At 43.8% G+C, this 72089-nt stretch overlaps 1 long non-coding RNA gene and 1 pseudogene across 1 annotated transcript; one reads left to right on the top strand and one right to left on the bottom strand.

Moving 5' to 3' along the window:
- Window positions 1-23944: 23944 nt before the first annotated feature.
- Window positions 23945-24959, bottom strand: LOC118716066 (annotated as a pseudogene).
- A 5956-nt stretch (window positions 24960-30915) lies between these two features.
- Window positions 30916-66241, top strand: LOC123652109. Its single transcript, XR_006741211.1, has 3 exons — window positions 30916-31041; window positions 60917-61034; window positions 66137-66241. It is a non-coding gene; the product is annotated as an uncharacterized LOC123652109 (long non-coding RNA).
- Window positions 66242-72089: the final 5848 nt, after the last annotated feature.

Here is a 72089-nt window from a genome sequence, read left to right as displayed (position 1 = left end):
TATCCTAAAGTTGTTTAATTTTTTGTTGTCCCACAGCTCCCTTAGGCTTTCCTCTTGCTTTTTAAGTCTTCTTTCCAGTTGCTGCTGTGTTTGTGTGTTTTTTCCTACCTTGTCTTCTACTTCACTGATGTGGTCCTCAGCCTCTTCTAGTCTACTCTTTAAGCCTTCCATTGTGTTTTTTATCGCAGCTATGTCGTTCTTCATCTCCTCTTGATTTCTTTTCATGTTGGTGACATTCTCATTCAGCTCCTTGTAATTCTCCTTGAGTTGTGTGTAATTGTCATTGAGTTGTGTGCATTTGTCCTCTAGCCATTTAAACATCCTTATAACCATTTCTCTGAATTCTGTCTCTGATAAGCTGCTAGCCTCGAATTTATTCAACTCCCTTTCTGGTGATTCCTCTTTTTCTTTCCTTTGGGGATTACTTTTTTGTCTTCCCATGTTTCCTGTAATGCTTTCATTATAGATCCACTTGCTTTGCTGCCCAGGTTTCTTGGGGGATGGTGTTACTAGTGTAATCTCTCAGTTTTCCTGTGTTTGTTAATATAGTGTTGCTCCATACTTGAGCTATTTGGGTTCTCTTTGTGTAGGCCTGTGAGCTTGAGAGGCACAACTGTGGCGTCTAGGAGTCAGACACTGTTTGGGGGAGAGATCCAATTTTTGCTTTCCTGCACCCTTAATTGTAATCACACTTGCCCTGTGGGACTCACAGTGTGCCCCAGGAACCGTCTGTTGGGGTGTTGGGGCTCAGGTGACCTGCTTTTTGGACAGACGTGACTATGTTGCCAAGGGTTCTGCAGTTGTGGAGTGGGCATATCCAGCTTTTGCTGTTGCACCTGTGGTGGATAGGTGCTTACTCCCATCAGCAGTTCACAGGAGCACCCTCAGTGCGTTTGTCAGTGGGCACACGGAAGGACTCTGAAGGGCTTTGGCAGTGTAGCCGTGCAATTGAGGTGCCTGTGGTCGGTATCCAGACTAAGTGAATACAAAGCCTCTGCTGCTGGAGAGGAGTGCACTCCCTGCTTGTTCAAGATGGTCCCAAAGAGGAGCTCACAGTGGCTCCCACTAGCTCACTGTGGTTAGTTGTGCTCAGTATGCCAGGCTGCCAGGATGTTGAGCTCTCAAGGTGCAGAACTTCATTATACTCCGAGGGTTCCTGGCACTGCTGTTGAGCAGCTAGGGTGAATGTGGCAAACTTCCAGGAAGAGGGAATTCAGAATTTCCTCTGTGGGGCCACGCCACCCAGACTGCACAGAAACACACTTCGGGTGCTTTCAGCCACTCCCTATTGCCACCCAAGAAGATGCCCACAAGTGGGAGTAAAGTTTTCAGGCTTGCCTATGGGACGGGGAATGTGTAAGTCCCTGTCTGCACCGAAACACACCCTCGAGTGTTTTCAGTCTCTCCCCACTACTGCCCAACCAGACACCAGCTAGCAGTAGTAAGGTGTTCAGGCCTGTCTATGTGATGATGAATGTACACACACCAGCCCACACAGAAACACACCCTCGGGTGCTTTCTCCCTCTCCCAAGAGCTGTCTAAGGAGATACCCGCTATCAGGATTGTTCTGGCCTGCCTATAAAATGGGGAGCTCGAGGACCCCTATCTGCCCAGAAACACAACCTTGGGTGTTTTTTGGCTTCTCCCCCATGCCACCCAAGGAGATGCCCCACAAGTAAAAAGTTCTGGGCTTGCGCGCTAGTGTGAGGACTTGGAGATGCCTGGCAAGCCCAGTAAAATGTTTCAGGTTCGCAAACAAATGCACACTGCCTGGAGACACCCAGCTAGCTAACCAAATAAAGACATCCTGGTTCGTGCGAAACACACATGGCTTGGAGACTGCCCGGCTAGCCAGGTAAAGAGTTCTGGACTGGCGTGCAAACACGCACTGCCAAGAGAAGGCTCAGCTAGAGAAGTAAAGAGTTCCGGGCTCGCGCACAGGTGTGCCCTGCCTGGAGGTGTCCAGCTCGCTGAGTGAAGAGTTCCAGGCTCTCGCGAATCCACAGTTTGGCTGTTGGGGAGGGAGAGTTTTACTTACAGCTGCAGAATAGTGTGTCTTTGGAGATCAAGATCCCAGTGTCCTCCGGTCTGCAGCTGGGGTCGCAGGATATTGGCTAGCGTGTGTGCTTGGTCGCGGGGCAGCTCCAAGTCCTATCTTGTTGGTGATGTTGGTGAGTTTCTAAAAAAGGCCATTCAAGATGACGTGGGCTCTGTGCTGGACTCCTGCCATCCAGGGAGTGCCAGCAACGGTGATAGACTCTCCTTGTCCAGGGGAGGCTGTCGTCCAGCTCCTGCTGCTCCGTGATTTAACTTTTCCTCACTCACTCATACACATGCCATGCACTTCCACACACACTTCTTTCACACCCTTACTCACTTCCTCTCTCTCAGCTCTTTCTGCTAGTCGCCATCTTTCTCCTAACTCCCCCCAAATATTCCATCTATGTATCTTGATTAACAAAATCAAAGTCATCATCTCTCTCTCACCACCATCATCAGCTACTCTTTTATTTTTAATATAATCATAATTATCATTTTCATTATCCTCATTACCATGATCATCAAAAACATCATTATTGCTATCAATACAATCATTACAATTTTCACTATCATTACCATCAGCAATCTCATAATCATCATGATTATAATCATTTCTATTATTATCATCACCATTTTTAATCATTGCCATAATCTTTTCTACACAATTATATCATAATCACCATCATAAACATCATCATTTCATCCTCATCTTTATCTTCTTCATCATAATCATCATTATATAATCATCATTCAAATCACTATCATCATCTTTATCATGAAAATATCACTTTCATATTCTCTCAATATCCTCATCTCCAAAATCATCATCTTCTTCTCCATCTACATTGCCATATCAAAATCATCATCACCTTCATCGCGATTACCATAATTGTAATCATAATCATCATCTACAATATTTCCATCACCATTACCTTCCTCACACCTTCATCACCCTTCTCATCACCATTCTCATCATTTTCATCATTACCATTATCTTCATCAGCTTTGCACACATTATCACCATAATCATCACCACATAACCATCATCATCACTATCTCACTACCTTCATTATTACCACTGTGGGAGCCATATATATATATATATATATATATATATATATATATATATAGAGAGAGAGAGAGAGAGAGAGAGAGAGAGAGAGAGAGAGAGACTTTTTTCCCACCTTCTAAGTTATTCTGGATGGGCTAATAATTACATTAATAGATGTAATTTAATAAGAAAAATCTAAGTTTTTAATATATACCGTGTTTCCCCAAAAATAAAACATCCTCCGAAAATAAGACCTACTTACAGGTTTCCTTCTGAGTGAAATATAAGGCTCCCCCTGCCCCTCAAAAATAAGGACCCCTAGGCTCTGTCTCAGAATGAAAATTAAATTACCATAAACTGGTCGCTAGGGCTGCCCCAACTGGAGTCTAGCAACTAGTGACTGTTATGCAGTGTCCTGACGTCACTGCTGTGTGGAGGGGGAGCGGAGGTCAGAGTGAGCACGGGGCGGGAGAGAGGAGGAGACTTTTGCAGATGCATGTAGAAGAACAGGAGGATTAGAGCAAAAGGGATGCGGCGAAGTTGGTGAGTGCTGGTCTGTCTCTGATGACACTACCTGATGCTTGCAGCCGCCCTCATGATGACTGAAGGTTCTCAGTCAGTGGCAGACCCTGCTCCAGCCCAGATCCAGGCCCCAGCAAGCCCAGTGACAGTCCCCAGGCAGGCCCCAAGGGGGAAATGTCTGATAAAGGGGTAGGGGGGATGTCTGGTGAATGTGTTCAGTGGCACAGGGGTGGGGGGAGGGGGATCACTTAAAATGTCACAGGAGGATCAGAGGGGGAAATCAAAATGATACAGGAGGATCAAAAGGAGTTACTAAAATGGTAATCCCTCCTGTGATTCTCCTGTGCCATATTGATTCCCCGCTCTGATTCCCCCTGTGTCATTTTAAGTGATCCCCCTCCCCTCACCTTAATACCCCAATTCCTTTTTTTTACCCCTAAAAATGAGCACAAAAAGAAAATGCTACTCCGTGGAGTACCAGAAAGGAATCATAGTAGACTCTTGGGACCAAAATCTTACTGCTTTCTGCAAAGAGAAGATGTTGAGTATCCGATTGGTCCGAAAATGGTGAGCAGAGTATGGTAACCTCACTGAACAAATGGACAAGGGAAATGCAAAAAAGTGCAAGTGTGGATCAGGTCGGCAACCATTATTTTCTGAGCTGTAAGACCTAATCTGTGAATGGGTTGTTGACAGGAGAGCAAAGGCTTTGGTTGTGAATAAGGCTCAGATTCGAGAATTTGCCTTTGCAATGGAACCACAGTTTGACATAGACCCTGAAGACTTCAAAGCATCACAACACTGGCTGGATAATTTCCTTCAGTGAAGTGAACTGTCTTTAAGAAGATCCACTACAACATTGTTTAGGTTGGAAGATACTCAAGTTATTAAGTGAGCACTTGCATTCAAGTCCTTTATTGATGATGCTGACTTCTCTAAATACAATCTTTCCAACATGATTGATATGGATGAAACTTCAGTGTTTATGGGGCAATCATCTCAAACAACAATTGAACAGGGGAGTGAGTCCTTAGTGTACATTCCCTCCACTGCTTAAAAATGTGCACATGGCACTGCTGGTGGGAATGCAGACTGGTGCAACCACTGTGGAGAACAGTGTGGAGTTTTCTCAAAAAACTGAAAAATGGAACTCCCATTTGACCCAGTAATCCCACTCCTAGGAATATATCCCAAGAATCTAGAAAAACCAATCAGAAAGGATATATGCACCCCTATGTTCATAGCAGCACAATCTACAATAGCTAGAATCTGGAAACAGCCTAGGTGCCCGTCAGCAGATGATTGGATCCAAAAACTATGGTACATCTACACAGTGGAATACTATGCTGCCATAAAAAAGAAGGAATTCTCATCATTTGCAGCAACCTGGATGGAATTGAAGAACATCATGCTGAGTGAAATAAGCCAGTCAATGAAAGAGAAATACCACATGGCCTCACTCATTTATGGATATTAAAGAACATTACAAACTGACAAACCAAAAGTCAGATATAAAGTCAGTAAAGCAATCCGCAGACTGTAAAATTACAGCTGGGAGAGTAGGGAGATCTGGGGGAGATAAGAGATAAACCGAAGGACTTGTATACATGCATATAAGTACAACCAATGGACACAAAACTCTGGGGAGGGGGTGTTTGTATGGGAGGGGAAGGGCAATGTTAAAATATGTACACAGATAATAATTTAATTTTAAAAAAAAGAAAAAGAAATAAAATAAATAAATAAATTTTTTTTTTTTTTAAGTGCACATGTTTCCTGTATTTTGGCAATTCGTCTGGATGGCACTAAAATCCCACCTTTAATCATTTCTAAGGGCAAGAAGGAAAGGATTGAACGTGTTTGGGGCATTTTTATTCTTGAAACTGAAAAAGCCTGGGCCACACAAGCAGTTATAAGGAAGTGGGTCGATTTAATGCTGCCGCTTCTTATGTGAGGGAGCCAAAGAGGTCTACTAGTCTGGGATGCAGCCAGCACTCATCATGCTAAAGACATGAAGACATTTCTTCATGAAAGAACAATAGATCAGATAATGATAGCCGCAGGAAGGACGGCCTATCTCCAGACTCTTGATATTGCAATAAACAAGCCATTCAAAGACAATTTGCGCATGGAAATTAATGACTACATTGAAAATAGAATGGAGGGAAATCAGCATGGAAACTTTGTGAAACCTAAACTGCAAGAAGTTGTGACTTGGGTGAAGAATTCATGGGAGAAAATCACTGACAGTTACATTGCAAATGCACTACGAGCTGGCTACCTTGACAAAAAGTACTCATTTAACGACAGTGCTATTGCTAAACATGAGAGATTTGGTCTACTGATTCTGAAAGAAATGGAGTCACAAGAAATTCACCAGGAAATTCAGGAATTGGATTGTTATGATGATGTTCCAGAAGATGATGACATGATTGTCATTGAATAAATGAGTAAATTCTTGATACTGTAGGATTCACAGTTTGTCTGGTTTGTGTTGACAAGTACCGTACTACCGTACTGTATACAGGTAATAAATGTCCTTTATTTTCATTTAAAATAAATGTGTACCGTACAATTCTTCATGGAAAAATAAGACATCCCCTGAAAATAAGACCTAACGCATCTTTGGGAGCAAAAATGAATATAAGACACTGTCTTATTTTCAGGGAAACAGGGTAGGTTGGGGCATGGCAAACAGCAATGGCTGAAAGTCAGCCCTTTCTGCCTTTCCATGTTTACAAGTCTCCATATCCTGAGCCACAATAAACAATAATTGCTGGGTGCACCTCTGCAAGAAAGTCACCCTCATTTTCCGACCAGATGGAAAAAGACAGTCCTGCTTTTCCCTGTAGGAGCCTGGGTCCCCCAAGTCTCTCCAGAAAATGGATTTCAGAGTGATTGGGAGCTTGTCTCCCTGCGGGTTATAAAAAACCAGCTCACCCAGTCGCCCACCAGCAGCCTGATTCGTGTACCTCTGTAACTCAAGTTTTTATTGCTTGTGCTCTCTTTCCTTCTATTTGTATAACTTCCACTCAGCCAGCTTTCCTGTGGTTCGGGTGATAGATATTTTGTCTTTTAGTTGCAGTTTTGATATTGTTGTGTGAGGTGGCAGTTCAGCTGTTTACCTACATCACCATCTTGGTTTCTCCAAAACAAGAGTATTAATATTGAAATATATACATTAACATAATTGTGAGAAATTGTATCAACTTTTATATATCTTAATATGAACTGTTTTCTTTTGGGATATATTGCATATTATTTTCAATAAAAACTCTGCTTTTAGGTATAGATTTTACAAATCTATATTGAAAACTGAGAATGCAACTATTTGTGGATAAACATTTAAAAACTCAAGTAGTCTCAGAATTCCCAATTATAAGTTTCTTATTTTTCATTTCCTTGCAATAAAGACCCCAGACTCCTTCTAGAACACTATTCCCAAACTTCCTGTCATCTTGCTCTCTCTGCTAATTCTTCTAAGTCATTTATAACTCAAAACCAAGATATATTCTATGCTGCACAAATTTATATTGCTTTTCTATCCTTTTAGGACCCTGAGGTAGAAGTTGGGGCAAATGAGTCCCTGAAACAAAGTCAGGTAACCATTTGTTCTTATAATTCTATCTGAACTGATGGTTTGTTTTGAAAATATTATTTAACCTCATTCCCTCTTTCTTTGTGGTAGGCACAAACAGTGAGGCATTGTTCCCCCATCCCATTCTCCAACTTTAAGAATTTGTCTAATTAACCAAACAAAAACATGAATGTCAAGTCCCTGGATCAGGGTCTTGACTATAGTTCATTAGTAATAATAATAATAATAATAATAATAATCTATTTATATACTAGGAAAAGGCTAATATGCAAAGTGTCCCCTCAGGAGTTTAACTGGGAGACTGGGAGTCTGGTTACTCGCTAAAATGTGCACTGACCACCAGTGGGTGTCATGGAATGAAAGAAGGCTCTGGCCAGCAGCAGGCAGCTGGGGGAAAAAGGCGCCAGTTGGCAGCCGAAAGGCCCCGATAAGCCCTGATCACTGGCTAGGCCTAGGGACACTACCTGTGCATGAATTTTGTGCACCAGGAATCTAGTATCTAAAATAATGTAACAATAGAATTAGGTGGCTATCACAAATTAGGGTTTATAGAGGCAAAACTGGTGGAGGGAATGGTTTGGGGGATTCATCAATCTGACTTCTAGAATGATAATCTCTGCTATAAAAAAATTTTAGTAACCAGTTTTTCTGATCTGATTGCATAGTCACCAAGCTAGATTTCCCCTTTTTATTGATAATGAGAAGTAGATAAAGAGGGTCCTTTAGACAAGGAACACAAACTTTATGGTCATTGGAAAGTACAAATTAAGTAGAGAAAGAGACATTAAATAACAGAGTGCATTGTGGTTACACATGGGAGAATGCAGTGATGTGCAACCAAAAGGATGGTTGCACTAGTGTTTATATAGCATCTTAACAAAAGGACAATATATTTTTAGAGAAATGACAAGATAAAGGAAAGCAGGCTTAGCCTTTAAAGTGGCAAAATCTAGGGAGGTAAGTATATGGGGGAAATTAATAGAAGATAGGATTTTTTAGAAAAGTTGGTTTTGTAGATTCTTTTTTAAAAATATATATTTTATTGATTTTACACAGAGAGGAATTGAGAGGGACAGAGAGTTAGAAATGTCGATGAGAGAGAAACATCGACCAACTGCCACTTGCACACCTCCCACGGGGGAGGTGCCTGCAACCAAAGTACATACCCTTGACTGGAATCGAACCCTGAACCTTTCAGTCCGCAGGCTGACACTCTATCCACTGAGCCAAACTGGTCCTGGCGGTTTTATAGATTCTTCATGGTGCACATCTCTGGGTAGATAAGAGTCTAGAAGTGCTCCTATCCATTAAGAGTTCTGTACTTGAGGATCCAAGATGACTGCACAGGTAAACTCCTAACCGCAGCCGAATACAACCATTTAAATTAAATAAAACTAAAATATAAAATGGACATTATCCAGAACTACAGGAAAGTCGAATGACTGGAAATTCTACAATGAGAAGGTAAGAGAAAACCAGAAGGAAAATCAGAGGAGCTGTAAAGGCCTAAGGTATGGAAACACGCTGTGCGCGCAGAGAGGAGAGGGACGCCGAGTGCCTGGCTGGCATTCCCTAGTGGGAAGGAGTTTGGCTCTGGATTGTGCCAAACCCCAGACCTGACAGCGTGGAACCCCAGTTCTAGGCCAGACCCTTGGGACCCAGGCTCATCCAGAGGGAGCCTGGGTTATGAGGCAGAATCCCAGGGGAGTGGCAAAAGGCAGAGCCCCAGAGTCACGTACATTTAGCGCAGAGGACGGACTGTTGACTCTGCTGCTAGATTGCCCTAGCGGGAAGGAGACAATAGCTCTGGACTGTGCTGAACCCACTTCCGACTGCTCTGAACCCCAGTTCTAGGCCAGACCCTGGGGACCCAGGCTCATACAGAGGGAGCTTGGGCTGTAATGCAGAACCCCGGGGGAGTGGCAAAAGGAGTTCCCGGAGGCGCACATTGTGTGCAGAGAACAGACGGTTGGTTGTGCCGCGGGATTGCCCTGGCGGGAAGGAGACAAAGGCTCCGGACTGCTCTTAACCCCACTTCCAATCCCATTTCCAACTGAACTGAACCCCAGTTTCGGGCTCATTGGGGGAGAGACTACACTGTTTGGTAGCAGGCGAAACTCGAGGGCACCTCACTCTCAGAGGTGCTTTCAGCGAGTACCGAAGGACCCTGAAGAAAACTGAGACTCAGGAGCCGCATAGGGCGTGGCTGACGGAAAACAAGGCTGTAGGCTCCACCCTGAAACTTCGCCCCATACAAGCAGAACACAGAGACTTTTAAGGCTACCAACTCAGGGAAGCTTGGAAAATGCCGAGACAAGGAAATAGATCACAAACGAGAGTACCAATTGGAGGAGAAACCAAGATGGTGGAGTGGGTGAGCAGCTGGTTTGCCACTCCCAGAATTTGAAGATTGAAACTAGTATGAGGGACATCTATCATCCAGGACCACGGGAGGGAGGTACTGGGTGGATGATAATTAGCAATTAACGTGATGGTGAGAGCAGTGAGGGACCGATGCGGTTCTTGGAATGTCACCAGCTAGAGAAATGGAAGAATGGTGGGCCCGGACGGGCCAGGCCCGGAGCAGCAGCAGCCAGGTCCAGGGAAGCCAGGCCCAGAGTAGCCAGGCCCAGAGCAGCCAGGCTCAGAGCACCCAGGCCCACAGCAGCAGCAACCTGGCCTGGAGCAGCAGCAGCCAAGAGCAGCCAGGCCCAGAGCAGCCAGGCCCAGAGAAACCCAGCCCAGAGCAGCAGCAGCCAGGCCCATAGCAGCCAGGTCCAGATCATCCAGGCCTGGAGCATCCAGGCCCGAGCAGCTGGGCCCGGAGCAGCCAGGCCCGGAGCAGCAGCAGCCCGTCCTGGACCACCCAAGCCCGGAGTGTTGTGCGGTCGAACCCTGGGTTCAAAATGAAAGGAAAGAAGGAGCAATGCAGCCAATTTGGGTACCACAGCATTAGGTCCATCATCACAATGGACTCAGAGAAGTTCCTGTGTCCCTTCACCCAAAAGGACTGAGAGTTGCCCAGACGACAGCAAAGAGAGAGAAGAAAACTGAAGGCTATGCAAGGGACTGAGGTGCCAACATGAAGTCATCTGAAGAAATTAAAGACTGAAATGGAAGCTACTTCTTTAATCATATTCCTGCTCATTATAGCATCTGTTAGCTTCCAGTCTTTTGCAAAGTCTTGTGCAGCAAATTCAAAGACTCTGAGTAAATCTACACCAGCAACAAAAGAGACTCATTTAGTAGCTAAAAATATTAATATGTCCATAATTCTTATTTCTCGTTTTGTTGTTTTGCATTGGCATTGTTGTTATTATTTAATAGCCAGAGTTTTGCTCTTGACATTCAAGTTTTGAAAATAACATATATGTGGTTTAGTTTTTGCATTGGCATTGTTTGCAATTGTTTTTAATTTTAGAGCCCTATTATTGATGTTTAAATTTTATTTTAATTAGTAAAAAAGGGTGAGATGTAGATAGCTGCCTGAGAAGGCACATGGACATTCTTTTAATTCTTATCAGCTGAGCCCGAGGGCACTGGCAGAATCCTCTTGTCAGTACTGATTTCTTAATCCATGTGCTTGGAATGAGGAACAAATAAGACCCAAGTCTCCATATGCTAAATTTTGTACCAAAAAATAAGGAGCTTACCCAGATTTTGATGAATAGGATCTGGGCAAACCCAAAACTCCTTTTGACCTTAAACTCCCCTTTGGAAGCCAATAAAACAAAAAACAAAAAAAGGGGGGGGGGGGAATTTAAAAACCTGATGAACAATATTAACTGTTGAATATAATAGAATCAGAGGTATGGAAGGGGAGTGGACTGATGATTCTCAGGGAAAAGAGGAGTGGGGGATGTGGGAAGAAAATGAACATAAACTGTACACCTGTGGATGAGCACAAGGGGTGGGCGAGGGAAAAGGGCAGAGGGTGAGAGGGCAGGGCAGGGCGAGGACAAACTCCTGACTCCACTGTGGGGCAGGGCGGAGTTATCCTCCATTTTGTAACTGAACCCTAGCCCTCACCCAACCAATCAGGGTTAGCTGAGGCAGTGACATCACCACCTACCAGAGTAAAACCCCAAGGCATGACGAAGTTCACTCTCTCTTCCACCATGCTGTCAGCGTGAGTGAGACAGAGCCCATGCTGGCATCGAAAAGGCTCTTTTGTTTATTGCATCAGACTCAGCTCCCTGGTGGTCATTGGGGATCACGAAGTCTGGGCATAACAGATGAGGGCTTGTCTGGGATCCCAGGACCATGAGGGACCCCGATCCAGAGAGCCTGACTGGCCGCGGTAGGTGTGTGTTTGTCTGTGTACTTGTGTGAGCACTCTGGAGGGACTTGGAAATCCCTCCTGTGTTGGTGCCCAAATACATCTGGCAGACGCACCATTAAGGCCACGGGCAGGAGGATTCAGAAGACATTCTGACCTCCCAGTAGGGCCCCTCAGTCAGGAGAGACATGGAATCCTCTCCTAGAGGGACCCTCACATGGGGAGAGGAATGGAAGCCTCTCCCAGGACGAGGTGAGCGGCATGAGCCGTTGCCTGGCCTGCGGAAAGTGACGGGTGCCTTTCCCAGGTCTGAGTTTGGTATCGGCGGGCTACATGGCGCCCCAGGATGGAGCCGGCAAAGTATGGCCGGCGTGGTGGTGCGGGGACCCCTGGCTGCGTTGTGTCGGAGAGGGGTCTTTTGCGAGGCTCAGTCTGCACATTGGAGCACAGCTGGGCAGTGGTGGCCTCACTCGGGGAGCAGGCACCTGCGTTAATTTTGGTGGCTGCCTGCAGAAGGGGACGCGGAGCCGGGAAGCCTCTGGGGCGACCCACGCTTCCTCCTCAGGGGCTGCCTAAGCAGCATGGCTGGGGTGGCGGCGGCAGCAGCCTCGCTCCGGGGCTTGGGCCGGCGTGGTGGCATCGAGTCCGGAAGAAGAGGCTGATGGGCAAATTTCTGTGCAAAGGCTAGAGAGAAGTGGACCTCTTCCAAGTCTGGTTTTAAGTTGAAATGTTGATGTTGGGCGCCCTCTTGTTGGTTGTGGTGATTTTCTGTGTTGTGGAGGTCCTGAATGGCCAATGGCAGACTCCTTCTAGTGTGTGGCCAGCTTTCAATGTCGGAGGGCCACCAGTTGGTGTGAGGCCATTGTTTAGTTTGGCTTCCATGGAGTTGGAAGACTGTTCTCAGGAGCTCTCTGTCTGTTTCTGTGCTCTTTGTAAATTTGCTACTCTCTCCCCACAAGGCAGGCAGGAGGTTGGGGAGGGGAGACATGTGGAGCAGCCACTCCTCAAGAAAGTTTTTATGCATCTCGAATTTCTGTGCTCGTGTAAAGGGAAAAGGCCAGTTCAAAATGAGTGCGCATAGATTTGGGCTGTGCTTAAACTCTTTTCTGTGTACAGAATGAGTTTTAAAAATAGTGGAGATTAACTGGGAGATAAATTAAAACTGGTTTCCCTAGGCATTGTAAGCAGCTTTTGAAATTTCCCACCCTGAGGCAGGAACTAGATGGTAATGTTGGGAGTCTTCAGCTAAAGAATGTGTTCATTTGCATTTGAATGGCTCCCTTTGTCCAATCCCTCTCCTAGTGATCTATAGGGAATGATCAGATCTGTTGCTGAAACTCCTCCCTAAGAAGCAGGATGTAAAAGAGAAAAAAAAAAAAAAAGACATAGGGCCAGTTTTAAAACTCCAAAGTATAAATTAAATTAGGAAGAGTTAATTGCAGTAACTAAGTGCCTAGAATGTGGCAGGCTGAACTGTATGACATGTGTTAAAAATAAGCAGTAATGATCAAAGATCTCAAGGATCGATTTATTCTCATTTATCAGATGAGAAAGTATGTGATGCTTACACTTAAAAAAATTATTTTAAGTCAGTGATGCAGTATTTTTTGAAGTCAGTTTTCTGAAGTAATGTTTAATGTAACATATGAAACTTTTATATTTGATCTGTTTTGTTTTCCTTTATATGCCATTGCTGTTATTTGTAATCGCATTGTAAGCTTGAATTTGGGCTTGTACCTGCATCTTGTATTTTGTTAACTTTGGGAGTCATTTTTGGTTTCAGTCATGTGTGTCTACTCTACTTTATAGATTTAAGTAGACTTCATCACAAAGGTTTATAATTTATTTAGAATTCTGTTAAAACAATGTGAAAACAATTATTTGTATGATTTAATCCCCCTGGACTGCTTGGACAATTTTCACTGATGTTATTCAGGGGGGAATAGAAGGGGGCTTTGAAATGCAGATAAATCTGTATCTGTAGGAAAAATGTGGCATTTTAAATTTCAAGAGGCTGGAGGCCTGGGAACAGTGTACCGGACCTTCTCCCTCCTCCCTTGCCTTTTCTTTAAAATTTGAGGCATGGTTATGTATTTTTGGAAGATAAGATTTTTATAACAGTTATAAAGAGAATGTCCTGACAGGTTAGCTAGGAGAGGCAAGCCTGTTAGTTTCCTGATGGGCATTGGGGCAGCCTATTTAGTCTTGAGAGAGCCGATAGGACCTATACATCAGCCCAGGAAGCCACCAGACAAACTGCCTATTTTCCTTGGACATCAAGAAGGACTGTGGTCCTCAAAAGGAACATGTACTGGGGGAATGCAGCTGTTGAACTGGTCCAAAGTGGAACAATGGGCCTTTGAGATGCTAAAGAAGGCTCTCATCTCAGCAGTTGCCCTAGCCTTGCCAGATGTCGAGAATCCCTTCCACCTCTATGTGAGTAAGGTAAGAGGCATTGCCAAAGGGGTTCTCACTCAGACTCTAGGTCCCTGGAAGACACCTGTTGCCTATCTGTCGAAGAAACTGGACCCTGTGGCATCAGGGTGGCCAGCATGCCTCCGGGCAGTGGCCACCACAGCATTGCTGGTGAAGGAGGCAGATAAGCAGACTCTGGGCCAGGAGTAAACACGAATGGGCCAAACTTTTCTCCTGGACCAGCCCTGGGTCTGGTTTCATAAGACTATGGCCATCAACCCTGCCAGCCTGCTTCCAGATGATGATGGAGGAACCCATTCATGATTACACAGAGGTAACAGACAACAAATTACTGTTCACGAATGGGAGCAGTTATGTTCAGGATGGGACCTGATATGCAGAGGCAGTGGTAGTCACCCTGGACCACATCATTTGGGCACAGTTCCAGAACTTTTGGTCTTAATCCAGGCCCTTTGATGGAGACACTGTGCCATTCACAGAGAAAAGAGGGTTACCAACTGCAGCCGGAAGGAATCGGCTGAACAGAAGCAAGCCACTGAAGGACCAGATGATTGGTGGAACCTCCAGATGACAAGATTGTTGGTCCCAGAGGCTCTAGGTCAGAGTTTCCCAGTGACACCAGGTTACCCACTTAAGTGTCACCAAGACTTCTGAGATTCTGTGAGGCAGAGTTGATAGAAGTACTGTCTGAGCACAGGTAAATGCTAAGCAAGGTAAGGGGGTCTCCCTGGGAATTCGGGTCACAGGGAACTTCCCCAGGAGAGCATTGGTAGGTGGATTTCAGAGATTAAACCACCAGCATTAAGGTCTAGTTTCTGTAGACACTTCAGATTAGGTTGAAGTATACTCCACTAAGACAGAAACTGCCTCTATAGTAGTCAAGAGATTACTCCAGGAAATTATACCTAGATTTGGGCTGCCAGTATCAAATAACAGCCCCACCTTTGTAGCCAAGGTATCTCAAAGTATAGCTCTAGCGTTAGGACAGGCAAAAGTGAGACTCTGGAAAAAGGGTTTAACTAAATGTGTCCTAGAATCGGTGAAAATTGGACCAACACCCTGTCCTTCGCCCTCTTAAGGACCAGGTGTACCCCTTACTGGGACAAGTTTCCCCTTTTTTGGAGGGGATCATGTATGGTAACCATTCCCTTGCTCAAGATCTTACAGGATGTGCAGTTTGCTTGTTCCAGATGCACTGCCAGTGCCCACCGCAGATCCTATAGCCCGGGAACTCAGTATGGGTAAAGAAATTCACTGCCCAAGGACTCAAAGGGACGCTACACTGTTATCCTGAGCACGCCCACTTCTGTTGAAGTAGATGGCACCCAGACTTGACTACATGACTCCCAGCTCCTGCATGGCCTGGATCCTGGCAACTAGCAGCCTCACCTGTGAGATCCCCAGCCTGGGCTCCATGCAGGCCAGGAGGAGAACTGATGCCTGCAGGAGGGGAACTGGACTTCAGTGAGAACAATACTGATGGGAACTGTGGTACTAAGGGTCTTAGTAACTGAGTTTGTTGTTTATGCTGAAAGAAAGTAGGCTGAGTCAATGATTTGACTCATGCACATAAGACAAGGGGGGAATGAGAGGGCGGGGTGAGGACAAACTCCTGACTCCACTGTGGGGCAGGGCGGAGTTATTCTCCATTTTGTAACTGAACCCTAGCCCTCACCCAAACAATCAGGGTTAGCCAAAGCAGTGACATCACCACCGACCAGAGTAAAACCCCAGGGCTTGGCGAAGTTCACTCTTTCTTCCACCATGCTGCAGGCATGAGTGGGGCAGAGCCCATGCAAGCATGGAAAAGGCTCTTTTGTTTATTGCATCGGAATCGGCTCCCTGGTGGTCCTTGGGGATCACGAAGTCTGGGCGTAACAAGGGTGGGGTAGGAACCTGATGGAACGGAAAAAAATGAGGAACTTTTGTAATAATATGAACAATAAAGGTTTATTTTTTTAAATCAATAAAATATATTTTCTTAAGGGGGCGGAGCTTGAAGATGGCGACCGAACAGTCGGACTTGTTCTGACTCTGGTCCCAGAACAGATAGAAACAGCGTCTGAGTCGCTCAGGGAATGTTGATTGGCAGCTAAGGGGCTTCGGAATTCTCTAGGAAGGTAAGGAAAGGTCCGCTGGACAAGATTTCCTGACCAAGAGGCCAGCACTGCCGAGGCTGCAGCGGCTCTCCCAGCGAGCTCTCGCGGAGAGAAGGCAGCGCCATCTTACCAGGAAAGGAGGAGCATCCCTGAGGCCTGGAAAAACACACAGCGGGGAGGTCCATCAAGCAGCTGAGAAGCCCGAATCGGCACAGGCGCGTGGAATCCGGGGAGTTCTTCGGTCACCCACGGAAAGGTCAGAGTTTGCGGGGACAGCCTAGGGGACCGGGGTCCCGCGGCCCAGGCGGCTACGGTAGCCTGGGAGCTCCAACCCCTCCCTCAGGGTAGCCGGGAGCGCGCACTACCGGCCGCCGAGCAGCACCCAAAGAAGGCTGCAGCGACACCTAGTGCTGGGTTTGACGTAATCCTCCCCAGAAGCGGGACTTGTTTAAAACGCCACAGGTCACTGGACAGAGCGTTAAGAATCTCGGCTGTTTCGCCAAGGGCGGAACATCTGGACACCTTGGTGCCTGATCCCCTTCACCCCCTTGCTTCTGAATACTAGGGAAGGACTGCCCAGTTGGACATATCCGGGGAAATTGCAGGGGGAAATTGCCTTCCTGGAAACAAGGGATCTGTACCAGAAGAGATAGTCTGGGAGCCAGCTGGCACCCTGCCAGCTAGAGCCATAGAGAAAGAAGGCCAGAGCAACCAAAAAGACTGGGAGGTCAAACCAGTAACACTGACACCTAAGAGCTGAATTACAAACTGCCCCCCCCCTTTTTTTTTTTTTTTTTCCTTCTCTTTTCTTTTCTTTTATCTTTTAATTAATCAAAAATAAATGGACACAAATAACTAAGATATAGTCTACTTAAAATTAAGGATTACCTTACAAATCTGAGGTGCAGTGGAATGCTGGGAACTGCAAGACTTTTTGGGCCGAGAATCAGGAGTGCCAAATACATTAACAGAGGAAGTGAATGACCACTACTGGACATTTTTATGCTAATTTTACTATTATTTTATTTTCATTTTTTACCTCTTTTATTTAATCTTCATTTTTTATATCTTTTACTTAAGAAACGTTTTTTTTTTCCTTACTTGATTTTACCTTTTTAATTATTACATTTTTCGATCTCTATCATCACTATTACTACTGCTATTTTGCAAATTTTTTTTTCCCTCTTCAGTACCATTTTATTTTTTTTCTTTATTTTACCTTGGGAGTAACCTTCATTCTATTTTAATCTCTATAGCATCATTCAACCCTATCTCAACTCGACCTTTACACCATCACTCTCTTGCTAAACTTTACCCTTTTAGTCTACGGTTTATCCTATCCCTTTCCGGCTTTAGTTTTTCCTCTATTCTTTCTGTATACCCCCTGCTAAAACTCTCACTATACTTATAGACCTATGTTCCAACCCCTGATCCAAGTGTATAAATACCAATCTCTGCACTATATTAACTAGTTAAAAAAAAAAAAAAGAAAGAAAGAAAAACTGTTCTCCCCTCTATCCTTTTCGCATTGTTTGTGTGAAGGTTGATTATTGTGAATTTTTAGGCTTGTTAGTGAAATTGTTATGCTTATTACTGTGTTGTTATTGTTGCTTTGTATTTTTTTTAAAAAAAATACTCTGTTTTTGTTTGTATCTTTTACTTCTGTATATCATAGCCTTACTTAATAATAGGGGATATTGTAGTTTGTATTAATCTCCAAGTATTGTTACTGGCATTAGCTGGGTTCAGTGGTTGTTCTATGGCAGTTTTCTCCACATATATATAGTTTGTTTCCCATTTCTCTTTTAGTTTGCTTCTTCTCTCTCTTTCTCTCTCTCTCTCCTTTCTTTTTTTCCCTGTTTTCCAACTTTATTTTGTCATTACTTTTTTTCCTCTTTTTCTATCTCTTTATCCCTCTTTTTTTTATTTTATTTACTTAATTTTTTTAATTTTAATTTTTACTTTTTAAAATTTTTCTTTATTTTATTTTTACCTTTCTTCCTTCTCTCCTATCCCCTAAGTTGCCTTTCTCTAGTGGTCACCTTTACTAAAGGTTATTAATATTGTAAGTACATTCCTGTTAAGTGCCTCTTGTGTTGTACCAGGTAGTGTTTGTATTTTGAAATTTTAAATCAACGCAGGAGAAGGAACACCACATAACCAGACATCCTGAGAAGAGAGGCCATGGGGAGACAAAAACATAGTCCGCACATGAAAGAAAAGCAGGCGTCACCAGAAAAGGAAGTAAACGAGCCCGAGGTAAGCAGCCTACCAGAGCAAGAATTCAGAATAATGATCATAGGCTGGCTAAAAAGAATGGAAGAGAAATTTGACAATAACCAAGAAGAAATGAGGAAGAACCATGAGGAACTGAAGAAGAACCATGAGGAATTGAAGAAGAACCAAGAAGACATGAAAAATGACATCGCTACCATGAAGAACTCAATAGAAAGCATCAAGAGTAGACTAGAGGAAGCAGAGGACCGCATCAGTGAGCTAGAAGATAAGATGGAAAAAAATACCCAAGTAGAGCAGCTTCTAGAAAAAAAGATTAAAAAGCAGGAGGAGAGCCTACGGGAGCTTTGGGACATTACAAAACAAAATAATATTCGAATAATAGGGGTTCCAGAAGGAAAGGAAACTGAGGTAGACATGGAAAAAGTATTTCAAGAAATAATGACAGAAAACTTTCCTGAAATAGAGAAGAAAAAACCCACACAAATCCAAGATGCTCGCAGAGTCCCAAGCAAAATGAATCCCAGAAGACAGACTCCAAGGCACATTATAATCAAATTGGCAAACAACAATGACAAAGTAAGAATCTTAAAAGCAGCCAGAGAGAGACCGAAAGTTACATACAAAGGAACCCCCATCAGACTAGCAACTGATTTCTCAACAGAAACTTACCAGGCCAGAAGGGAATGGGATGAAATATACAAAGTCATGCAAAGGAAGGGTCTGAATCCAAGAATACTGTACCCAGCAAGGCTATCAATCAAAATTGAAGGGGAAATCAGGAGCTTCACAGACAAAAAAAGACTGAAGGAATTTATCTCCACCAAACCAGTAATGCAAGAAATGCTAAAGGGTCTACTGTAAAAATAAAGAAATAGGAAGTGAAGAAGGAACACGGGTATAGAATAAAAATGGCGTCAAATGTGTACCTATCAATAATAACCTTAAATGTAAATGGATTAAATGCTCCAATCAAAAGACATAAGGTAACAGATTGGATAAGAAAACAAGACCCATACATCTGTTGTCTACAAGAAACCCACCTCAGAAAAAAAGATGCACACAGACTGAGGGTGAAGGGATGGAAAAAAGTTTTCCAGGCAAATGGAAATGAAAAAAAAGCTGGGGTAGCAATACTTATATCTGACAAATTAGATCTCAGAGTGAAGGACATAATAAGAGATAATGAAGGCCATTTCATAATACTAAAGGGAACAATCCAACAAGAAGAAATAACCCTGGTAAATATATATGCACCCAATACAGGAGCAACCAAATACATAAAAAAACTGCTGGAGGACATTAAGAGAGAGATTAATAGCAATACAATCATAGTAGGAGATTTTAATACCCCACTGTCACCCTTCGACAAATCATCTAAACAAAAAAACAGCAAAGAAATATCGATCCTAAGTGACTCACTAGACCAGATGGAATTAATTGACATCTTCAGAACACTCCACCCCAAAGCCACAGAATATACATTCTTCTCAAGTGCACATGGGACATTCTCAAAGATAGACCACATTTTGGGTCATAGGCAAAGTCTCTTCAAATTCAAGAAGATAGAAATCATATCAAGTATCTTCTCAGACCATAATGGCATAAAACTGGAAATTAACTACAATAAAAATAATCCAAAGAAATCAAACACATGGAGACTAAACAGCACGCTATTAAACAAGGACTGGGTTACCAGAGAAATCAAGGAAGAAATTAAAAACATCCTGGAAACAAATGACAATGAAAACACAACAATCCAAAATCTATGGGACACAGCAAAAGCAGTCTTGAGAGGGAAGTTCATATCCTTACAAGCCTATTGCAAAAAACTAGAAAAAGGGGTAACAGATGATCTAACTCTACAACTCAAAGAGTTAGAAAAGGAGCAACAAGAAAAGCCCAGTGTAAGCAGAAGGAAGGAAATAACAAAAATCAGAGCACAGATAAACGACATAGAGACCAAAAAAACAATACATAAGATCAACAAAACCAAGAGCTGGTTCTTTGAAAGAATAAACAAGATAGATGAACCTCTAGCCAGGCTAACTAAGAAACAAAGAGAGAGGACCCAAATAAACAAAATCAGAAATGAAAGAGGTGAAATAACAACAGACCCCAACGAAATACAACGGATTGTTACAAAATACTACGAACAACTCTATTCCAACAAACTGAACAACCTGGAGGAAATGGACATATTCCTAGAAAAATACAAACTTCCAAAACTCGATCAGGAAGAATCTAAAAATCTCAATAGACCAGTGACTTGGGAAGAAATTGAAACAGTCATCAGAAAGCTTCCAGCAAACAAAAGCCCAGGGCCAGATGGCTTCACAGGAGAGTTTTACCAAACATTCAAGGAAGAACTAAAACCTATCCTCCTCAGACTTTTCCAAAAAATTCAAGAGGAAGGAACACTTCCAAACTCCTTCTATGAAGCCAGCATCACCCTAATACCAAAACCAGATAAAGACAACTCAATGAAAGAGAATTACAGGCCAATATCCCTCATGAACATAGATGCCAAAATCCTCAACAAAATCCTAGCAAATCGGCTCCAGCAGAGCATCACAAAGATCATACACCATGACCAAGTAGGATTTATTCCAGGAATGCAAGGATGGTACAATATCCGCAAATCAATAAACGTGATACATCACATAAACAAATTGAAAGATAAAAATCATATAGTCATATCAATTGATGCAGAAAAAGCATTCGATAAAATCCAACACCCTTTCCTGATAAAAACTCTTAACAAAGTGGGAGTACAAGGATCATACCTCAACATAATAAAAGCTATATATGATAAACCCACAGCCAACATTATACTCAATGGGCAAAAACTAAAACCATTCCCTCTAAGAACAGGAACAAGACAGGGATGCCCACTTTCGCCACTCCTGTTTGACATAGTACTGGAAGTACTAGCCATTGCAATTAGACAAGAGGACGAAATAAAAGGCATCCAAATTGGAAAAGAAGAAGTAAAGTTATCCTTATTTGCAGATGACATGATATTGTACATAAAGAACCCAAAAGACTCCATTAAGAAACTAATTGACTTAATAAATGAATTTGGCAATGTAGCAGGATACAAAATTAACGCCAAGAAATCCATGGCATTTCTATACACCAACAGTGAAACTACAGAAACAGAGACTAAAAAAGCAATTCCATTTACCATCGCACCAAAAAAATTAAGATACCTAGGAATAAATTTAACTAAGGAAGTAAAGGATCTATATGCAGAAAATTACACGACATTGAAAAAAGAGATAGAGGATGATGTAAGGAGATGGAAGAACATACCATGTTCATGGATTGGTAGAATCAACATCATCAAAATGTCCATACTTCCTAAAGCAATCTATAGGTTCAATGCACTCCCCATTAAAATACCAAGTGCATATTTCACTGACCTAGAAAGAACTCTCCAACAGTTCATTTGGAACAATAAAAGACCCCGAATAGCCACAGCAATCCTGAGAAAGAAGGGTAAAGTAGGAGGGATCTCAATACCGGACTTCAAACTGTATTACAAAGCCACTGTTCTCAAAACAGCCTGGTACTGGCACAAGAACAGACATATAGATCAATGGAATAGAATCGAGAACCCAGATATCAACCCAAATCAATATGCTCAATTAATATTTGACAAAGGAGGAAAGAATATACAATGGAGTCAAGACAGTTTCTTCAATAAATGGTGTTGGGAAAATTGGGTAGACACATGCAAAAGAATGAAACTAGATCACCAACTTACACCATACACAAAAATAAACTCAAAATGGATACAGGACTTAAACATCAGACGGGAAACCATAAAAATACTAGAAGCATCCTCAGGCAGCAAAATCTCAGACGTATGCCAAAAGAACTTCTTCACTGATACTGCCCCTAGGGCAATGGAAGCTAAAGAGAAAATAAACAAATGGGACTACATCAAAATAAAAAGCTTTTTTACAGCAAAAGAAACCATCAACAAAACAACAAGAAAGCCCACGGTGTGGGAGAACATATTTGCAAATAACACCACTGATAAAGGTTTAATCTCTAACATCTACAGACAGCTGATACAACTAAATAAAAGGAAGATGAATGATCCAATTAAGAAATGGGCAAGGGACCTAAATAGAATATTTTCAAAAGAAGACAGAAGGAAGGCCAAAAGGCACATTAAAACATGCTCAAAGTCACTAATTATACAAGAGATGCAAATCAAAACAACAATGCGGTACCATCTCACACCTGTCAGAATGGCCAACATCAACAAATCGACAAACGACAAGTGTTGGCGAGGTTGCGGAGAAAAAGGAACCCTCGTGCACTGCTGGTGGGAATGCAGACTGGTGCAACCACTGTGGAGAACAGTGTGGAGTTTCCTCAAAAAACTGAAAATGGAACTCCCATTTGACCCAGTAATCCCACTCCTAGGAATATATCCCAAGAAACTAGAAACACCAATCAGAAAGGATATATGCACCCCTATGTTCATAGCAGCACAATCTACAATAGCCAGAATTTGGAAACAGCCTAGGTGCCCGTCAGCAGATGATTGGATCCAAAAACTATGGTACATCTACACAATGGAATACTATGCTGCCATAAAGAAGAAGGAATTCTCATCATTTGCAGCAACCTGGATGGAATTGGAGAACATCATGCTGAGTGAAATAAGCCAATCAATGAAAGAGAAACACCACATGACCTCACTCATTTGTGGATAATAAAGAGCATTATAAACTGATGAACCAAAAGATAGATATAGAGACAGTAAAGCAACAAGCAGATTGTCAAATTACAGCGGGGAGGGGAGGAGGATCTGGGGGAGATAATAGATCAACCGAAGGACTTGTATACATGCATATAAGTACAACCAATGGACATAAAACTATGGGGAGGGAGGGGATATGGGGGAGGGAGGGAGGGGGGCAAAAAAAAATCATTAAAATATGTAAAATTAATAAATTAATTAATTAAAAAAAAATATATTCTACTGAGAAAAAAATATATATATATATATATTTTCTTAAAAAAATAAGAGTTCTGTTCTTGCCCAGCTGGTGTGGCTCAGATATTGAGTGTTGACCCAGGAACCAAAAGGTCAATGGTTCGATTCTCTGTCAGGGCACATGCCCTGTTGTGTGCTTGATCCCCAGGAGGAGTGTGCAGAAAGCAGCTGATCAATGATGTTTCTCTCTCATTGATGTTTCTCTTTCCCTAAAAATGAATAAAACCATATTTTTTAATTTTTTTTAAATTATCTTTGTACATATAACATTACCCCCCACTCCCATACATCCTCTTCCTCCCCAGAGTTTTTTGTCCATTGGTTGTACTTATATGCATGTATACAAGTTCTTCGGTTGATCTCTTATCTCCCCCAGATCTCCCTAACCTCCCCGCTGTAATTAGACAGTCTGCTTGTTGCTTTAATGTCGCTTTATCTATCTTTTGGTTCATCAGTTTATAATATTCTTAATTATCCATAAATAAGTGAGGTCATGTGGTGTTTCTCTTTCATTGACTGGCTTATTTCACTCAGCATGATGTTCTCCAATTCCATCCACTGCCTTAAAGGATGACCTGAGATTTTTGTTTTTGTTTTTGTTTTGTTTTTGTTTTTGTTTTTTAAATCACTGCCTTAAAAGAAGGCCTGAGATTTTTTTTTCTTCTCTTTTCAGCAGAGAAGTTTTATTCCTTATAAGGACAAACAACTGAAACCACACCCATGGCCTTTACAGACTCAAAACAAAGCAGCCATTTAAAGCATTATATATTGAAGGACAAGACATATAATGGTGAAATGCTTCACCATCTGAAGTTTACATCAAACTCCTCAATCGACAGCTGAACTCAGCTAGCGCTTGGGTGTGATCAAGAGGGAATACAGCTACAGAACCAAAAGAGAACAGTTGTTGTCTACAACACAAGCATTTTCAGACTACATTGGTAGGGGTGTGTTTCGGTAGTGAAGGGCAGAGGGGAGAAGAGCTCATTCCTTCCCACAGGACATCAGGCTGCCTTGCAGAGGGCCACAGCAGAGAAGTGGACTTCCCCCTGCTCACGCTCAGTGAATTCTCTGGAGACCTTGGCAGCATCCTGCAGCAGTGAGTCCTCTGCGCTGGTGCCGTGGTTCAGTGGGAAAGGCATGCGTCCAACAAGTTCATAGAGGTGGCCATCCATGTTGTTGAACAGAATAAAGTGAAAGTTCACTTTGTCATCTACCCGACACTGGCCTTCCTGGGCCACAGCGTCATGGGCTGTCTGAATGGCCTCATTCTTTTCAAAGCATTTTGCTCTGTCTTCGGGGGACAACTTCTCCGTTTCAGAAAGAAACTTTTTCAGAAAGAAACCCATCCTCAAATTACCGTTGGTCTTGATTGTTGGCCAAGGCATATATAAGTCCAATGGTGCCACAGGAGTTCCCAATGGTCTGCCTCATAAAGTACACCTTAGGGCTGACATCTTTTCCTTTTAGTTCTTCCATCTGATTTTTTCCTGAATTTTTCATGCTGGTTGGTGAGCAGAAAGAGCACCAGCAGCGTGCAGGCGGGAGCGAGCACTGAGCACAGCACGTCCTCCTCCAGCCCCAGCACATCCACAAAGCGCCACTGGCCAGCCACCCCCAGCCGGGCTAGCACCTCAGGGTTGATCTCCATGGGTTTGAGCTGCATCTTCGCGGAACACAGGTGAGCGAGGTCGCAGGAAAGGAGGACAAACAGCCAAGACCTGAGTTTGTTTTTTAATTACTGACTTAAAGGAAGACCTGAGATTTTTGTTTTTGTTTTTTAGTTTGTTTGTTTGTTTTAAAATATATATTTTATTGGGAGGAGAGACAAGATGGCGACTGAACAGACAGACTTGTTCTGACCCTGGTCCCACAACAGATAATAGCAGCGTCTGAAATGATATAGAAACCAAAGAAAAAATACATAAGATCAACAAAACCAACAGCTGGTTCTTTGAAAGGATAAACAAGATTGATGAACCTCTAGCCAGGCTAACCAAGAAACAAAGAGAGAGGACACAAATAAACAAAATCAGAAATGAAAGAGGTGAATAACAGACCCCGCCAAAATACAACGGATTGTTACAAAATACTACGAACAACTCTATTCCAACAAACTGAACAACCTGGAGGAAATGGACATATTCCTAGAAAAATACAAACTTCCAAAACTCAATCAGGAAGAATCTAAAAATCTCAATAGACCTGTGACTGGGGAAGAAATTGAAACAGTCATCAAAAATCTTCCAGCAAACAAAAGCCCAGCGCCAGATGGCTTCACAGGAGAGTTTTACCAAACATTCAAGGAAGAACTAAAAACTATCCTCCTCAGACTATTCCAAAAAATCCAAGAGGAAGGAACACTTTCAAACTCCTTCTATGAAGCCAGCATCACCCTAATACCAAAACCTGATAAAGACAACTCAATGAAAGAGAATTACAGGCCAATATCCCTCATGAACATAGAAGCCAAAATCCTCAACAAAATTCTAGCAAATTGACTCCAGAAGAACATGACAAAGATCATACACCATGACCAAGTAGGATTTATTCCAGGAATGCAAGGATGGTACAATATCCGCAAATCACATAAACAAATTGAAAGATAAAAATCATATAGTCATATCAATTGATGCAGAAAAAGCATTTGATAACATCCAACACACTTTCCTGATAAAAACTCTCAACAAGGTGGGAGTACAAGGATCATACCTCAGCATAATAAAAGCTATATATGATAAACCCACAGCCAACATTATACTCAATGGGCAAAAACTAAAACCATTCCCTCTAAGAACAGGAACAAGACAGGGATGCCCACTCTCGCCACTCCTGTCTGACATAGTACTGGAATTACTAGCCATTGCAATTACGCAAGAAGAAGAAAGGAAAGGCATCCAAATTGGAAAAGAAGAAGTAAAGTTATCCTTATTTGCAGATGATATGATATTGTACATAAAAACCTCAAAAGACTCCATTAAAAAAACTAATTGACTTAATAAATGAATTTGGCAATGTAGCAGGATACAAAATTAACGCCAAGAAATCCATGGCATTTCTATACAGCAACAGAGAAACTGCAGAAACAGAGACTAAAAAAGCAATTCCATTTACCATCGCACCAAACAAATTAAGATACCAAGGAATAAATTTAACTAAGGAAGTAAAAGACCTATATGCGGAAAACTACACGACACTGAAAAAAGAGAGAGAGGAAGATGTAAAGAGATGGAAGAACATACCATGTTCATGGATTGGTAGAATCAACATCATCAAAATGACCATACTTCCTAAAGCAATCTATAGGTTCAATGCACTCCCCATTAAAATACCAATGGCATATTTCACTGACCGAGAAAAAACTCTCCAAAAGTTTATTTGGAACAATAAAAGACACCAAATAGCCACAGCAATCCTGAGAAAGAAGAGTAAAGTGGTATGGATCTCAATACCAGACTTCAAACTGTATTACATAGCCACTGTTCTCAAAACAGCCTGGTACTGGCACAAGAACAGACATATAGATCAATGGAATAGAATCGAGAACCCAGATAACAACCCAAATCACTATGCTCAATTAATATTTGACAAAGGAGGCATGAATATACTATGGAGTCAAGACAGTTTCTTCAATAAGTGGTGGTGGGAAAATTGGACAGACACATGCAAAAGAATAAAACTAGATCACCAACTTACACAATACACAAATGTAAACTCAAAATGGATACAGGACTTAAACATCAGAAGGGAAACCATAAAAATACTAGGAGCATCCACAGGCTGCAAAATCTCTGACATATGCCAAAAGAACTCCACTGATACTGCCCCTAGAGCAATGGAAGAGAAAGTGAAAATAAACAAATGGGATTACATCAAAATTAAAAGCTTTTTTACAGCAAAAGAAACCATCAACAAAACAACAAGAAATCCCACTGTGTGGGAGAACATATTTGCAAATGTTCCCACTGATAAAGGTTTAATCTCCAACATCTACAGACAGCTTATACAACTAAGTAAAAGGAAAATGAATGATCCAATTAAAAAATGGGGAATGGACCTAAATAGAATATTTTCAAAAGAAGACAGAAGGGAGGCCAAAAGGCACATTAAAACATGCTCAAAGTCACTAATTATCCGAGAGATGCAAATCAAAACAATAATGCGATACCATCTCACACCTGTCAGAATGGCCAACATCAACAAATCAACAAATAACAAGTGTTGGCGAGGTTTTGGAGAAAAAGGAACCCTCGTGCACTGCTGGTGGGAATGCAGACTGGTGCAACCACTGTGGAGAACAGTGTGGAGTTTCCTCAAAAAACTGAAAATGGAACTCCCATTTGACCCAGTAATCCCACTCCTGGGAATATATCCCAAGAAACTAGAAACACCAATCAGATAGGATATACGCACCCCTATGTTCATAGCAGCACAATCTACAATAGCCAGAATTTGGAAACAGCCTAGGTGCCAGTCAGCAGATGATTGGATCCAAAAACTATGGAACATCTACACAATGCTGCCATAAAAAAGAAGGAATTCTCATCATTTGCAGCAACCTGGGTGGAAATGGAGAACATCATACTGAGTGAAATAAGCCAATCAATGAAAGAGAAACACCACATGACCTCACTCATTTATGGATAATAAAGAACATTATAAACTGATGAACCAAATGATAGATATAGAGACAGTAAAGCAATAAGAACACTGTCAAATTACAGTGGGGAGGGGAGGAACATCTGATAGAGATAATAGATCAACCGAAGGACTTGTATACATGCATATAAGTACAACCAATGGACATAAAACTCTGGGGAGGGAGGGTATGTATGGGAAGGAGGGAAGGGGGCAAAAAAAAAATCAAAAAATTAATAAAATATATTTTTAAAATATAAAAATTAAAAAATTAAAAATAAAAGCAGTGTCTGAGTTTCTCAGGGAATGTTGATTGGCAGCTAAGGGGCAGTGGAACTCTCAAGGAAGGTAAGGAAGGGTCTGCTGGACAGGATTTCCTGACCAAGTGGCCAGCACTGCGGCGGCGGCGGTGACCTCTCCCGGAGCTACGGGCTCCGAGAAAAGGCTGCACCATTTTACCAGGAAAGGAGGATCTTCTCTGAGGCCTGGAAAACCCACAGCAGAGGAGTCCATCGAGCAGCCGTGATGCCCTAATTGGGGCAAACACGTGGATTCAAGGGAGTTCTTCAATCACCCACGGAAAGGTCAGAGTTTGCCGGGATAGCATGAGGGTTCTGGGTCCTGATGGTAGCAGCGGAGCTCCCACGAGGTCCCGCCTCCACTGTAGCCGTGGAGCACTGCGCGACCCCCGTGCCGATCTGCGCCCAACGAAGGCTGCAGCGAGAATCCTGCCCGGCAACACCCAGTGCTGGGTTTGGAGTAATCTTCCCCAGAAGCGGGACTTTTTTAAAATGCCAGGGGACACGGGACAGATTGTTAAGAATCGTGGCTGTCTCACCAAGGGCGAAATATCTGGACACCTTGGCACCTGTTCCCCTTCACCCCCTTGCTTCTGAATACTAGTGAAGGACTGCCCAGTTGGGCATATCCGGGGAAATTGCAGGGGGAAATTGCCTTCCTGGAAACAAGAGATCGGAGCCAGAAGAGATAGTCTCAGGGCCAGTTGGCACTCTGCCAGCTAGAGCCATAGAGAAAGAAGGCCAGAGCAACCAAAAGACTGGGAGGTGAAACCGGAAACACTGCCACCTAGGGACTGAATTACAAACTGCCTTTTTTTTTTTTTTTTTTACTTTTAATTAATCAAAAATAAATGGACACAAATAACTAAGATAAAGCCTACTTAAAATTAAGGACTACCTTACAAAACGGAGGTGCAGTGGAATGCTGGGAACTGCAAGACTGTCTGGTCCGAGAATCAAGCGTGCCATATACAATAACAAAGGAAGTGAATGACCACTACTGGACATTTTTATGCTAATTTTACTATTCTTTATTTTATTTTCATTTTTTATATCTTTTATTTAATTTTCATTTTTTTACATCTTTTACTTAAGAAACGAATTTTTTCTTTTTTCCCTACTTGATTTTACCTTTTTAATTATTACATTTTTCAATCTCTATCATCACTATTACTACTGCTATTTTGCAATTTTTGTTTCTTTTTTTTTCCCCCTCCAGTACCATTTTATTTTTTCTTTATGTTACTTTGGGAGTAACCTTCATTCTATTATATTTTAATCTCTACTATAGCATCATTCAACCCTATCTCAACTCGACCTTAATACCATCACTCTCTTACTAAACTTTACCCTTTTAGTCTCCTGTTTATCCTATCGCTTTCCAGCTTTAGTTTTTCCTCTATTCTTTCTGTATACCCCCTGCTAAAGCTCTCACTATACTTATAGACCTAAGTTTCAACCCCTGATCCAAGTGTATAAATACCACTCTCTGCACTATATTAACTAGTTAAAAAAAAAAAAAACTGTTCTCCTCTCTATCCTATTCTCATTGTTTGTGTGAATGTTGATTATTGTGAATTTTTATGCTTTTGAGCGAAATTGTTATGCTTATTCCTGTGTTGTTATTGTTGCTTTGTATTGGATCCAAAAACTATGGAACATCTACACAATGCTGCCATAAAAAAGAAGAAATTCTCATCATTTGCAGCAACCTGGATGGAATTGAAGAACATCATGCTGAGTGAAATAAGCCAATCAATGAAAGAGAAACACCACATGACCTCACTCATTTATGGATAATAAAGAACATTATAAACTGATGAACCAAAAGGTAGATATATAATAGAGACAGTAAAGCAACAAGCAGACTGTCAAATTACAGCGGGGAGTGTAGGGAGATCTGCGGGAGATAAGAGATCAACCGAAGGAATTGTATACATGCATATAAGTACAACCAATGGACATAAAACTCTGGGGAGGGAGGGTATGTATGGGAGGGAGGGGGGCAAAAAAAATTTTTTTTAATCAATAAAATATATTTTTTTAAATAAAGACAATCTTCCTAATAAAAAAATACATACATACATACATACATACATACATAAAAATATGTATATATTTTATTGATTTTTTTACAGAGAGGGAGAGAGACAGAAACATCTATGAGAGAGTCAGCGATCAGCTGCCTCTTGCACGCCCCCTACTGGGGATGTGCCTGCAACCAAGGTACATGGCCTTCATGGGAATCGAACCTGAACCCTTCAGTCAGCAGTCCAATGCTCTATCCATTGAGCCAAACCAGTTTTGGCAAGCAGAGCTTTTTAAATTAATCATCAGCCTCCGGTGGTCTTATTTTGAACCCAGGATTCGACCCAACAATGCTGCAGTCCGGTCCTGTCTTCCCAGCACAAGCCGGCTGCAGACCCTACATAGGAAATAAATGCGCTTTTCAAAACATTTTTTATCTGTGTCCCAGTGCGGAGTATCCCCTGGGTTACAATAATGGACAGCAAAATATTTCCGGTTACGCACACCAAACAAGTCAGTCGAAGACTGATGACGTGGCAATCGACCACAAATTATTCCTTGCTGGTATTACTATAAAGAAATGTTGCGCTTCCGGGTCTGCGCGTAGATGTGTGGCGCAGAGATGTGTGACGCGTAGGCGCGTAGTGCATAGGCGCCTAGTGCGTAGGCGCAGTGCGTAGGCACTAAGGCGCCTAAGCTGGGAGTGAGTAGACTGGCGGCACTGGCGGCACTGGCTGAGCAAAGGGGTGAGCGAAGTGCCAGTAAAGCCACTTTGGAAGTGAATGGAACACGATAATAGTAAGTCATCAGCAAATGTTGTGGTTCCTTATTAATAATTATGTATTACAGAATATTGAAAAATTTTTGATGAAATATTTCTTATATTCTTTATATTAGCGGGGTCTCAAAAGTATTCATTTTGTGCACTATACAGCACAAGGGCTGCCAGTTTCTGAAGCCCATTTCTTCTGTAGACTTTAGGGTCCTGTCGCCAGGAGGAAGGGGCTTGGAAAGTCCACCAAAATAGTGGTGGTATCTGGGATCCCTCTCCTCATCCTTCTGGCCAATTGGGTGAGCATTGGCCCGTTGTTCAGATTTGATACCCTTGTACCTATTTTTTTTCTTTTTTTATTATTATTGTTGTTGTTATTTTGTAGCAAAGGGTGGAGGGAGAGTAAGGGGGTTGACTTGGCATGCAACCTGCTGTGCCCTTGTCAGCTTAGGAGACTGACAAAGCAGTGAGGATCTACACAGGAGCTATGGGTCCAGGTCCCCAAGTTCAAGTGTTTAACCAGGTGCTTTATGGCCAAAGGAAGCTGTAGAGACGCGCTTCTGAGCACAAGACTTAGGGCTCTCGGGTGCCTGTCCTCTGGCTCATAGGAAGCAAAGACTCAGGACCATGGGGACCACCATGACTGCCTGTCATTACAGAAAGCTTCCGGAAAGACCATTATATTCTTTTGGGTTTGATACACGTGTCCCTTCAAGTACTCTGTGTCCTTGTGCGGTTTGTGCCACAATCATGAGCCTACTGCAACAGCCAGGACCTAACCTCCCGATTCGGACTGAACCTAAGCCCCAGATGGTCTCACACTGACCCTCAAGCCACGCCCACAATCTAACTTGAAGAACCTATCAAGCTAATGAGCATGCCTGCATTTGTGTGTGTGTGTGTCTCTGTGTGTGTTTCTTTCTGTGTCCAACAATGGTCGGGCAGGGATGGGTTCCTTCCTAGGGGGCGGGGCTTGGAACACTTACAGTGAGTTCTGGAGGTGAACTGAGGGAAGCTGGCCGCTATGAACTCAAAACCAGAGGATGATGTCCTCTCCACAAAGGGATTCTAGCCCCTGTGATCAGTTCCCAGGGAACACAGTGCTCAATGGCTATGGGTTCACTCTGTCCCACATAGCAGGAATGCCCCAGGTGGGAATCTGTGTGTCCTGGGACACAGGCTCGCTTTTAGGCGCGAACAAAAGGATGCCAAGCATATACCTCTTCACTCTATACTGCCCTGCACCTGCTGGCTTCTGCTTGGTCTGGGGCCAGCTCCTGCGCTTGCAGGTGCGAGCACGAGGGCCATGATGAAGTGTTCCGGGGTCCAGGAAGAAGCTGTACCTCCCATGGCTGCAGCCTGCTACCCTTTCCCAGTCTCCCTGGTGGTTGGATCCCAGGCCTCGGCTGGGCGCACAATGCAGGGAGCCTACTAGTGGACCTGGCTCCCTCAGCAAAACCACCATCCGGGGCCACAGGGCCAGGTAGGAGCTGCAGCTGCTGAGCTTAGAAAAATGACTGCCACCAAGGCAACGCCCCTCAGCCCAGGGGAGTCAGGGCGCCCAGCTGGAGAAGCTCTGCTGCTTCCAGGACCCCCCTGTCTCTTCCTTAGGCACCATGCAGGTGTGTGGCCACCCGGACCCGCCGCACAATGCTCCCAGATGCCCAGACCCTGCCCGCTCACAGGTCTTCCCCATGGGATCGCTAGATGTAGAGCACTTGCTGGCAGGTCTGCTGGAGAAGGATTCTGCCCACCCCATGGCACTGTGGCTCCACAGATCCCACCCTCCCTGTGAGCCCGGCCTCTACCTCTGCCTTTTGTGGGTCAAAAAAGGGGCAGGGAGGCACCAGAAGCCTTCCAAGAAGAAGCAGCCTGGTTACTTCTCATAGGGTGCTGGGGAGGCTTTGGGGTTCTGTCGCCAGGAGGAAGGGGCTTAGAAAGGCCACCAAAGCAGTTGTGGCATCTGGGATCCCTCTCCTCATCCCTCTGGCCGACCGAATTCCCCCTTCCGGGGAGCGGGAACCTTGTCCTCTCGGGCTACTGGTGCAAGAGGATCTTCAGGGGTCTTCCCTGGGGATCTTCTGGGGGTTTTCTGCCACCCTGTCTTAGCGCTCCAGTCCCTTGCCACATGGTGTCACAGCTCTCCCTGCTCGCTGTGGACAGAGGCATCTGCAGTTCCCCTGGTCACCTAGCACCCTGGCCAGTACTCTGCTCTTCTCTAGCCGCTTGGTTATCAGGGCTGGGGGGCCGGCCACTGCCCACAGCCAGGCAATTAAAGGGTTCCTGCGAATCTAGCGCTTAGCAGCAGTTAATCCAATTGTCCCGTGTAGCGGGAAATCCAATGAACCAGCTGAAAGCTGAGTCAGAAGGACTCCCTGAGATCATTTCTTATGTATCCCATTTGGGAAAATTCACATGCCAGTGTCCATATTATTCTGATCACCCTCAGAGTGTTCAATTGGGTGCGCATTGCCCCATTGTTCAGATTTGATTCCCCTGGTGGCTTTTTTTTTTTTTTTTTTTTTTTTTTTTGTAGCGAAGGGCGGAGGGAGAGTGAGGGGGCTGGCACTGGGAAAGGCCAGATTCACATTAGCGGTACAAGGCTGCCATCCAGCGGTACCGATTTGCCCCGCGTAAAACCTGCTGTGTCCTTGTCAGCTTAGGAGACTGACAAGGGAGTCAGGATTTACATAGGGGCTGCCCGTCCAGGTCCCCAAGTTCAAGTGTTTGACCAGGTGCTGCCTGGCCAAAGGAAGCTGTAGAGACGCGCTTCTGAGCACAAGACTTGGGGCTCTCGGGTGCCTGTGCTCTGGCTAATAGGCAGCCAAAACTCAGGACCACGGCGACCGCCATGCCTCCATGGCATTAAAGAAAGCTTCCAGAAAGACCATTATGGTCCTTTTTGTTTGATACAAGTTTCCCTTTCAGCATTCTGGGTCCTTGTGCGTTTTGTGCCACAATCATGCCTACTGCAACAGCCAGGACCTAACCTCCCGATTCGGACTGAACCTAAGCCCCAAATGGTGTCACACTGACAGTCAAGCCACGCCCACAATCTAACTTCAAGAACCAGCCGAGCTAATGAGCATGCCTGCATTTGTGTGTGTATGTGTGTGTGTGTGTGTGTGTGTTTCCTTGTGTGTCCACCGATGGTCGGGAAGGGATGGGTTTCTACCTAGGGGGCGGGGCTTGGAACTCTTACATACGGTGAGTTCTGGACGTGAATTGACGGAAGATGACCTCTATCAACGCAATCCAGAGGATAATGTCCTCTCCACAAAGGGATCCGAGCCCCTGTGATCGGTTTCCTGGGTACACAGTGCCCAATGGCTATGGGTTCACTGTGTCACACATGGCAGGAATGCCCCAGGTGGGAATCTGTGTGTCCTGGGACACAGGCTCTCCTTTAGGCACGAGAACTAGGTTGCCAAACACACACCTTATCCGTCTATGCTGCCCTGCACCTGCTGGCCTATGACTGGTCTGGTTCCAGCTCCTGCGCTTGGGAGTGCATGCCCAAGCGCCATGGTGAAGTGCTCCAGTGGCCAGGAAGAAGCTGTACCTCCCATGGCTGCAGCCTGCTACCCTTTCCCAGTTTCCCTGGTGGTGGGGTTCCAGGCCTCCGCTGGACGAAGATTGCTGGGAGCCCACTAGTGGACCTGGCTCCCTCAGCAGAGCCACCCTCCAGGGCCACAGGGCCAGGTAGGAGCTGCAGCTGCTGAGCTGTGAACATGGCTGCCACCGAGGCCACGCCCTCAGCACAGGGGAGTCAGGGCGCACAGCTGGGGGAGCGCTGCTTCTTCCAGGGCCCCCCTGTCTCTTTCTTCGCCACAGTGCAGGTGTGCGGCCACCTGGACCTGCCCCACAATGCTCCCGGATGCCCAAACCCTGCACTTTCGAAAGTCTTCCACATGGGACCGCCAGGTGCAGGGCACTTGCTGGCAGGTCTGCTGGAGAAGGATTCTGCCCGCCCCATGGCACTGTGGCTCCACAGATCCCACCCTCCCTGAGAGCCCGCCTCTACCTCTGCCTTTTTGTGGGTCAAAAAAGGCACAGAGAGACACCAGAAGCCTTCCAAGAAGCAGCAGCCTGGTTACTCCTAGGGTGCTGGGGAGGCTTTGGGGTTCTGTCGCCAGGAGGAAGGGGCTTGGAAAGGCCACCATAGCACTTCTGACATCTGGGATCCCTCTCCTCATCACTCTGGCCGACCACATTCCCACATCCGGGGAGCGGGAACCTTGTCCTCTCGGGCTACTGGTGCAAGAGGATCTTCAGGGGTCTTCCCTGGGGATCCTCCGAGGGTCTTCTCACACCCTGTCTTAGCGCTCCAGTCCCTTGCCACATGGTGTCACAGCTCTCACTGCTCGCTCTGGACAGTGTCATCTGCAGTTCCCCTGGTCACCTGGCACCGTAGCCAGTCCTCTGCTCTTCTCTGGCCACTTGGTTTTCAGGGCTCGGGGGCCGGCCGCGGCCCAGAGCCAGGCGATTAAAGGGGTCCGTCCAATCTTATGCTTAGCAGCGGTTAATCCAATTGTCGCGTGCAGTGGGAAATCCAATGGACCAGCTGACAGCTGAGTCAGAAGGACTCCCTGAGATCATTTCCTATGTATCCCGTTCGTGAAAATTTACATGTCAGTGTCCGTATATTTCTGGTCACCCTCAGAGTGTTCAATTGGGTGTGCATTGCCTATTGTTCATATTGGATTCCTCTGGTGGCTTTTTTTTTTATTTTTTTTTTTGTAGCGAAGGGCGGAGGGAGAGTGAGGGGGCTGGCCCTGGGAAATGCCTGATTCACATTAGCGGTACAAGGCTGCCATCCAGCGGTACCGATTTGCCTTCGTGAAACCTGATGTGTCCTTGTCAGCTTAGGAGACTGACAAGGGAGTCAGGATTTACACAGGGGCTGCGCCTCCAGGTCCCCAAGTTCAAGTGTTTGACCAGGTGCTGCCTGGCCAAAGGAAGCTGTAGAGACGCGCTTCTGAGCACAAGACTTAGGGCTCTCGGGTGCCTGTGCTCTGGCTAATAGGCAGCCAAGACTCAGGACCATGGCGACCGCCATGCCTCCATGGCATTAAAGAAAGCTTCCCGAAAGACCATTATGGTCCTTTTTGTTTGATACAAGTTTCCCTTTCAGCATTCTGGGTCCTTGTGCGTTTTGTGCCACAATCATGCCTACTGCAACAGCCAGGACCTAACCTCCCGATTCGGACTGAACCTAAGCCCCAAATGGTGTCACACTGACCGTCAAGCCACGCCCACAATCTAACTTCAAGATGTCACGCTAATGAGCATGCCTGCATTTGTGTGTGTGTGTGTGTGTGTGTGTGTGTGTGTGTGTGTTTCCTTGTGTGTCCACCGAGGATCGGGAAGGGATGGGTTTCTACCTAGAGGGCGGGGCTTGGAACTCTTACATATAGTGAGTTCTGCCGCGGCCCACAGCCAGGCGATTAAAGGGGTCCGTCCAATGTTGTGCTTAGCAGAGGTTAATCCAATTGTCGCGTGCAGCGGGAAATCCAATGGACCAGCTGACAGCTGAGTCAGAAGGACTCCCTGAGATCATTTCCTATGTATCCCGTTCGGGAAAATTCACATGTCAGTGTCCGTATATTTCTGGTCACCCTCAGAGTGTTCAACTGCGTGCACATTGCCCCATTGTTCATATTGGATTCCTCTGGTGGCCTTTTTTTATTTTTTTTTTTGTAGCGAAGGGCGGAGGGAGAGTGAGGGGGCTGGCCCTGGGAAATGCCTGATTCACATTAGCGGTACAAGGCTGCCATCCAGCGGTACCGATTTGCCTTCGTGAAACCTGATGTGTCCTTGTCAGCTTAGGAGACTGACAAGGGAGTCAGGATTTACACAGGGGCTGCGCCTCCAGGTCCCCAAGTTCAAGTGTTTGACCAGGTGCTGCCTGGCCAAAGGAAGCTGTAGAGACGCGCTTCTGAGCACAAGACTTAGGGCTCTCGGGTGCCTGTGCTCTGGCTAATAGGCAGCCAAGACTCAGGACCATGGCGACCGCCATGCCTCCATGGCATTAAAGAAAGCTTCCCGAAAGACCATTATGGTCCTTTTTGTTTGATACAAGTTTCCCTTTCAGCATTCTGGGTCCTTGTGCGTTTTGTGCCACAATCATGCCTACTGCAACAGCCAGGACCTAACCTCCCGATTCGGACTGAACCTAAGCCCCAAATGGTGTCACACTGACCGTCAAGCCACGCCCACAATCTAACTTCAAGATGTCACGCTAATGAGCATGCCTGCATTTGTGTGTGTGTGTGTGTGTGTGTGTGTGTGTGTGTGTGTTTCCTTGTGTGTCCACCGAGGATCGGGAAGGGATGGGTTTCTACCTAGAGGGCGGGGCTTGGAACTCTTACATATAGTGAGTTCTGCCGCGGCCCACAGCCAGGCGATTAAAGGGGTCCGTCCAATGGTGTGCTTAGCAGAGGTTAATCCAATTGTCGCGTGCAGCGGGAAATCCAATGGACCAGCTGACAGCTGAGTCAGAAGGACTCCCTGAGATCATTTCCTATGTATCCCGTTCGGGAAAATTCACATGTCAGTGTCCGTATATTTCTGGTCACCCTCAGAGTGTTCAACTGCGTGCACATTGCCCCATTGTTCATATTGGATTCCTCTGGTGGCCTTTTTTTATTTTTTTTTTTTGTAGCGAAGGGCGGAGGGAGAGTGAGGGGGCTGGCCCTGGGAAATGCCTGATTCACATTAGCGGTACAAGGCTGCCATCCAGCGGTACCGATTTGCCCTTCGTGAAACCTGATGTGTCCTTGTCAGCTTAGGAGACTGACAAGGGAGTCAGGATTTACACAGGGGCTGCGCCTCCAGGTCCCCAAGTTCAAGTGTTTGACCAGGTGCTGCCTGGCCAAAGGAAGCTGTAGAGACGCGCTTCTGAGCACAAGACTTAGGGCTCTCGGGTGCCTGTGCTCTGGCTAATAGGCAGCCAAGACTCAGGACCATGGCGACCGCCATGCCTCCATGGCATTAAAGAAAGCTTCCCGAAAGACCATTATGGTCCTTTTTGTTTGATACAAGTTTCCCTTTCAGCATTCTGGGTCCTTGTGCGTTTTGTGCCACAATCATGCCTACTGCAACAGCCAGGACCTAACCTCCCGATTCGGACTGAACCTAAGCCCCAAATGGTGTCACACTGACCGTCAAGCCACGCCCACAATCTAACTTCAAGATGTCACGCTAATGAGCATACCTGCATTTGTGTGTGTGTGTGTGTGTGTGTGTGTGTGTGTGTGTGTGTTTCCTTGTGTGTCCACCGAGGATCGGGAAGGGATGGGTTTCTACCTAGAGGGCGGGGCTTGGAACTCTTACATATAGTGAGTTCTGCCGCGGCCCACAGCCAGGCGATTAAAGGGGTCCGTCCAATGTTGTGCTTAGCAGAGGTTAATCCAATTGTCGCGTGCAGCGGGAAATCCAATGGACCAGCTGACAGCTGAGTCAGAAGGACTCCCTGAGATCATTTCCTATGTATCCCGTTCGGGAAAATTCACATGTCAGTGTCCGTATATTTCTGGTCACCCTCAGAGTGTTCAACTGCGTGCACATTGCCCCATTGTTCATATTGGATTCCTCTGGTGGCCTTTTTTTATTTATTTTTTTTTGTAGCGAAGGGCGGAGGGAGAGTGAGGGGGCTGGCCCTGGGAAATGCCTGATTCACATTAGCGGTACAAGGCTGCCATCCAGCGGTACCGATTTGCCCTTCGTGAAACCTGATGTGTCCTTGTCAGCTTAGGAGACTGACAAGGGAGTCAGGATTTACACAGGGGCTGCGCCTCCAGGTCCCCAAGTTCAAGTGTTTGACCAGGTGCTGCCTGGCCAAAGGAAGCTGTAGAGACGCGCTTCTGAGCACAAGACTTAGGGCTCTCGGGTGCCTGTGCTCTGGCTAATAGGCAGCCAAGACTCAGGACCATGGCGACCGCCATGCCTCCATGGCATTAAAGAAAGCTTCCCGAAAGACCATTATGGTCCTTTCGGTTTCATACAAGTGTCCCTTTCAGTACTCTGGGTCCTTGTGCGTTTTGTGCCACAATCGTGCCTACTGCAACAGCCAGGACCTAACCTCCCGATTCGGACTGAACCTTAGCCCGTAATGGTCTCACACTGACCCTCAAGCCACGCCCACAATCTAACTTCAAGAAGCTGTCATGCTAATGAGCATGCCTGCATTTGTGTGTGTGTGTGTGTGTGTGTGTGTGTGTTTGTGTCTGTATGTGTTTTTCTTTGTTTGTCCACCAACGGTTGGGTGGGGCTTGGAACGCTTACATACAGTGAGTTCTGGAAGTGAATTGAGGGAAGCTGGCCGCTATGAACTCAATCCAGAGATGATGTCTTCTTCACAAAGGCATCCGAGCCCCCTGTGATCGGTTCCCAGGGTACACAGTGCCCAATGGCTATGGGTTCACTCTGTCCCACATGGCAGGAATGCCCCAGGTGGGACGCTGTATGTCCTGGGACACAGGCTCTCTTTTAGGCGGGAACACTAGGATGCCAAACATATACCTCTTCACTCTATATTTCCCTGTACCTGCTGGCCTCTGCCTGGTCTGGAACCAGCTCCTTTGCTTGTGAGTGCATGCCCAAGCGCCATGGTGAAGTGCCCCGGGGGCCAGGAAGAAGCTGGACCTCCCATGGCTGCATCCTGCTACCCTTTCCCAGTCTCCCTGGTAGTTGGATCCCAGGCCTCCCCTGGGCGCAAAATGCAGGGAGCCCTCTAGTGCAGTGTTTCCCAACCTTCTCTCATGATGAGAATCACCTGGTGGAGTTGTTAAAACACAGATTCCTGAATCCCAACTAAGAAGTGCTAAACTAGAATTTTTGAGAACATATAGGTAAAATTGCATACCTAACTTAGTGCTCTGTATATAAAATCTGTCTTAGAGCACTAGTTAAGTATACAATTTTACCTATATGTTCCCAAAAATTCTAGTTTAGCACTTCTTAGTTGGGATTCAGGAATCTGTGTTTTAACAACTCCACCAGGTGATTCTCATCATGAGAGAAGGTTGGGAAACACTGCTCTAGTAGACCTGGCTCCCTCAGCAGCGCCACCCTCCTGGGCCACAGGGCCAGGTAGGAGCTGCAGCTGCTGAGCTAAGAACATGGCTGCCACCGAGGCCACGCCCCTCAGCACACCGGAGTCAGGGCGCACAACTGGGGGAGCGCTGCTTCTTCCAGGGCCCCCCTGTCTCTTTCTTAGCCACAGTGCAGGTGTGCAGGCCACCTGGACCCGCCCCACAATGCTCCTGGATGCCCAGACCCTGCACTTTCGCAAGTCTTCCACATGGGACCGCCAGGTGCAGGGCACTTGCTGGCAGGTCTGCTGGAGAAGGATTCTGCCTGCCCCATGGCACTGTGGCTCCACAGATCCCACCCTCCCTGTGAGCCCGCCTCTACCTCTGCCTTTTTGTGGGTCAAAAAAGGCACAGAGAGACACCAGAAGCCTTCCAAGAAGCAGCAGCCTGGTTACTTCTCATAGGGTGCTGGGGAGGCTTTGGGGTTCTGTCGCCAGGAGGAAGGGGCTTGGAAAGGCCACCAAAGCAGTTGTGGCATCTGGGATCTCTCTCCTCATCCCTCTGGCCGACAGCATTCCCCCTTCCGGGGAGCGGGAACCTTGTCCTCTCGGGCTACTGGTGCAAGAGGATCTTCAGGGGTCTTCCCTGGGGATCTTCTGGGGGTCTTCTGCCACCCTGTCTTAGCGCTCCAGTCCCTTACCACATTGTGTCACAGCTCTCACTGCTCGCTCTGGATAGCGGCATCTGCAGTTCCCCTGGTCATCTGGCACCCTGGCCTCTCCTCTGTTCTCCTCTGGCCACTTGGTTTTCAGTGCTCGGGGTCCGGCCCCTGCCCACATCAAGGCTATTAAAGGGGTCAGGACAACCTTGGGCGCCACACTTTGATTGCCGTGTGCAGCAGGAAATGCAATGGACCAGCTGACAGCTGAGTCAGGAATACTACCTGAAGATCAATTGTTCTGTATCCTATTCGGGAAAGTTCAATTGGCAGTGCCTGTATTCTTCAGATCACCCTTGGACAATTCCAACTGAGTGAGCGAACAGTGGCTCCTTGTTCAGGTTTGGTACCCCTGTACCTTTTTTTTTTTTTTTTTTTTTTTTTTTTTTTTGGAGCGAAGGGCGGAGGGAGAGTAAGGGGGCTGGTCCCGGGAAATGCCTGATTCACATTAGCGGTACAAGGCTGCCATCCAGCTGTAGCGATTTGCCCCGCGTGAAACCTGCTGACTCCTTGTCAGCTTAGGAGACTGACAAGGGAGTGAGGACCTGCACAGGGGTATGAGTCCAGGTCCCAGGATTCAAGTGGTTGGCCATGTAGTGGCTGGCCCAAGGAAGCTGTAGAGACACGCTTCTGAGCACAAAGCCTAGGGCTGTCGGATGCTGTCGCCTGCTCAAAGGAAGCCAAAACTCAGGACCATGGCGGCCGCCATGTCTGCTTGGCATTAGTGATACTGCCTGAAAGACCAGTGTGTTATTTGGGTTTGTTCAAGTGCTCTGTGTCATGTGGTCTGTGCCACAATCATGTACCTCGTTCTTTAGTCAGGTCTTGACCTCCAGGACACAGGGTAAGGTAGGAGCTGGAGCTGCTGAACTGAGAACCTAGCGTTAGCTGAGGCCACGCCCCTTACCCCAGGGCAGTTGGGGAGCCCAGCTGGTAGAGCTCTGCTGCTTCCAGGGCTCCCTCTGGTCCCCCCTGTTGCTTCCTGCCTTACTTTTTGGTGTGCTGCCCACCCACACCCACCCCACAATGCTTCCAGATCCCCAGACTGAGCCTGCCTGCAGCCTGCTCACTGGACTTCCCCAGGGGGTCTCCAAGCATAGCACAAATGTGTTGCAGGCGCAGCTGAAGGATTCCGCTGGATGGCGCTGTGGCTCCATCTTTGTCCTCTGAACCCTGGCCTCTCCCTCTGCACTTTTTGGATCCAAAAAGTTGGGAGGTAGCGGAAACCGGTTTGGTTCAATGGATAGAGCATTGGCTTGGGGACTGAAAGGTCCCAGGTTCGATTCCGGTCAAGGGCATGTACCTTGGTTGCGGGCATATCCCCAGTGGGGGGTGTGCAAGAGGCAGCTGATCTATGACTCTCTCATTGATGTTTCTAACTCTCTGTCTCCCTTCCTCTCTGTACAAAATCAATAAATTATATTTTAAAAAGAAAAAAAAGTTGGAAGGAGACGCTAGAAGACTTCCAAGAGGATCTTGGCATGTTGTCTTTCTTAGGGTTTTAAGGTCCCTCTGTTTCTGATTTTGGGATTCTTGTCTTTAGGATGAAGGAGCCTGGAAAGGCTTCTTAAGTAATTCTTTAATTTATGATCTCTCTCCTCATATCTAGGTGTCTAAATTCCCCTACCTGCTGAGGAGGAACCTTGTCTTCTTTACCTACTAGTGGACTGGTATTTTCAGTGGTCTTCTCTTGGTATACTCAGGGTTCTTCTCCGACCCTGTCCTAGCGATCCAGTCCCTTGTGCCATGGTGTCACAGCTTGCTCTGGGCACTGGGATCCGGAATTCCCCTCTTCTCCTGGCACCCTGACCTCTCTTTTCCTCTCATCTGTAGGTTTGGGTCAGGTTTCAGGGCTCAGGGGACCAGACTCTATCCACATCCAGGGGTTTCAGGCAATAAATCCAACCTTGAGTGCAGCACTTTAATTTTTTTCGTCCAGTGGCAAATCCAAACGACCAGCAGAAAGTTGAGTCATATGGTCTTCGTGAAGGTCATTTGTTCAGTAATCCATTCAGTAAAGTTCAGTTGGCAATGTCTGTCTGTACTCTTCTCAATCACCATCAGAGTGGCAAATATGAGACCTGGTTCAGATATGATACCTGCTTATCTTTTTTTTTTTTTTTTTTAGTAGCGATGATTGGAGAGAAAGTATTTGGACCTTGCCAGGGAAATGCTTGATTCTCATTAGAGGTCCAATACTGCCTTTAAGGAAATTTCCTCTTCCCATCAACCTTGCACTGACTTTTCCAGCATTGGAGAGACTAAGAAAGGTGTGAAGTCATGGACAGGGGCTATGAGTCTAGAGGCCAAGAGGTTGTCCAGGTGCTGACTGTGTCAAAGTAGCTGTAGAGTTGATTGTCGGGTATCGTGTGGACAGATACATGGTGGTGGTATCTGTCCCAATGCTCACAGAAGCCAAGCCTCAGGCCATGGTTGTCACCATGTCTGGGCAGTACTAGAGAAATATGCCAGAAAGAACCTAGGCCTGTCTTGTGGGTATAGTATAAGTGCTAGTTCGTGTGCTTAGGACCCTAGTGGCTACCTTGTGTTGCCAAAGGAGTCCTGGTCTCAGGCTCTAGGCATTTTGTTGAGTCACTTCCTAGGAGCAGAAGTAGGTTCATCTTGGATGGGCAGTGTTCCTAATACTTGTTCTAGTCCATGGTGAATTTAATGATGATTCTATTACAGTAATTAGAGGTCTGTTATCTTTAGCCCCAGAGTATGGAGCCTGGATATACAGTTCCTTGTGGTCAAGGTGAATATAATGTAGTAATATGAATTGCTGTGTCATAATCCAATGATTTGTAAAGGGACACAGGTCATTCATTTTTTCCCCTTTCTTAAAATTTTCTTATCACAGTGTACTTAAGGATCAGTTTGTTTTGTCCCAAAGTTTTTAAAAATATATTTTATTTATTTTTATAGAGAGGAAGGGAGAGGGAGAGAGAGTTAGAAACATCAATTAGCTGCCTCATGCATACCCCCTACTGGGGAAGTGCCCACAACCAAGGTACATGCCCTTGACTGGAATTGAACCTGGGACCCTTGAGTCCTCAGGACGATGCTATATCCACTGAACCAAACCAGTTAGGGCTCTTTTCTCCCAAATTTGCGACACATGTGCAATTGCCCCCAAACACCATTAAATCATAACCACAGAAAATTTTATTTGTACTTTTATATTTTACAGCAAAAATCAAAAGTTTTCGTTAGGAGTAAAATTAAACAGCCCATATACTGTTATACTTGAAGCCACAGAACTTTATTTTTGCATTTAGAAATAAATACCATTATTGTGTTTTCTCTTTCTGGATTCCCCTCCTTTCCCCAAAACTTAATTAGTATTATGTGGAAAACCTTCCCAGACATTTTAAAAATAATATTGTAAAATACAACTTACCATATAACCAGGTTTTACAGTACTGGTCAATAGTGATAAGTACCTGTTATGCTATAGATCTCCAAAATGTTTCCATCCTTCAGAGAAACCAAGGTGGCAGCGTAGGATAGACACCTGAATGCAGCCTACCACAACAAATTTGAATTTAGAACTGGAAAACAGGGTAAACATTGCCCTGAAGCACCAGATGGCTGGCTGAGAAGAGGCTCTACCATCTGGGAAAGAGAGAGAAGGCACGCTGAACCTCAGGAACTGTGAAGGTGCAGAAAACTGTGAGCACGAAAAGGCGGCCACCTGACTTTGCTGCTGGCTTGCTTGCGGAGCGCAGAGAGGGCGGGCCAGGCTGAGTTTGCTACTGCCTTATGCCCGGCGCACGAAGAGGGCGGACAGCTAATGCGCGGCTAGCTTTCTTGTTCAAGAGGAAAACAGAACCACCCTATAGCTCTGATAGACGGCCCCAGACAGGGAGAGGCCAAACTGTCAGGCATTGGGCAGAAATCTCTCGGAGGTGTGTGAAGCCAGCACTCAGAAACCAGAATCTTGTAGAGAGAAGTTGAACAAAGCTTGTTTGCACCACCCCGAGATTCTGCCCCATCCAAGCAGACCACAGAAGCCCTTCCAGTGGCTAGCTTTCCCGTTTGCTGCGAATAGGACTCTCCTAGGGAGGGACAGACAGGAATCCAAAGCTTGTCTGTGCCTATACCAAAGAGGTGTGTGTGCCTGCATCCAATCTTCTGAGATTCACCAAAGCTTGGTTGTGCCACCCCGAGGCTCTGCCCCATCTAAGCGGAATACAGAAACCCTCCTAGCAGAGACACTGCTGATCCTCATAGCCAATTGGCTTGGAGATCAACACTTCCCAGTGATACCAACAACAAGCAAGGCTTAACAACAAGACTGCACACACATCCCACAAAGGGCTACACCAAGACTGTCTACCTCAGGTAACTGGGAGGCTGACCCACTGAACCATATAGGACACCTTAGCACACAAAGTCACCCTAACAACTCAGGGAAGCTGTGAAAATGCCGAGACAAGGAAACAGATCACAAACAAAAGAAATGGAGGACAAGAAGCAACTGGATATAGAGTTCAAAACCATGCTTATAAGGTTTTTCAAGAATTTCCTAGAAAAGGCCGATAAAATAAACGAGACCTATGAGGATATAAAAAGGGATCAACTAGAAATAAAGAATACATTGTCTAAAATAAAAAATATTATACAGAGTCCTAAAAACAGAATGGAAGATCGCATGAATCAAGTCAAAGATTTAGAACACAAAGAGCCAGAGGACACTCCTCCACAGAAGCAAGAAGAGAAGAGAATCCAGAAAGTTGAAGATAATGTAAGAAACCTCTGGGACAATTTCAAACGAACCAACATCAGAATTATGGGGGGTCCCAGAAGAAGAGAGAGAGTAAGATACCGAAAGAATACTGGAAGAAATAGTGACAGAAAACTTCCCCCACCTGGGGAAAGAAATAGACTTACAAGTCCAGGAAGCACACAGAACCCCAAACAAAAGCAAACCAAAGAGGACCACACTAAGACACATCATAATTAAAATTCCAAGAACAAAAGACAAAGAGAGAATATTAAAGCAGCAAGAGAAAAGCAGATAGTTACCTATAAAGGAGCACCCATACGATTGTCAGCTGATTTCTCAACAGAAACCATGCAGGCCAGATGGGAATGGCAAGAAATGGTCAAGGTGATGGATAGCAAGAACCTACAGCCAAAATTATTCTACACAGCAAAACTATCACTCAGAATCAAAGGCCAGATAAAGAGCTTCACCAATAAAATAAAAAAAAGCTAAAGTTCATCACCGCCAAACCAGAATTATATGAATTGCTGAAAGGGGTTCTTTAGGAAGAGGAAGAAGATATAGATAAAAATTATGATCCACAAATACGTAACTATCAACAAGTGAAACTAAAAGCCAAGGGAGTTAAAAAACCTGATGAACAATATTAACTGGTGAATATAATAGAATCAGAGGTATGGAAGGGGAGTGGACTGACGATTCTCGGGGAAAAAGGGAGTGGGGGGTGCGGGAAGAGCCTGAACAAAAACTGTGCACCTATGGATGAGGACAATGGGGGGTGGGGAAAGGGCAGAGAGTGGGGTGGGAACCTGGTGGAGGGGAGCAATGGAGGGTAAAAAACTGAGGAACATTTGTAATAATACGACAAATAAAGATTTATTTTAAAAATGTTTCCATCTTTCAAAAGTGATCTCTACACCCTTTAAACAACAAGCCCCTGTTTTTAATCATCCCAGTTACTGGTATCCACCATTTTATTTCATGTTAGTTTTTTTTATTATTAATTTGGCCACTTTACATAACCATATATATTGTGGAATTCTAATCGTATTTTTTAAATGACTGGCTTATTTCACTTGAATATTGTTCTCAAGTTCATCCATGTTGTTTCATGTGACCAGACTGCCTTCCTTTTATTTTTTAAAAAAATCTTTTTTTTAATTTTTAAAAAATATATTTTATTGATTCCCTTCAGAGAGGAAGGGAGAGGGATAGAGAGCCAGAAACATCGATGAGAGAGTCGTCGATCAGCTGCCTCCTGCACACCCCCTACTGGGGACGTGCCCGCAACCAATGTACATGCCCTTGACCGGAATCGAACCCGGGACCCTTCAGTCCGCAGGCCAACGCCCTATCCACTGAGCCAAACCGGTTTCGGGAAAAAAAATCTTTATGGAGAAACCAAGATGTTGGCGTAGGTAAACACCTAAACTGCTGCCTCACACAACAATTTCAAAGCTACAACTAAAAGACAAAATGTCTGTCATTCAGAACCTCAGGAAAACTGACTGAGTGAAAGTTCTACAACTAGAAAGAAAGAGAAAAGAGCATTGAGACATGCATAAGTGCTGAAAAACTGAGGTATGGAGACATGCGGATTAGGCTGGTGGCTGTGCACTGCTTCTTTCAACCTGAATGGAGACAAGCTCCCGATTACTCTGAAATCCAATTTCTGGGGAGACACGGGGGACCCAAACTTCTACAGGGAAAGGCTGGACTGTTGGCCATCGGGTCAGAAAGTGAGGGTGACTTTCTTGCAGAGGTGTGCCCAGTAATCATTGTTTACTGCACTGGAGGGCACGACGCAGTGACTTGGAAACTCGGATACTCAGAGAAGGCTGACTGGCATCCATCACTGTTTACCATGCCCTAGCCTAGTGATGCCCTGAGAATGCGCACTGCAAAATCAACAAACACACCCAAGCTCCTCACAGCCGCTTTTGCATATAAATTACCTGCCCTATCCTAGTTTAACCAAACTAACTGCAGCTCTGGTCAGACAGATCCAAAACCTCCAAACACTAAGCAGAGGAGAAAAGTAGTTCTTCCTGTAGCTCCTGCTAGGTGGCCTCAGACAATAGCTGACTTACACTCCATTGGAGATCCAAAAGCTAGTGTATCTAGAGGTTTGTATGAGAGGACACCAGATTTCAACTATTTTCATAAGGGACACATTCAAGAGGCAAACTCAGTGAGTACCAAAGCTCCACTGAAACAAGTCCTGCCCCATAAGCATATCTCGAGCACAGCAATTCTTCTGTTATAGACACAATGGGTATTCACAGCCAATTGGCCTGGAAGTCAATTCCTCCCAGTGACACCAACAACAATCAAGACTTAACTACAATAAGGCTATATACACAGTCCACAAAGGGATGCACCAAGAGTGTCCACCTCAGGTAACTGGAAGGCCGACACATTGGAGCATATAGGACACCTAGCCCACAAAGCCACCCTACCAACTCAGGGAAGCAGTGAAAATGAGGGGACAAGGAAACATATCACAAACAAAAGAAATGGAGGAAAACAAATGACTGGATATAGAGTTCAAAACCATAGTTAAAAGGTTTTTCAAGAATTTCCTAGAAAAGGCTGATAAATTTAACAAGACCCTCAACGATATGAAAAAGGACCAACTAGAAATTAAACATACACTGACTGAAAGAAAAAATATTATAGAAACCCAACATTAGACTAGAGGAGCGCAATATTCAAGTCAAAGATTTGAAATACAAAGAGGCAAAGGACACTCAACCAGAAAAGCAAAAGGAAAAAAGAATCCAAAAAGTTGAAGATAGTATAAGAAGCTTCTGGGACAACTTGAAGCATACCAACATCAGAATTATGGGGGTGCCAGAAGAAGAGAGCAAGTTATTTAAAACCTATTTGAGGAAATAATGTCAGAAATCTTCCTCCACCTGGTGAAAGAAATAGACTTACAAGTCCAGGAAATGCAGAGAACCCCAAACAAAAGGAATCCAAAGAGGACCACACCAAGACACATAATTAAAATGCCAAGGGCAAAAGACAAAGATAATATTAAAAGCCGCAAGAGCAAAACCATTAATTACCTTTAAGGGAGCACCAATATGATTGTCACCTGATTTCTCAATAGAAACTATGCAGTCCAGACAGGAGTGGCAAGAAATATTCAAAGTGATGAATAGCAAGAACCCACAACCAAGATTACTCTACCCAGCAAAGCTATCATTTAGAATTGAAGGTCAGATAATGAGTTTTACAGATAAGATAAAGCTAAAGGAATTCAGCATCACCAAACCAATATTATTTGAAATGCTGAAGGGTATTTTTTAAGAAGAGGAAGATGAGAAAAAGTAAAGACAAAAACATATCTATCAATGAACAACAAATACATATCTATCAACAAGTGAATCTAAAAATTAGAGAGGGAGAGAGGGAGAGAGAGAGAGAGAGAGAGAGAGAGAGAGAGAGATTTTTGCCCTTTGACTGGAAGGATGTTCTTTTCTTCCCTTTCTCTTCCTTTGTGTCTGGGTTAAGTTAAGGCTGATTTTCTTGGAACTTTTTGAAATCCCCAAGGTTAGATTTGAGACCCTAGGCCCGTGATCAACAAACTTCGGCTTGTGAGCCACTTGCGCCTCTTTGGCCTCTTGAATGTGGCTCTTCCACAAAATACCACTGCCTGGGCGAGTCTATTTTGAAGTAGCATTAGAAGTTTACTTAGAAGTTTACTTCTAAGTCTACTTAGAAGTTTAAGTTTGCCGAAACCGGTTTGGCTCACTGGATAGAGGCTTGGGGACTGAAGGGTCCCGGGTTCAATTCCAGTCAAGGGCATGTACCTTGGTTTTGGGCATATCCCCACTAGGGGGTGTGCAGGAGGCAGCTGATCGATGACTCTCTCTCATCGATGTTTCTAACTCTCCCTTCCTCTCTGTACAAAATCAATAATATATATATATATATATATATATATATATATATATATATATATATATATATTTTTATTTTTTTTTTAAGAGTGTATTCTCTTTTTTCTGTTTTGTTTTGTTCATCCTCACCCGAGGATATTTTTCATTGATTTTTAGAGAGAGTGGAAGGAGGGGGAGAGACAAAGAGAGAAACATTGATGTGAAAGACACACATTAATTGGTTGCCTCCTGCACTCGCCCAACCAGGGCTGGGGATCTGGCCTGCAACGAAAGTATGTGTCCTTGACTGGAATCGAACCCAGGACTCTTCAGTCCGAGGCTGACAGAGTGCATGCTCTCCTTTGGGAAAATTACAGCAGCACATCACTTGGGCCTGTTATCAACAGGTGACACCTGCTACTCTTGGGACAGAAACTGACGCCTAAGTACTGATCTTCTGTCTAAGGGCCATCATCTGAGGGCCAAGATCTAAAGCTTTGACTCATGGGAAAGATTCCCTCCACCTGGTGCTCATGTGAAAGTGGAGTCATTTCTAGACTAGGCCCATTTGTAGTAAGATCTCTCTTGGTCTGAGAAAAGTGACTATTCTGCTAAAGAAGTCTCCTAGACCAGTGATCAGCAAACTCATTAGTCAACAGAGCCAAATATCAACAGTACAATGGAAATTTCTTTTGAGAGCCAAATTTTTTAAACTTAAACTTCTTCTAATGGCACTTCTTCAAAATAAACTCGCACAGGCCGTGGTATTTTGTGGAAGAGCCACACTCAAGGGGCCAAGGAGCCACATGTGGCTCGCGAGCCACAGTTTGCCAACCACATTCCTAGACTAAGAGGTACAGTTGTCATAGTGACCACTCAGTTCCTCTCAGGACTTGATGCTGGGCATGGCCAGTTCTTCTGTGATGTGGTACATGCCCTTGATCAGAGTCATGTGGTACATGCTTAGAGCACTAGTTAAGTATACAATTTTACCTATATGTTCTCAAAAATTCTATTATAGCACTTCTTAGTGCACGGCTTTCAGCCCTTCCTAAAGCCCAAGGTCCATCAGCCTTCTGACAGGCCTCTCGAATTTATTATGCTACTTGTTGGTCTTTGCCTCCAGCAAGCAAGGGAAAGGGAAGTTGTAATGAAAGGGAATATCCCGTGCTCCTTACTTAAAGAGAGGAATCCCTTTTCTGCGTCCAGCATGGATAGAAGGCGATCCAATTCCTGAGTAGGGGCAATGGGGAATTGAGAAAATTAAAGAAAGAGATAAATCTCGGAGGATCTAAGATGGCTGCACAGGTAAACAAGTAACCGCAGCCGCACACAACAATTTCAATAAAATACAACTAAAATATAAAATGGACATTACCCAGAACTACAGGAAACTCAACTGACTGGAAATTTTACAATGAGAAGCAAGGAGAAAACTAGAAGAAAGAACGGAGGACACACGCGGAGACACGCGGCACGCGCGGAGAAGACAGAGCCGGAGAGGAGGGGCGGCTAGGTGCCTGGCTGGCGTTCCCTAGCGGCAAGGAGATAAAAGCTCCGACTGTGCTGAACCCCAGACCCAACAGCGCTGAACCACAGTTCTAGGACAGACCCTGGGGACCCAGGCTCTTCCAGAGGGAGCTGGGCTGTAAGGCAGAACCCTGGGGGAGCAGTGAAAGGCAGAGCCCCCGGAGGCGCGCACATTGCGCTCAGAGAAGGGACGGTTGGCTATGCCACGGGATTACCCTGGCGGGAAGGAGGCAGGGGCTCCAGACTGCTCTGAATGCCACCTCCAATCCCACTTCCAACTGAACTGAAGCCCAGTTCCAGGCTCATTGGGGGAGAGCCTAGATTGTTTGGAATCAGGCAAAAATCGAGGGCACCTTTCTCTCAGAGGTGCTTGCAGCGAGTACTGAAGGACTCTGAGGAATACTGAGACTAAGGAGCTGCATAGGGCGGGGCTGACAGAAGCCACGGCTGTAGGCTCCACCCTGAAACTCTGCCCCAACAGGGAAGCTGCGAAAATGAAGAAACAAGGAAATAGATCACAAACGAAAGAAATGGAGGACAAAAAGCAACTGGATATAGAGTTCAAAACCACAATTATAAGGTTGTTCAAGAATCTCCTAGAAAAGACCAATAAAATAAACGAGACCTATGAGGATATGAAAAGGGATCAACTAGAAATAATAAGGGATCAACAAGAAATAAAGAATACATTGTCTTTAATAAAAAATATTATACAGAATCCTAAACACAGAATGGAAGATCGCAAGAATCAAGTCAAAGATTTGGAACATAAAGAGCAAGGATTGGGGACAAGATAGCGACCGAACAGATGGACTTGTTCTGACCCTGGTCCCAGAACAGATAGAAGCAGCGTCTGAGTCGCTCAGGAAATATTGATTGGCAGCTAAGGGGCAGTGGAACTCTAAAGGAAGGTGAGGAAGGGTCAGCTGGACAGGATTTCCTGACCAAGCAGCCAGCACTCCGGCGGCAGAGAACTCTCCCAGAGCTATGGGCTCAAGGGTAAGGCTGCGCCATCTTACCAGGAAAGGAGGATCTTCTCTGAGGCCTGGAAAACCCACAGCAGAGGAGACCATTGAGCAGCCGTGATGCCCCAATCAGCGCAAACACGTGGATTCAAGGGAGTTCTTCAATCACCCATGGAAAGGAGAAGGAATACCACATAACCAGACATCCTGAAAAAAGAGACCATTGGGAGACAAAGAAATAGTCCACCCATGAAAGAAAAGCAGGCATCATCAGAAAAGGAAGTAAACGAGTTAGAGGCAAGCAACCTACCAGAGCAAGAATTCAGAGTAATGATCATAGGATGCCTAAAAAGAATGGAAGGGAAATTTGATGATATGAATAAGAAACAAGAGGAAATGAGGAAGAACCAAGAGGAATTTAGGAAGAACCAAGAGGAAATGAAGATGAACCAAGAAGAAATGAAAAATGACATCGCTACTATGAAGAACTCAATAGAAAGCACCAAGAGTAGACTAGAATAAGCAGAGGACCGCATCAGTGAGCTGGAAGACAAGATGGAAAAAAATACCCAATTAGAGCAGCTTCTAGAGAAAAAAAATTAAAAAGCAGGAGGAGAGCGTAAGGGAACTTTGGGAAAATACAAAACAAAACAGTAATAGAATAATAGGAGTTCCAGAAGGAAAGGAAACTGAGGAAGACATGGAAAAAGAATTTCAAGAAATAATGACAGAAAATTTTCCTGAGAGAAGAAAAAACCCACACAAATGCAAGATGCTCGCAGAGTCCCAAGCAAAATGAACCCCAGAAGACCAACCCCAAGGCACATTATAATTAAACTGGCAAACACCAACGACAAAAAAAGAATTTTAAAAGCAGTCATAGAGAGACAGAAAGTTACATATAAAGGAACCCCCATCAGACTAGCAACTGATTTCACCACAGAAACTCATCAAGCCAGAAGGGAATGGAATGAAATATACAAAGTCATGCAAAGGAAGGGTCTGAATCCAAGAATACTGTACCCAGCAAGGCTATCAATAAAAATTAAAGGGGAAATCAGGAGCTTCACAGACAAAAAAAGACTAAAGGAATTTATCACCACCAAACCAGCAATACAAAACATGCTATAGGGTCTACTGTAAAAATAAAGAAATAGGAAGCAAAGAAGGAACACAGGGGTATAGAATAAAAATGGCGTCAAATGAATACCTATCAATAATAACTGTAAATGTAAATGGATTAAATGCTCGAATCAAAAGACATAGTGTAATAGATTGGATAAGAAAACAAGACCCATAGCCGAGACCGGTTTGGCTCAGTGGATAGAGCATTGGGTTGGGATCTGAAGGGTCCCGGGTTCGATTCTGGTCAAAGGCATGTACCTTGGTTGTGGGCACATCCCCAGCAGAGGGTGTGCAAGAAGCAGCTGATCGATGATTCTCTCTCATCGATGTTTCTATCTCTCTATCCCTCTCTCTTCCTCTCTATATAAAATCAATATTTTTTTTTTAAAAATGGGTAAGATAGTAAATTTAAAAAAAGAAGGGAAAAAAAACAAGACCTATATATCTGTTATCTACAAGAAACCAACTTCAGAAAAAAAGATGCACACAGACTAAGGGTGAAGGGATGGAAAAAGGTTTTCCAGGCGAATGGAAATGGAAAAAAAAGCTGGGGTAGCAATACTTATATCTGACAAATTAGAACTCAAAGTGAAGGACATAACAAGAGATAATGAAGGACACTTCATAACACTAAAAGGAGCAATCCAACAAGAAGAAATAACCCTGGTAAACATATATGCATCCAATACAGGAGCACCCAAATACATTTAAAAAAAATGCTGGACAACATTAAGGGAGAGATTAATAGCAATACAATCATACTAGGAGATTTTAATACCCCACTGTCACCTTTGGACAAATCATCTAAACAAAAAATCAGCAAAGAAATAACAATCCTAAATGACGCACTAGACCAGATGGAATTAATCGACATCTTCAGAACCCAAAGCCTGAGAATATATTGTACATTCCTCTCAAGTGCACATGGGACATTCTCAAAGATAGACCACATGTTGGGACATAAGCAAAGTCTCTTCAAATTCAAGAAGATAGAAATCATATCAAGCATCTTCTCAGATCCTAGTGGCATAAAACTGGAAATTAACTACAATAAAAATAATCCAAAGAAATCAAACACATGGAGACTAAACAGCATGCTATTAAACAAGGACTGGGTTACCAGAGAAATCAAGGAAGAAATTAAAAACATCCTGAAAACAAATGACAATGAAAACACAACAATCCAAAATCTATGGGACACAGCAAAAGCAGTTTTGAGAGGGAAGTTCATATCCCAACAAGCCTAATACAAAAAACAAGAAAAAATGGTAACAAATTATCTAACTCTACAACTCAAAGAGTTAGAAAAACAGCAAAAAGAAAAGCCCAGTGTAAGCAGAAGGAAGGAAATAACAAAAATCAGAGCGGAGATAAACGACATAGAGACCAAAGAAACAATACATAAGATCAACAAAACGAAGAGCTGGTTCTTTGAAAGGATAAACAAGATAGATGAACCTCTACCCAGGCTAACCAAGAAACAAAGAGAGAGGACTCAAACAAACAAAATCAGAAACAAAAGAGGTGAAATAACAACAGACCCCGCCGAAATACAAAGGATTGATACAAAATACTACGAACAACTCTATTCCAACAAACTGAACAACCTGGAGGAAATGGACGTATTCCTAGAAAAATGCAACCTTCCAAAATTTGATCAGGAAGAATCTAAAAAATCTCAATAGACCTGTGACTGGGGAAGAAATTGACACAGTCATCAGAAAGCTTCCAGCAAACAAAAGCCCAGGGCCAGATGGCTTCACAAGACAGTTTTACCAAATATTCAAGGAAGAACTAAAACCTATCCTCAGACTATTCCAAAAAATCCAAGAGGAAGGAACACTTCCAAACTCCTGCTATGAAGCCAGCATCACCCTAATACCAAAACCAGATAAAGACAACTCAATGAAAGAGAATTACAGGCCAATATCCCTCATGAGCATTGATGCCAAAATCCTCAACAAAATTCTAGCAAATCAGCTCCAGCAGAACATCACAAAGATCATACACCATGACCAAGTAGGATTTATTCCAGAAATGCAAGGATGGTACAATATCTGCAAATCAATAAACGTGATACATCACATAAACAAAATGAAAAATAAAAATCATATAGTCATATCAATTGATGCAGAAAAAGCATTTGATAAAATCCAACACCCTTTCCTGATAAAAATTGTCAACAAGGTGGGAGTACAAGGATCATACCTCAACATAATAAAAGCTATATATAATAAACCCACAGCCAACATCATACTCAATGGGCAAAAACTAAAACCATTCCCTCTAAGAACAAGAACAAGACAAGGATGCCCACTATCGCCACTCCTGTTTGACATAGTACTGGAAGTACTAGCCATTGCAATTAGATAAGAAGAGGAAATAAAAGGCATCCAAATTGGAAAAGAAGAAGTAAAGCTATCCTTATTTGCAGATGACATGATATTGTACATAAAAAAAACCAAAAGACTCCATTAAAAAACTAATAGACTTAATAAATGAATTTGGCAATGTAGCAGGATACAAAATTAATGCCACGAAATCCATGGTATTTCTATACACCAACAGTGAAATTACAGAAACAAAGACTAAAAAAGAAATTCCATTTGCCATCGCACCAAAAAAATTAAGATACCTAGGAATAAATTTAACTAAGGAAGTAAAGACCTATTTGTGGAAAACTACACGACACTGAAAAAAGAGATAGAGGAAGATGTAAAGAGATGGAAGAACATACCATATTCATGGATTGGTAGAATCAACATCATCAAAATGACCATACTTCCTAAAGCAATCTATAGGTTCAATGCACTCCCCATTAAAATACCAACGACATATTTCACTGACCTAGAAAGAACTCTCCAAAAGTTCATTTGGAACAATAAAAGACCCCGAATAGCCATAGCAATCCTGAGAAAGAAGAGTAAAGTTGGAGGGATCTCAATACCAGACTTCAAACTGTATTTCAAAGCCACTGTTCTCAAAACAGCCTGGTACTGGCACAAGAACAGACATATAGATCAATGGAATAGAATCAAGAACCCAGCTATCAACCCAAATCACTGTGCTCAATTAATATTTGACAAAGGAGGCACGAATATACAATGGAATCAAGACAGTCTCTTCAATAAATGGAGTTGGGAAAATTGGACAGATACATGCAAAAGAATGAAACTAGATCACCAACTTACGCCATACACAAAAATAAACTCAAAATGGAAACAGGACTTAAACATCAGACAGAAAACCATAAAAATACTAGAAGCATCCACAGGCAGCAAAACCTCAGATATATGCCTAAAGAACTTCTTCACTGATACTGCCCCTAGGGCAATGGAAGCTAAAGAGAAAATGAACAAATGGGACTACATCAAAATAAAAGGCTTTTTTACAGCAAAAGAAACCATCAACAAAACAATAAGAAATCCCACTGTGTGGGAGAACATATTTGCAAATGTTCCCACTGATAAAGGTTTAATCTCCAACATCTACAGACAGCTTATACAACTAAATAAAAGGAAGATGAATGATCCAATTAAAAAATGGGGAATGGACCTAAATAGAATATTCTCAAAAGAAGATAGAAGGAAGGCCAAAAGGCACATGAAAACATGCTCAAAGTCACTAATTATCCAAGAGATGTAAATCAAAACAACAATGCGGTACCATCTCACACCTGTCAGAATGGCCAACATCAACAAATCAACAAACAACAAGTGTTGGCGAGGTTGCAGAAAAAAAGGAGCCGTCATTCAGTGCTGGTGGGAATGGAGACTGGTGAAATCACTGTGTAGAACAGTGTAGAGTAGGGGTGTCGAACTCAGAGAAGGTGCCAAAATCTAAAATCCAGCCTAAATCGCGGGCCGAATGGTTTACTGAACAGTCATAAACTGTCATTGTGATGGAAACGCAGCGGAGTGCAGTGATGACAGCGCATTGCAGGCCACATTGCAAGGCCTGGCGGGACGGATTTGGCCCGCGGGCCTTGTGTTTGACACGTGGTGTAGAGTTTCCTCAAAAAACTGAAAATGGAACTCCCATTTGACCCAGTAATCCCACTTCTAGGAATATATCCCAAGAAACTAGAAACACCAATCAGAAAGGATATATGCACCCCTATGTTCATAGTAGCACAATCTACAATAGCCAGAATTTGGAAACAGCCTAGGTGCCTGTCAGCAGATGATTGGATCCCAAAACCATGGTACATCTACACAATGGAATACTATGCTGCCATAAAAAAGAAGGAATTCTCATCATTTGCAGCAACCTAGATGGAATTGTGGAACATCATGCTGAGTGAAATAAGCCAGTCAATGAAAGAGAAACACCACATGACCTCACTCATTTATGGATAATAAAGAACATTATAAACTGATGAACCAAAAGATAGATATAGAGACTGTAAAACAACAAGCAGACTGTCAATTACAGCGGAGAGTGTATGGAGATCTGGCGGAGATAAGAGATCAACCCAAGGACTGGTATACATGCATATAAGTACAACCAATGGACACAAAACTCTGGGGAGGGAGGGCATGTATGGGAGGGGGGGCAATGTTAAAATATGTACACAGATAATAATTTAATTTTAAAAATATTTTAAGAAAATAAATAAAATAAAATAAAAATAGAAAAAAAATATGTACACAGATAATTTAATTAAAAAAATAAAATTTTAAGAGGGTTTCTGTCCACATATCTGTATATTTCTTTCAAAGGCATTTGAAGGACATCTAGAGCCCACTAAATAGGTGTATGTTACTAGCAGTAACTAGATCATATTGTTAGGACTGAAGGTTATAAATTGTAACAATATCTCTTATTATAATAAAGTTAAATTTATTGCTTAAAAAAAGAAAAAGAGGCAGAAGACACTCCTCCACAGAAGCAAGAAGACAAGAGAATCCAGAAAGTGGAACATAATGTAAGAAACCTTTGGGACAACTTCAAGCGAACCAACATCAGAATTATGGGGTCCCAGAAGATGAGAGAGAGCAAGATATCGAAAACATACTGAAAGAAATACAGAAAACTTCCCCCACCTGGTGAAAGAATTAGACTTACAAGTCCAGGAAGCGCACAGAACTCCAATCAAAAGGAATCCAAAGAGGACCACACCAAGACAAATCATAATTAAAATTCCGAGAGCAAAAGACAAAGAGAGAATATTAAAAGCAGCAAGAGCAAAGAAGGTAGTTACCTATAAAGGAGCACCTATACGATTGTCAGCTGATTTCTCAACAGAAACCATGCAGGCCAGACGGGAATGGCAAGAAATAGTCAAGGTGATGAATAGCAAGAACCTATAGCCAAAAATAATCTACCCAGCAAAGCTATCACTCAGAATCGAAGGCCAGATAAAGAGCTTCACCAATAAAAAAAAAAGCTAAAGGAGTTCATCACCGCCAAACCAGAATTATATGAATTGCTGAAGGGGGTTCTTTTGAAAGAGAAAGTAAATAAAGATAAAAATTATGAACAACAAATATGTAACTATCAACAAGTGAATCTAAAAACCAAAAATTTTTTTTTTAAATCTGATGAACAATATTACCTGGTGAATATAATAGAATCAGAGGTATGGAAGAGGAGTGAACTGATGATTCTTGGAAAAAGGGGAGATGGAGGTGTGGGAAGAGACTGAACATAAACTGTGCACCTATGGTTGAGGACAATGATGGGTGGGGAAAGGGCAGAGAGTGGGGTGGGAACCTGGTGGAGGGGAGCAAAGAAGGGGGGGGGGGAGAGGAACATCTGTAATAATATGAACAATAAAGATTTAAAAGAGAGAGAGAGAGAGAGAGAGAGAGAGAGAGAGAGAATTAAAGAAAGAGACAGACACAGATATAGTAGGGAAAGCTGGGACCAGGTGGGACCACTGTCCTCTGATGTAGAGACTGGGACCCAGACCCCATGCAGTCTGTTTATTTTATACCCCAAAATACCAGGAACTTTTTCCAAAGGTCAAGACAAGGAGATTATGCACATTCTTGGGCTTCTTTGTAAATCATCACTTCTGGGTGGGCCCAAGTCTATTCATTCCTGGTACTTGGCAGGATTTACATAATAAAACCCATTTCCAGGCACCTGGACTGAAGGCACCTGGGTTGAAGGTCGAGCTGACAACACCCTTACCTTTTGGCAAAAGGTGTCTCCAGAATGAGGCTCTGCTGCCATCACTGGATTCAGTTGTCAATAATTAAGAAATGCCCAATGTGCCTACCCAAGTGCTCTCCACACTTACTGATGTTGTTACTCTGTTCTATCTTTGAGTCACTGGGAAATAGTCATTTGCCCATGGGTTTTGTTTGATGTAAGAAGTGCTGTTGTATTTTAGCGGTATGGAATCAGTCAGGTTTAAGGCCACAATTACCCTGATGGTTTATATACTTAGGGTATAATACCTTTGCCACTTTGAATAAATTGAGGCTCTAGCCACAAGTACTAAGTGTGTGCCTCTGAAAAATGGATCTTTTTAGAATATGTGTAGAAATTGGTCCTTTCCTGGTATGTTAAGTGTCCCTGTCTAGTTTGGTAAGCTGCTCATAGATACTAAAGCACCAGTGGTGTACAAAACCCAATCGCTACTTGGCACCCAGTGCCAGCACACTCATGTATCTCAGGAATAAATGAGTTCTGAGAACATTTCTGTATCCCTGTGTGAAAGAAAAGAGCCATATGCTAACCTGACAAGCTCAGGGGAGGCCTGCATGGCAGTCTTGCCAACCCAGAGACCAAAGATAACCACAAAAGATGGTTTGAAAATTAAATATCTAACAGGTTATAGTAGGTAGTCATGTCCCAGATATTTCACCTGACAAAGATCAACTTTGATCTTTTACTGAGCCCCTCTACCTTCCTGCATCTGAGATAACATATCTATAAGATGTCTGGGTAACTTGTAACTTCCTTTTTACCCAGGACCCCTCAGGGCACAACGAATGGCCTCGAGACATTCCTCATTGTTATTGTTATCAAGTTAATTGACAACTGTTAATTACATTAGAGTATCCTGTATCCATCTCTGTAAAAGAAGCTCATGTCCATCCTTTCACCTTTTACCCTATCCCAGAGGTTTCCCCGCTTTGCTTTGTCCCACTTCCCTAATCTATCACCAATGAATTGCATGTAACTAACCTATGTCCATTTCCTTTGATTGCAATGTATAAATATAGAAATGTAACCCACCATTCTCCGGAGCATTATCTCAATCCGTTGAGGTTCTGCTTCCCGGCATATATTGACAGTAAGGCTCAAATAAACTCACAAAAATTCTTTACAGGTTTCAATGTTTGTTTTTTTGTTAACACCTGGAACACCTGGATGTAGGGCTAACAGGTTCCTTATTTCTTTTTCTTTTCTTTTTTTAATATATTTTATTGATTTTTTTACAGAGAGGAAGGGAGATATAGTTAAAAATATCGACGAGAGAGAGTCATCGATCAGCTGCCTCCTGCACACCCCCCATTAGGAATATGCCTGCAACCAAGGTATATGCCCTTGACCGGAATCGAACCCAGGACCTTTCAGTCCCCAAGCCGACGCTCTATCCATTGAGCCAAACCGGTTTCAGCAGGTTCCTTCTTTCTTTAACCTCACATACAGTAGCTAAATTAAATAGAAAGGCTGAGTAGTATATTGGCCATAAACTCGAACTCCAGAAATGTACTGTGTGATGTCACTACATGGTCACAGTTGATTACATCACAATGGGTCTGCAGGATCAAGTCCAGACCATCTTTGGACCTAGGGTTATTTCTCCTAAGAGTGTGCAGTGGCTGGAAAGGTTTATTTTACAGACTTAGGCAAAGATTGGTGATCATTTTCTTTTTTAAATGATGATCTTTACTTAGAGATGTTGATTTGTATTTGTGGAAAAAATAGTCACAATACTTTATTTCCTTTTCAGGTCTCAGTTTTATTAGAAAACTGGACAGCGTGATCCAGAGGTCCTGCGGCGCTGCCGTAGGGTAACCCAGAGTTCAAGCACAGGTGAACATCAGATCCTGATCTCACCCTTCTGTTTGGTATGTAACTCTAAGTTGGACTTTGATTCTGTGCTACCTCTCACTGTGCAGGAGGCTCCTTTTTCAAAGTAGGTCTCTCACTGAACCTCTTCTGTCAAGATCTGATTTGGCACTGTGCATACTCCATTGGTATAATTGTTCATTATGATGATCATGATAGTTCTGCCTGTGCTCTAGGAAATATTAGCCTACTGGGTAAGTTCCAACACTACTAAACTCCAAACTCAAAGCCCAGAGAGGCCATTATTATACTAAAACTGACTTCATACATCTAAGAGGTATGGATTCCATATCTCAGTTGCACTCTGTGTTGTGCCCCTTTAGTTTTACAAGCATGACTTTCTGCAATGTTTTCATCCACTTTACAGTGGTGCCAGGGTGTCTTGGTAGAAATCATGTGTACGTTAGGCTCCAACAAGTATTACATTGCTATGTTCTTAGTGCCCAAGGTTGAGCAAAGGAAGATAGATGAGGTTATTTTGGTAGCCTGAGGCCTTTTGAAGCTATCAGACTAGCCTGATATTTTCACAAATCCTAGAGCTAAGAAAGCATTCATGGAGGTCCAGTTTGTCCCCCTGATGGCTGAGGAGAGGACCTTCGATCATCTCACATTGGAATCCCTACAGGATCATGTGAAATTTCCCTTGTCAAAGGTACTTTGCTATAGGGCCTTCTAGTTAAGTGGTTTTATTTATTCCTCATTGAAACATCCGCTGGGAAGGAGACAGCATGACCTCATTTGTCATTTCTTGAGAAGAAAAGACAGCTATCAAATGCCAATTTTATATTATTCTTTTGGTCTATATCAAATTGATGCTCAATAATATTCAAAGATGCATTGCTTTTTACCACCTATGATGTATTATTCTGTTGTGATTTTAATAGTAACACACATGTAGGTGATTTAGAACATTATACAAGTTTGATGAGAGTATCAAAGGTATTCTTCTCCAATAGTTGTACTGGCTTATAAACCATATTATTGTCACACTCTCTCCTATTAACATGGTAAGCATGTCAGTATTAAGCAGACATTGGCTGTGTGCCAGCTGCTTATGACTATGTTCTGTGAATCAGCAGTTGGGGAAGGGAGAGAAGAGGGGACCAGGAGAGAGAGGATAGTCAGCATCATAGATCCCTTATGACCTCACCAACTTGCCACTTGTGATTCTAACAAGTGTGAGCTAACAACTTTCAGGGAGGTTTTGAAATTTACAGAACCTAGAACAGATATTAATCAGCAACAGTGGCCCATTTTCCAGGGACTCTGATATGAATGGATACAATAATTCTTGCCAAAACCGGTTTGGCTCAGTGGATAGAGCGTCAGCCTGCGGATTGAAGGGTCCCAGGTTCAATTCCGGTCAAGGGCATGTACCTTGGTTGTGGGCACATCCCCAGTGGGGGGTGTGCAGGAGGCAGCTGATCGATGATTTTCTCTCATCGATGTTTCTAACTCTCTATCCTTCTCTCTTCCTCTCTGTAAAAAATCAATAAATATATTAAAAAATAATAATAATAATTCTTATGTAGTATTTCATATTGCTCACCAGCTCTTTCTTCAGACTTGAATATAAGTGACTTTTTACAATTTCTAAAGGCCAAATCCACTGTGACAATGAATATTTACTAATAATTAAAATAATTTTTATCCCACACTTTAGAAATAATTCTGGCTAGGAAGATACATCAGTTTTAGAAACAGAAATCATGTCATTTGCAAGCAAGTGTACCATTCTAAAATAACTCAAGATGAAGTATCCAACAAAGAGCAAAGAAGATGGAAGTATTACCTTTATATAGTCAGACCCTAACTGTGTTCACCCTCAATATTCAGGTTTGTTTGAACCTATTTAGATGCCTGAGGAAGGATGTACCAGATGAATCGTCCTTGGTAGAAAGGAAAAAAATCTTTTCTTCTACCCATTTTAGGTTCTAAACCTGGAGCCCTGTAAATTATACTGACTAAAGACAGATTAATAAACAATCAGAAATTTATTAACATGCATACTGCACAAGCACACGGTGGAGCACGCCGTGATGAATAACCCAAAGGAGTGGCTAGAACTTGGGTTTATAAACCATTTTGAGCTAAACAAAAAAAGATGGTGACCAGCAAAAGCATCGTAAACAAGGATGGTTTAGTTAAGTCCACAGTATCCAAGATATGGTTCACAATAGCCAAGACATGAAAACAACATCGATAAAAAAACCAAGATGGTAGCATAGGTAAATATCTAAACTGTTGCCTTACACAACAATTTCAAAACTACAACTAAAAGACAAAACATCTATCACCCAGAACCATGGGAAAGCTGGCTGAGTGAAAGTTCTACAATTAGAAGGAAAGAATAAAAAGAGCACTGAGACGTGCACAAGTGCTGAAAAGCTGAGGTACAGAGGCACGTGAATTGGGCTGGCGGCCGAGGGAGACAAGCTCCCAATTACTCTGAACTCTAGTTTCTAGGGAGATGCTGGGGACCCAAACACCTACAGGGAAAAGCTGGACTGTCTGACATTGGGTCAGAAAGTGAGGATGGCTTTCATGCAGAGGTGTGCCCAGCAATCATTGTTTACTGTGCTAGGGCAGGGGACACGGGGACTTGGAAATATGGAGACACAGAGAGGGCTCACTGGCAGCCATCACTGTTTGCCATGCCCTAGCCTAGTGATTCCCTGAGAGACCCCAGCCCTCACAATCTAAAAACCCACCTAAGCTCCACACAGAAGCTTTTGCATATAAATGGCCTGCCCTATCGCAGCTTAACCTAACAAACTGCAGCTTTGGTCAGACAGCTCCAAAACCTCCAAACCCCAAGCAAAAAATCTCAAAGTTAAGATATAAAGCTTTTCAGTAAAAATCTAAAAGAGAAAAAGAGCAGACAAATGAGATCCCTTGAATTGCCTCGCCTCTTCCTATGCCACTGGGAGACAATCTGAGGAAATATCCAAGATGGCTGATTTACAATCCCAGCCTCCCCTTCAGGCTCCAACAGGCCCTTTGGCCACCACAACACCAGAAACCAGCTTTTCTAGGCTGCGAAATAAGTTGGAACAGTTAAAAAAAAAAAAAAAAAAGAGTTAAAGCCTCTACTGGAAGATCCACATGGTTTACCTGGCCAATTAGATCAATGTCTAGGCCCACAGTATATACGTGGACCAAATTAATGTCCATTTTAGGAATCCTATTCTCAGGAGAAGAGAGAGCAATGGTTCAAAGGTCAGCTATGGTGGTCTGGGAGTGAGAGTACCTGACTGGCCCTAAGTCACTTCCAGCACGTGTAAAATTTTCTAACCCAGGAGCCTCAGTGGGAACTTAACAAGATGGACCATAGAGGGCACATGAGAGGCCTTAGAGAAGTAATCATTAAAGGAATTAGTGAAGCAGTTCCCGGGTCTCAGAGCCTAAATAAAACCTTTAATATTCAATAAGGCAAAGAAGGGTCTTCCAAATTTACCAAGACTAAAAGATTAAATGAGGTGCCCGGCTAGCTCAGTCGGTAGAGCATGAGACTCTTAAAAGATTAAATGAGAAAGTACTCTGGGCCAGATCCTGAGGACCTGTTGGGACAAGAAATATTATAAATTACATTTTGTCACCAATAGTTGGCCTGACATCTCAAGGAAGTGGCCTAGGGAAAGACTGGCACAGAGGGCCAGAAACAGAAGTGGCAGCACTAACCTTAGGTGATGTATCTCTAATGAAGAATGTATAGCAGTTTATACATAGTTTTCCAAAGTCTCTGGTAACTTAAAACTTCAAAATTTGCTGAATTGAATAATAAAAATTATCAAATATCTAGGTATTTTAAAATTAAATATATGTGTGATAAAATTTCACCTAGGATATAATGTTTTATTGGCTTGATTTTTTAAAAAGGGGATTAATTGGTCAAAACAAAATTTTTAATATTAAAACTGGTTTAAATTTAATTAATGTCTTTTAGAATAATTACAAAAAGTGTGTTGATAAATGTTAATCTAAGAAACACTGGCTATTTACTTTTTGGTAAATTATTGAAAAATTGATGTTTCTAAGAATGAAGAATTTTAATACATTAAAAAAAAGAAAATGTCTGTACAAATTGCTGATGGTGTGACAGAAAGAAAGAATATTGGCATGAAGCCAAGACCGGTTTGGCTCAATGGATAAAACGTCGGCTTGGGGACTGAAAGGTCCTGGGTTCGATTCCGGTCAAGGGCATGTACCTTGGTTGTGGGCACATCCCCAGTAGGGGGTGTGCAGGAGGCAGCTGATTGATGATTCTCATCGATGTTTCTAACTCTCTATCCCTCTCTCTATCCTCTCTGTAAAAAATCAATAAAATATATATTTTTAAAAAATATTGGCATGGAGATGCTTACTGGAAGGACTGAGGCTTGGTTATGCATTTTGAAGGAAAAAGAAGGTGGTTTCTAAAGGTGGTTATTTCTGGAAATTGTAAAAATGTGTTTGAAAGTTGTAAGAATGTTCGTGGAAATTATAAGTTTATAAAAAAGAAATGTTAAAAGGAAATTGATTAAATGATACAGGCCAGTAAGCCAGGACAGAACGGGGAAACTGAAATATTAAAATAGCAGTTTGCAACCATCTAGAAAACTCTGTCTTCCCTAAATGAAGGACACTTAAAAGTCAGTAATTTACATTTTGCTTCCCTAAACAGAGAGTAAATAGCTTATGTCAAAGTACTCAGAGAGACTGATAGCAGAAATCCAATTAGTGCCATTTGCTGTCCATACCCAAGGACAAATAAAGTTAGAAAATAAGCCTTATTTTGGTTAGTTCTTTTCTAGTAAAATAATTCTTACATTAATCAGGTATTTAATAAAAAGATCACATTTTAATCATAGGAAATGAAGTTTGCTGGCCTATGTTTCTGTATAATACACTTTAATATATAATCTTTTGGTAAAATCAAGTTTGACAACCTTCCTAGGATTTGAATTTCAAGGGTTTTTTTTGTTTTGTTTTGTTTTACCTAGAGTTGGCTGTAGGTGATTCCAATAGGTCCCAGAATGCCTCAAGATCTTCTTACAATGGGACCAATTTCTTAAGAACTGTGTACTGGGTATCTCTTCTATTATACTTTAATCTCTCTCAGGTTAGAAGGCATCCTGACCCAAGGCCCTCTTGAGTTTCCAGTTCATTGCCATCGACTGGAAGACATGTGTTCTAATCAAGATTTGGAAGGGCAGCAAGTTGGAACCCTCCTGGGAAGGACCTTACCTGTCTTACTACTGAGACTGCTGTTCGGACTGCAGAGTGAGGTTGGACCCATAACATACGGGTTAAGGGCAGATACACCTCAATTTGAACGGCCATACCAGGGCATGTCTCCTTGAAACTGATGCTAAAAACTGTGAGCTGTCTTAATAACCATCAGGTACTGGGCTCTTTTTGCTTAAGGATTCTGGCAAATTGCAGGGGCTTATAATATGGGCTGGAGAAATGTGTACAATCTGGATCATGCTTACCCAGTTAAATTATTGGTTATAGATAACTTGAATGACTTGGATATTTCAGCCTTTAGGTCAAAAGATTGACTAGGACTCCATTTAGGAAGAGATGTCACAGGCCAAGATCCCCTAGGCTACTGCCACCATGCAAATAGAAATAGAATATAAGGGAATGAATGCCTGGGTGGAATGGATTAAGTATTCTGTACATGCCCTGAATAAAAGTGACTGTTACACATGCATAATAGGAAGGCTGAGGCCCAAGTGGTCCCATTACCATTCAGATAGACCTCAGGCAGTAACAGGATGGAATGTGTGCTTGCCCTGTACCAGGAGAAAACCGCCTGGAGAAACACTTCCTGTAAGACTCTCGCCCTGTTTTTCCCTTCAAACAAGGACAAAGAGCTAGAACTCCCCCAAAACAACCCGGTCTGTCCTCCGACATAAACTATACCTGCTGCCTCTTAAGGGAGGGGGGACACAGTGCTTGGAGTTTATGAGAAATATATCCAATGCATAAATGGCCGAGTATCCTCAGAAGCTCATCGTGCTGCACTATGTATATCTCTGCTGATGTCTGGTGGTGTCATGGGGGACCCTGACTTGCGGACCAAGCAACTGAAGTGGACCTTGCACTCTGATACAATTGGCTATTCCTTTCACATTGGCATATTGTAAACCTTTTACAATGGACAAACTAGGAAGAGGAGTCGGGGGGTGGGCTCCTTTGACCCCTATATACACACAGATCTCATTGAGGTTCTAGGAGTGCCAAGGAGTTTAAGGCTAGAAATCAGATTGCTGCAGGGTTTGAGTCTGCCCTGTGTTGGTGGCCACTGTGAACAAGAATGTGGTGGATTGCCAAAACCGGTTTGACTCAGTGGATAGAGCGCCAGTCTGCGGACTGAAAGGTCCCAGGTTTGATTCCATTCAAGGGCATGTACATTGGTTGCAGGCACATCCCCAGTAGGGGGTGTGCAAGAGGCAGCTGGTTGATGTTTCTTGATCATCAGTGTTTCCAGCTCTCTATTCCTCTCCCTTCCTCTCTGTAAAAAAATCAATAAAAATATTTTTAAAACAAGAATGTGGTGGATTAATTATATTTTCTAAAACCAGCAAAGGCTCAATAACTACACTCGAGATACAGTTAAAAGGATAGTGAACACCTAGGTGCCAGCAGTTCATCCCTGCAACGGGCTCTCTGGACCCTTGGGGTCTAGATGGAAATGCTCCTCATTCCTGGCTTTGGCAGACGGGCTGCCTCTGTGGTGAGCAGGTGGACAATGGGGGGGGGAGGGGAGGCAAGGGGGAATGGGAGTTAGGCGGGCACATTCCTTTCTGCCAACCCAACTGCTTTGAGTAGGAGGCAGCATCTTCACACTTGGTCTTGCTTTGATGGAGACCTGGAGAGTCAGGGGTGAGTGCAAGCCAGGGCCGTTCCTTCTCCTGGTCCAAGTACTGCTCAGGGGCTCTGGTTGGCAGGTGGCCAAGAACACCCAAGTCTGCCAATGTATGGCCTGTCGTCTGTCCACTCAGCTCGGTTCCGCTCTCAGGTTTACCAGAAGGTCCTCTCCTTTCGAGGAGGTGCATCCGCGATCTTTGGGGGCAGGCCTGGGTTGGAATCCTTGTGTTATAGAATATGAAATTTATGGAATTGATGCAGAAGAAACAGTTGGACGCTCTGAGGTTTCAGTAAAAGCCTTTATTCAAAGCAGCCCTGCTGGTTCAGGGGACTATTAAGATCCAGATCCTAAACTACTTAGACAATGAGATTTTCTCGTTACATATTTCTGAGTTTCTTTTTTTCCTAACTACCAGCTTCTGTGGTGGTCTCACAGCCCCTCTCCCCCTTGAGCGTCAGTTAGAATGGTTAACTTAGATTGTATCTAATGCCCATCCTGGATGGTGCCAGTGAACCCTTCTAGTTAAGCTATTACATCCTTGGTTCATGGCCCCTTGTAAATTGGAAGTATTTAGGTAAACAGATCTTGCAAGACCAGATAATTAAGGAAGGGCCAGTGACTTCAGGAATGTGCATTAGGGACAGTGATTAACTAGGTACAGAGTCCAGCTGCTAATCTACATTCTTTCACAAATGGAGTTAATTATTGGCTAGCAAGAGCGTGCAGTAGAAGCAGGTTACTGGGACAAATTGGGATTGCTAGCCCCAAAAATGTCTTATGCTCCCCATCATTCCCCTATCCCTTCAGCCACAAGCTAGCCTTAGCCTTGTGAATGATAGAAGACTCAGTGATTGGGATAGGGATGACGACCACTCTAACTACTTCCAGCTGAAGGGGGGCGTCGAGAAAAGGGGTTCAGCATGTTGAGTCTTCCTCATCTTGCCCAAGGGGATCATAGTAGGGCAGGGTCCTGGCTTGTAGTACCATTTGGAGCTTAAAAGTTTCTAAACGAGAAGAGATAAACTGTGTTAGCATATTGAGTATACAGGGGCCAAATAACAGAACTACGAGAATCATTAAGAGGGGACCAGCTAGTGGAAGTACCCACAAGGCCCAGTTCTGTATATTATTCCAGGAACTCCAAGATTCCGATAATTCCTGTCTTCTTTTTGAAGCCCGATCAGCTAGTTTCTTGGCCCCATCCCTTACAATACCAGACTGGTTGGCATAAAAACAGCACTCCTCCTCAAGGAACAGGCACAGCCCTCCTTTTTCTGCTGTGAGAAGGTCCAGTCCTCTTCGATTCTGGAGAGTAACAGCTGCCAGTGAGTCAATCCGATCCTGTACTGCAACAATACTTTGGGCTATTTCTTCTAAGCTTTCAGCAAGGTCTTTGGATAGACTCTGATAGTAGGAGAGGGAAGTTGCCAGTCCCCCTATTCCAGTGCTAAACCCTGTTGAAATGCCGAGTGTTATAAGGAGAGGGATTAGCTGGACTTCTCTTTTGTATTGGATATGGTGTGTTACAGGGATGGGCAAGGACTGATTGTTGGGGGCTATATCTACATTGGGTGAGAGATAGATGAGAGTGCAAGTCCCTGTCCAGTTTGTGGGGAGACAGACATACGTGTTTTGTCCACAGAGGAAGAAGATTCCCTGATTATGGATACAAGCTGAAAGGTGTAGAGAAAAAAGGTGAGTTGCAGGGTATGGGGGTCTCTGTCCTGATTCTGCGCTCCAAACAGAGAGGGTGGCTGCCATGGCACTTCCGATAAGGGGTGACAGGTGAGAGGTTGAAACTCTTTTGCAGTGAAAATGGGTAGGAATACTAGTGTGAGGTGTTATCCAAGGAAAGAATGAAAGGGAAGGAAAAGAACAATTAAAGCCTACGGCCTGGACCGTTGGATAAGAAGTAAAACGGACTGGTTGTAGAAAATGACCATTGGCTTCCGGGGAGACCTGGTAGTCAATCCGTTGGGACCAATAGGTATTTGGTAGTTCCAGTTTGACTGTGGTATTGCAAGCAGAGGATGGGAGGTCACCCATTGATATATTGCCCTGTGATCTTGTAAAGCATAAAGGGGCCTGGGTGAGTAGTGGGGTGTGTAGAGCAATAGGGCCTGTGACTGGAAGAGAGGACGAAGCTACTTTAGCAAGAGACTGAATATAAGTACGAAAGAGAAGGGAGGCTTGGTTTGCCTGGACAGTAGGATAATCACCTAATAGGGTGTCAGCTCTTTCAGAAAATATATTCCCCTTTTCTTTTTTATAAGCCAGAGTGATTTTTGCTTGGTTCCATCCCTCAATGGGTGTAGGGATGGCGACATATGCTGAAGAAGAGAGGGAAAGGCAGAGCCAGCATTCCCTGGCTAAGGCTGGGTTGGTCTGATTTAAGAGAGAGAGGGTGAGGTTAAGGGTTCGGTAGAGATAGTGAGGACTTGGTATATTCTTAAGAGGCAGAGTGTAGACCTGGGTGTGGTCAAGATTAAGAGAGTACAGTAACAGTAAAAGAACCAGCATCAGCCTCATCTTGTTCCTTTATTTTGTAGGAGGTAGTAAATTTATGTAGTACTATTGGTACTACAGGACCAGCAAGGTCAGAAGAGTTCTCCTCCTGGTACTAGCCTCGGGTCCTGGTGGCACTCATAAAAATAGAAAAATAAGAATTATTAGATAAAAACAATGATTATCCAGAAATACCAGAGCATATTACCTTGAGGAGGAGATAAGAAAGAAATATTAATGTAAGGGAGAATTCAGCAGGGTGTTATCTGAATTCCTTGGAGCAGGTTGATCAGCCAGTTCTTCCGTCTTTTGAGGGTGATCACAGGGGATGTTTCTGGTCAGAGGTCACCTTCCACTCAGGCTGGGCGTCAATCAGCTGGTGGGCTGCCTTCATCCGGGAGTGGTGGATTCAGGTGTTCAGTCCTGCAACCTTGAGAGTTGTGATGGTGGTTAGTATGACTGACTAGGGTCCCTTCCAAGTTGCTTTAAGGAGCTCCTTTTTCCAATCCTTTACCCAAACCTGGACTCCAGGTTTATAATGGTATACAGCTGTTCCTAGAGAGATGGATGGGTCAATAAGCCATCTGCAAACCTCAAAGACAGAATTAAGTTCCCTATTTCCCCCAATTCTCCCTTTGGCCAAATTAAGGGAGGGGGGTCTGCCATATATAATTTCAAAGGGAGAGAAACCTACCTTGGCCCTTGGGGCACAGTGTACCCACAGGAGTACAAGAGCAAGATACCTGTCCAGGGTAAGTTTGTCTCTTGGCATACCGTAGCTAAGCCATAGTCTGCTTTATAGTCCAGGTCATGTGCTCTACTTTCCCTGAACTCTGAGGCCTGTAGGCTGTATGTAGGTTCCACTTAATTCCTAAAGCCTTGTCTACCTGTTGTACTATTTCTGCTACAAAGGCTGGGCCATTATAGGACCATATGGTAAGAGGCATTCCATACCATGGAATTATGTCCTTCAGCAATGCCTTAGTGACTTTTCTTGACTTTTCTGTGTGAGTGGGAAATGCCTCAACCCAGCCTGAAAAGGTACAAAGACCAATGGATATTTATTCCATCTGCTAGGCCCTATTTCTGTAAAATCTACTTCTAAGTCCTCAAAGGGAGCTTGCTCACAGCGCTGAACTACTATTGGTATTACAGGACCCTGTTTGGCATTGTCCTGTGCACAGAGAAGACAATGCTGACAGACTGAGGCACACAAAGAGGGAAGACGGGCAATTAGGTAGTATCTGCCTAACAAAGCTTCTAGGGCTGTCTTCCCTAAATGAGTAATTTCATGCTGCTGGAGGACTATGTTATGGGCTAACTGTTCTGGAAAGCAGACCCTAAGATCTGGGAGTATCCACCAACCTTCCTTTGTCCTTCTACCCCCTTCTTGCTGGGCCCATTCCTCTTCCTGAGGAGAGTATTTCGGAGGTTCGGGTAATTCAGGAACCAGCATGATCTGCAATGGCACTGCCAGCTCCTTAGCAGTCAGCTTTGCCGCTATGTCTGTACAAAGGTTCCCTTCTGACACTGAGTCTTTTCCTTTTTGGTGTCCTCTACTATGGATGACTGCTACTTCCTTGGGCTCCCAGACTGCTTCTAGTAACTTCAAGATCTCATTCTGGTTTTTTATTCCTTTTCCTCTGGCCATCAGGAGCCCCCTTTCCTTGTATATGGATATGCAGGGTAG

The sequence above is a fragment of the Pipistrellus kuhlii genome, unplaced genomic scaffold (assembly GCF_014108245.1).
Source record: "Pipistrellus kuhlii isolate mPipKuh1 unplaced genomic scaffold, mPipKuh1.p scaffold_m20_p_119, whole genome shotgun sequence".
In the NCBI taxonomy this organism is placed as follows: Eukaryota; Metazoa; Chordata; class Mammalia; order Chiroptera; family Vespertilionidae; genus Pipistrellus; species Pipistrellus kuhlii.
Note: the sequence above shows the minus strand (reverse complement) of the source record. Positions and strands in the feature narration are given on the sequence as shown.